At 38.8% G+C, this 60,948-nt stretch overlaps 2 protein-coding genes across 3 annotated transcripts; both read right to left on the reverse strand.

The window, feature by feature from the left end:
• Positions 1 to 22,438: 22,438 nt before the first annotated feature.
• Positions 22,439 to 31,473, reverse strand: LOC137407281 (rho GTPase-activating protein gacN-like). The gene is made up of 7 exons (XM_068093886.1): positions 31,440 to 31,473; positions 30,395 to 30,432; positions 26,808 to 26,941; positions 25,897 to 25,993; positions 25,260 to 25,505; positions 24,987 to 25,054; positions 22,439 to 22,733 (listed from the first exon to the last, which is right to left on the reverse strand). The coding sequence occupies exons 1-7, from the start codon at positions 31,471 to 31,473 to the stop codon at positions 22,439 to 22,441; spliced, it is 912 nt and encodes a 303-aa protein (XP_067949987.1).
• Positions 31,474 to 33,594: 2,121 nt separating this feature from the next.
• LOC137405656 (beclin-1-like) lies at positions 33,595 to 53,241 on the reverse strand. Of its 2 annotated transcripts, none has more exons than XM_068091989.1 (11): positions 53,024 to 53,241; positions 45,702 to 45,813; positions 45,402 to 45,543; positions 45,101 to 45,250; positions 39,221 to 39,345; positions 38,201 to 38,263; positions 37,578 to 37,722; positions 37,321 to 37,409; positions 35,211 to 35,324; positions 34,748 to 34,894; positions 33,595 to 33,979 (listed from the first exon to the last, which is right to left on the reverse strand). In XM_068091989.1, the coding sequence occupies exons 1-11, from the start codon at positions 53,157 to 53,159 to the stop codon at positions 33,868 to 33,870; spliced, it is 1,335 nt and encodes a 444-aa protein (XP_067948090.1). In that variant the 5' UTR covers positions 53,160 to 53,241; the 3' UTR covers positions 33,595 to 33,867. The 2 variants fall into 2 exon arrangements, with proteins under 2 accessions (XP_067948090.1, XP_067948091.1); XM_068091990.1 differs by having other exon boundaries at positions 33,596 to 33,979; positions 45,402 to 45,540.
• Between the last annotated feature and the right edge of the window lie 7,707 nt (positions 53,242 to 60,948).

Consider the following 60,948-nt stretch of genomic DNA (forward strand, 5'->3'; position numbering starts at 1 on the left):
CAGGTCAGTGCCAGGTCAACTGGAGATGGCTTGTCATCTTTCCAACCCCAGAGTGGGCCAGGGCGTGCATTTGCCACACCGTAGGTTTCCACATAGCCGGCGGGCACATGACGCACCATCTAGCGCTGCCCTGCAGGGCCACACGTGCCTCCAGCATGTCTTGTCGGATGTGCAGAGAGCTCCGCATGGAGCTCAGTCAGCTCAGCCCTTTGCTCTCTACTTCCAGGTATTCTGCTGACCAACTGGAAGTAGGGAGCCTCTTTTCCCGTGGCGATTGCATGATGCATGATGGCCACTGGTTCCTGTCCTGTGGCCTGTAGTCTTGCCAGCTCGCCTTTCTGTCCTGACTTTTCTGGCAGGGCTGGTATCCCCTCGGGGGTACCACTGGCACTCAGGTTCAATCCCGCCACTATTTGGGCGGGAAACCCATACGAGTGGCCAGCCGGCCCTCCGGGGTATGCGATGTTGCCCAGGGTTGATTCAGCTCTGTCGAGAGTGGGAGCCGCTAACAACCTTTGCTCTCTTGCCAACTCCTTCCGTGAGGGGCCTCCATTCTTCTGTTCAATGTTTGCGCATTGTCGGCAATTCTCGCAGGTTTGCCTACTCAACCCATCTGCGTTCCTGTGGCGAGTTCCTGACCGGTGTTCCAGAATGTATCGGAGCTCTTCCAGGATCTCGAGCCACCTGGCCACCTGGTTCGAAGGTTCCTTCTTCCTACACAACCACCGGAGAGAGGCATGATCTGTCTGTAGAAGGAACTTTTGTCCATACAGATAGGGCCGAAAGTGCTTCACCGCCTTAACCACCGTGAGCAATTCTTGTTGATTGATGCAGTAATGTGCTCCGAGGGGGTGAGGGTTTTGCTGTAATAGGCAATGACCTTCTCACAGCCCTTTTTGTATTTGGGACAGCATGGCCTTTACTCCACACCCACTGGCATCTGTGTCCTAGATGTATTGCCTCCGGGGGTCCGGGGGAGCCTAAGATCAGGGCGGTGCTGATACTGTCCTTCAGTTTGTTGAAGGCGACTTGCTCCTCCTCTGTCCATCTCCAGGACTCTTCCTTTGCAGTCAGCCGGTGCAAGGGATGTGCTATGATGGTGAACTCTGGAATATATTGTCGGTAGCAGCCGACTGTCCCGAGGAACTCTTGGAGTTCATTAACTCTGTGTGGGCTCAGCCACTCCGTGACTGTCTTGAACACGTCGGGGTTCAAAGAAACTTTGTCCTGGCTCACTATGTGACCCAGATAGCAAACCTGGGGTTGCAATAGTTTGCATTTGGACGGTTTTAACTTCAATCCAGCCATGTGGAGTCTCTAGAAGACATCTTCCAGTTGGTGCAGGTGCGTGTTGAAATCCGGTGCGATGACTATGATGCCATCGAGGTATAACAACAGCGTTCTCTCGTGGAGGCCATGTAAGACACGTTCCATGAGCTTCTGGAAAGTGGCTGTGGTGGTAGTCAGTCCGAAGAGTAGCACCTTCCAGTTCAACAACCCGGATCAGGTCGAGAAGGCAGATTTCTCCTGTGCTTCTACATCCAGGGGCACTTGCCAATACCCGTTTACCAGGTCTAATGTGCTAAAGTAGTGACTGCCAGACAGCGCGTTCAATCTGTCGTCGATCCTGGATAAGGGGTAGGAGTCCTGCATGGTGATGGCGTTCAACCGCCGGTAATCTATGCAGAAACGTCACTTCCCATCTTTTTTTGGACCAGCACCAAGGGAGAGCTCTAAGCTCCTCCAGCTGGCTCGATGAGTTCCCTCTTGAGTAGGTCTTGAACCTGCCTTTTGGCCTCCGCCTCCTTTTCCGGCCCGAGCCTGTGTGGGGTGGGCAGAAGGGGGGGGGAGGCTGTCGGATCGGTCGAGTGCCCTCCTTGAGCAGAATAGAATATTCTACCTCAGAGGTCCTTTCTATGTCGTCATCGCCCGTGCTGAACACATTAGCATACTGACTCAACAGGGGGGCCAACCTCGCCGTCTGATTTGCCCTCTCACATTTTGGTTAGGCTGACTGAAACAACTCATTAAGGTGAATTGGCACTTTATTGGTTGAAGTCGAACCGACTTCATACGGTAAGGGGTCGTCCTCCGCGACCTGTGGGGTATCCACCCCCGTGTAAGTGCCAATAGTGGCTCCAGATCAGAAGGTCAATAGCGGTTCCGTAGTATTTATACAGCCAGTGATGACCTGTCCCTTTGGTCTCGGCTGAATTAAGCTACTCGCTACTAGGGATCCGTCGGAGAACCCTTCGATCAGCCCCATGAGACAGTAATTCATTGTAGTGATTCGACAATGTTTCGCCATGTTTATCCGGGCTGGTACCACCACCCTCCTGATCACCTGCACTTTACTTTGTAACAGTCGTCCATGCCTGTTGTGCAGAGTAGCTGCCTGCTATTTACTCAGACTACTGGTTATTCAAACTCGAGTGAACACTGATGGGCCACGAACAATGGCATTCCCAGTATGGCATCTTTGCTTAGACGACTGACTATAAAAACTTCTTGCGTCCTTACGTCTTTCAAACAAATTGACAACCAGATTATCCCGAAGAAGGGGAGCCGGGTTCCCTCAGCCAACAAGCCGTGGTTGTTGCTCACCTCGAACCGGTCTTGTACGGCTCCCGGTAGTCGGTCAAAGGCTTGTTTATTTAGCAGGTTTGTAGTGCACCCCGTGTCTAAGAGAAACTGGATGGGCCGCCCCTCCACTCCTCCTGGAAGGAAATAGCTGGTGGAATGAAGTCAGCTGAGGGTTTGCGCCATAGTGGTGTTTTTCAAGGCATCTTCCGTAGGGCCCGGAGAACTCTCTTTCTGTGATGGCCTAAGTCAGGCCTTTGGGCCGTTCCATGTCCGTAGTAGACCCATGGTTCCTGAGCTTGCCACTCCCAAGGTGCTGGTGAAGGTGCCGGTCCTGTAGCTTTTAAGGCAGGCTTCCTACTGTCTCATCTTCTGGAGGTGGTCCTCGGTGTCTTGGGTGGAGGGAATTTGATAGTCACCCTCCTTTGTTTTGGGTTAGCTCCTTGCCGCTCATACAGAAAGGCGTAGGCGATATCCGGGATCGGAAAGGCGTCGAGGCTGGCCTCACTCAAAGACTGATAGTAATTTCGTGTCTCCACAGGCCCTTCCTGTGCATGAAATTCCTTCAGTCTAGTCCTTGCTAGTTATGACCATCCATCAGCATACACCGGATTCTGTGTGGCTTTGGTACCTCTCCGGGGTTGTTTGACCTTGGCACAGTCAGTAGCCGGAGCTACTGCTGTGGCAGTCCTCGTTTCCTGAAGCCGGTTTTGAGTAGCGGGGGCAGTTCTTTTGTACATGCCCTGGTCGGCCACAACCCCAGCTAAGGGTAGCTGGCTGACTTCTTCTTTTGGTCGGATTGTGGACTCGCTCCTGGAGCGGTTCCATTTTCTCCGCAAGAGATTGGACTAGCCATGCTAATCGTCCAATGACATCAGTTTTGGACGAGTTTACCTGGTCATAAGCTCCTCCCTCTAGGGCTCACACCAAAGATCCGGCAGGTTTGCGTTCGCTCCCTTGAATCTGGAGATAGTCATTTCCGGCTCGTACAGCCTCAGCTAGTGTGGGCATGTGTACGGCCAACAGATGTCGCCGGAGGGCAAGGTTCCTTAGAGAGCTGCAGAACGTTTCTATGGCCATGTTATTCTGGTGACGGTTTGGTAGGTCTCCATATGCAATGCGTACCAGCCTTTCGACCTCCTGGAGTGACGTTCCCTCTTCTCGTCTAAGGGCATTAAGCCGGTTTAGCGCCTGTCTAGCAGATAGCCCGAATCTTTCCCGGAGGGCATTGAAGGTTGCCTCCGGATCTTCAGCCCATCCACAGTCCTCGGCCTGTTCACCCAGTGCCTCTCGGAGGTGCAACAGTGTTGCTCCTTCTGTCTATTGGTTGGCGTCGGCCACCTCCAAGAAATGGGCAATAAAATATTCCACGTCTCCCTTTCCTGTGTACTGGGGAGTCCTGAAGAGTGGTGCCGGTTCCTGGGCCCTTGGCATCAGTAGTACCTGTTCTAGTGTTTTGACTAGTCGGTCGGATCGGCGATTTGTGCCCTTCTATTGGCCATGTTTGGGGCTTTCAGTAGGTTTCTCCTCCTTTCCTAGAACAGTACATCTACTGATACTGAGTCCGGGGCTGTCGGCTTTTTTCTGGGTTTATTCCTGTTGCCAGGAAGATTTTCCAGTAGGAGCAGTGCTGCCTTCTCAGACAAGTCCTGTCAGAGCTTTCAGTAGGTTTTTGCTCTTAGAGCAGTGCATCTACTGGGTTCGTTGCTGCAGGGTTTTACACAGCTCTCTTTGGGTTTCTTCTTGTTGCCAGGAAGTTCCTCCAGTAAAAGCAGTGCTGCCGTTTTTGAGGCAGACTTTTTCCCGTGTTGTTTAGGTTTTTCCCTACTGCCTTAAAGGTACCTACCTTAAAGCTACTACCTTTAAGGCAGTAGAAAGTTCATCCAGAAACCCAGTGATCCAGTACGGGACTCGTGGTGCAGTTCTTTGGGATCGTCAGAAATCCCACTGCTGCCACCAGTGTAAAGGTTTTGTGCCACCTTTACTGACTCCACCAGTATAAGAATTGATGCATAAGTTTATACATGTATTTCTGCTTTGTTCATAAGAGTGCAAGAATAGTCAAGCACATGCAATGAACTGGCCCAGAACAGCTCTGCTCTCTAACACAAATGTTCAGGCTTATATAGCGAGTAGCCCCGCCTCTTGTTCTCGACTTGTTCCCGCCTACTCGACTCGGCTTGGCTCTACTCGGCTCTACTCAGCTCAGCTTGACTTGGCTCTGACTAGCTTAACTTTCACCTTGTTATTCTGCCTGACTGAGCACAGCCCGGCTTGGTTTAGCTCAGCCCTAGGCATTAGCTCTCAGTAGATTACATTCCAAAATAATATAACTATATAGCAGATACAACAGTTGTAGTACAACTACTGGTAGACCACAAGGAACCATAAAACTTGTTTAGGTAGACTTTGGTGAAATCAGACCTGTAGCTACACAACTCAACGCTTCGGATCACTGATGTCTAAAAGTGACATGTGCTGATTTGTGAGTGGCTAGAAATTCTGTCACGTGAACGTTATAAGTACTTCTTGTGGTTTAATAATAGTTATACTAGCCATTTGCTGGTCAAGAAAGTTATGAATTTGTTGCTGTCAACATTATTGCTATATTTATCTTCAGCATGAAACCAATTATTATGACAGCCAGTTGCTCATTTCCAATAGCTTTAAAAGAAGTGCTCTTGTAGGTAGTGTAAAGGATTCTGTCAGCCTTTACTCAGGCACAATCTAGAGCGCAAGAATTGCTGCTTAAAATGGGAAAAAAATGAAAATGGTTTCGTTTGTTTTATTTTGAGGAATTCCCGTCAGTAGCGAAGCCACGACTTCTTCGCTCTTCTAGCGAGAGCTCTATATATAATTATGTATTTTCTCCTGTACCATATAATGAAACCGGTTGGAAACCGAATAAGAAAAATAATTAATATGATCGCTAACACATTGACTTCACCAATGTGTTTGAAGCACATCACCATACCGTGTTCCTCTGTACCTTCTGTCCTCTGATAAATCCAGTCACTGTATCATTCAGGCTTTTGTCTAGTGTGGGATGGACGAATGGCTCTGTTGTATTGGGAATGGTAATATTTTCCTCGGCCTGAGGGACATCACTAGGTGCCCAAAGTTCAAGTCCGTATTCAACTCATTGTGGCCCTCTAGGAGAGATAAATTTGTCTCCTCTTCAGTTCCACTTTGGGGGTGCGCTACAGGATGTTCAAAATTTAAACTATCGTGCAGATTTTCACTTTCTGTGTTGGCTTACGAAGTTGTTTTTTTGCGTTTCATTAGGCTCAACAGCTAGATTCGTTTGGAAAGAAAACTCCATTTATTCTTCGTCATCTTGTATGTGGGTTTTTCATGACGACCGGCACATTCTGGCCCCGTTCATATTTAGTCGGAGCATGTCAAGATGTTTTGGGCAAGCATGATAAGGCTTTAATCTGAACCTGTACTGAGTCGAGGTTTGGCCCTGTCTTACCACCACATAGGTGCAGGTGGTAAGTTTGTAGTAAGGTAGTTCTGATTTGGTAGGGGCCCACTAACTTAGCTTGTAGCTTAGCCCTGGTCCCTTTTAGTCATCACCTGTTCACCAACCACACCCAATCCCCAGATGTAAACAGTGGTGGCTCCTCTTGCTCTGTCTGTCAAGTCTCCATTTGTGCCTCCCTAAGAGCCTCATACACCTTTTCCTGCCTCTGATGCCTCTGCAGCATGTATTTGCTAGTGGGTTGCATCTCCCTAGGAGGGGGATAGCATTTCAACAGATCAGACAGTCGCAACTCCCTGCCAAACATCAAGAAATTTGCCCCGCCTTGCCCGTCACAGTGGTTGGGGGTACCCCGGAATGCTCGCATGAGCGGGGACAAAGGTTCATCCCACTCTTCTTGTTCTCGTGCCAACAGCATGGCTCTCAATGAATCACCCAGGCCTCGATTATTTCTCTCCACGATTTAATTAGCCTAGGGGTGGTAGGAGTATTGTGTGTCTTGCTCACCTTCCAGAACTGACAGAACTCCTCCATCAGTTGGCTCTCAAACTGAGCACCTTGGTTGGTATGGAGCTGTTCTGGAAGCCTCGGGTAGCAGAACACCCTTTCATCAAGGGCACTGGCCACCACTGGAGCGGTAGCCTCCGGGATGGCAATGGCATCCTGCCATCAGTTAAAATGATCCGAGAGCACTAATATCCACTTATTACCTCTCAGAGTGGTGGAGAGGGGCCCACCAAGTTCACAGCAGCCTTCTGCCAAAGTCGACCAGCATACAACCGCTGCCAGCTTCCTGCAAGCTTAGTCCCACCATTCTTGCATGACAAGGCAGGCTGTGCTTGCACAGCAGGCTGCTAAGCACAGCAGACAGCAGCGAACTGCAGCTGACAGCACTAACCTACGAACATCAACTGTCAGTCTGGGTCAGTACAATGTAAGCTGGATGCAGCCTGCCATCCTTCCCACACTGGAGTAGGTCATGACGTGTGTTTGCCAGGTAACTGGCTCCCTCATGGCTGGTGGGCACATGGCACACCTCCAAGGTTGACCCTGAGGGGCCACTCTGGCTTCTATCATGCCATCCTGCCAGATTCTCAGAGATTCCCTTCTACTATGCAGAATCTTGAGCTCCTGGCTTCCCAACTCCAATTTCTCCGAAGGAACTTCAGTGTGGCTCCGAATCGCTCGACACATTATTGCTACAGCGCTCTTGCCCTCGCTCTGTAGCCAAGCCAACTGGTTTATTAGCTGAGCAAATGCCTCAATTTTCAGGGTGGCCTCGACCAACTTCTGGCCAACATGTGCTTTCATAGGGACAGAGTGCCGGCCCATCTAACCGATCGCCTTGCGCGCGGTCCTGGCAACTTCATCTCGGCTGTTACGTGGTTTTTGGTAGTGACTAGTAGTGCCTCGAGTCATCACCCGCTCGATGTCAAAAGATTCCAGGATGGTGTTGACCGGATCTTGGTTGACCTTGGCTGTCCCAGTCAAGACAGGGGTCACATCTGTTGACCTGCTGCCTCGAGCGCAGACTTGGCAATCCCCAAAAAAGCATGCTTTCTCCATGCGGCTCTAATACTTTCCTGGCCCTCTTATTGCAACTCTAGCCGAGTTGGCCTTCCATCGTGGTGCTCTATTGAGCGCGCTGCCAACGGTTCTCACAGGCTTGTCAGCTTAAACCATCCGCATTGCTGTGCTTCAGTACAGCTCAGTGCGCCAACACGTATCTAAATTCGGCTAATACCTCTAGCTAACGTGCCACCTGGTGGGAGGGTTCCTTTCTGTGGCAGAGCAATCGCAGGCAGGCGTGATCTATGCAAAGCCAAAACTCTTGTCCATCTAAGTATGGATGAAAATGCTTTACCGCTTTGACCGCCGCCTCTGTGTGTCACGCAGTAATTGCATTCCAAGGGGGTGAGTGCTTTGCTGTAATAAGCAACTAATCTTTCTCGGTAGTCCTGCTGTTGTGACAGCACCGCTCCTCTGCCTCACCCACTGGCATCCGTGTCCAGGATATACGTGCTTCCCGGATTTGGATACCCCAGCACAGGGGCTGTAGTGAGGCTGTGGTGGAGTGTGTCAAATGCTGACTGCTTTTCGCTTGTCCATTCCCACAGTTCTGTTGTCCTGTGTTCTGGTACGAGGGTCTTGCAGCATCATTTAGCTCCTGGAGATGCTGGGGATTTATGGCTCAGCCTCTACTTAGGTGATTAGACAGCAAGGCCGCCATTGAATGGAGGGGGCCGGCGATAGGAGGAAGCACTTTCATGCTGGTTTATGTGCTCACGGTGGTTTCAGAACGGAGAGCAAGAGGCTCTTGGGTTGGGTTGAGGCACCTAACCAACACCTGTTGTGGCTGGAGGTGGGCCTTTGGGGTACCCTTCTATTATTCCTAGTGAACATAAATTTCAAGTAATTAATCTACACCAGATCACGACTTCTGTCCTAGCTGGCACCACCAGGTCCGTAATCATTTATACTTTATTTTGGAGAAGTTTCCCTGTTCACTCGGCACAATCTAACGGCTTCTCATCTACATGTACCTTCGCCATAGGTGGTTGGAACTCTATTGAGCAGTGGTGTGCCGTAAAGAACGACATGCCCAGAATAGCGTCTTTGCTAATCTGGCTAACTATGATAATTTCTTCGGTCTTCACCTTGTAGAGTTTTACGGGGAAACGGATTATGCCATAACAAGGCAACCTGGTCTCATCAGCAAGCATGCCAAGGGTGTTGCTCTTCTCCAATTGTTGTATAACCATCCGAGGAAGTCGGTCAAACACCTGTTTTCCTAGCAGGTTGATTGTGCATTAGGTCTCCAACAGGAATTGTACTGCTTGACCCTCGGTTTTTCCTGGGAGAAAGTAACTGGTGGAGTGTGGGCATCCCAGCAGGCGTGCTTTGACAAATTCTTTGTGTTTAAAGGTGGGCGCCTGAGGCCGCTCCATTCAAGCAGGTAAGAAATGTGCTTGAGTGGGTCTCTTTGAGTAGTGGCGAGAGGCTGTCCTCTGTGAGACAGAGCGCCGAGGTACCAGAAGGGAAAGGCATAGCACTTCTTTTGGAGTGATGCACGTTTAGTTTTTTTATGTGTAGTGGCTGGAATGCAGTTTGGGTAGTTGGGAAGGGGGGTTGTTTGAGGTGGGGTTTTTGGTCGGCCTGATTCTCTTAGATAGGTCCTCTCGGATGAGGCCTTGGCTAAACCGGAATCGGTAGTCTGTTTCTTTCTGATTACCTCAAGGGCCTTATTGCAGCTAGCTAGTACCTCTGTTTTCTGATTCTTTTTGCTTCTAACAAGGGCACTCTTTTTGGATTTGTCCAGTGCCCCCACATCCCCAACAGATTGTACGCTTATCTTCTTGAGGCTCTGTTGACTTGTTCTGCAACAGTTTGACCTGATCCACCAGCTATTTTATAGTAGATAGGCATACCTTCAAGGTATCTTGTTTGATGCCGCGTACTGCACTGTGTTCTGTGCTGGTTTCTGAGTCTTCTGCCTGTTTTACCACTGCTCGCATCAGACAGCCCAGGGTCTGTTTCTCTCCAGATTTTATCTGGAGAAATTTTCCTTGGGCCTGTACTGGGTCTGCGATGGTTTCTGTTAAGAGGTCCGACTGTAGTGCGGAGCGGTTCAGAAAGTTTGAGAAAGACTCCTTGGCCATGTTGCTTCTAAAAGGTTTGAACAGCTTGGCGTATGCTATCCGAACTAGTCGTTCGATCTCAGTCCCACGTTCCTGCAGAGAGGTCTAGTTTCTTTTCTTCATAATGCTTAATTCTGCTCAGGCCTGTTAGGGAAATAATCCAAATTGGGTTCAGATGGCTTCAAAGATGGCCACCACCCTGACTGCCTTTCTGCAGGACTCTGCCTCTCCTTTCAATGTCTCTCTGAGATGTAATGTGCTGGCCTACTCAGCCCACCTATTTGCAGCTGCAACTTCTTTAAATTGGCTAATATATTATTCCAGTTCCCTAACGCCATTATACTTGGGCATTTTGAACTGGAAGGCCGGTTCCGGGTTCTGATGTAGCCTGATAAGTTGCTCTATGGCATCAGCCTAGTTGGTACGTGTCTCATTCCGCATTCTTTGCTTTTCTTTAAGACAAGATTCTCAATAAGCGACGAGTTTTTTTTACGAGTGAGGGGGATCATCATAGACAATCTTGGCTTGACTCGGAACCATCGGCCCTTTGGGTGGTAACGAGCGTCTCAACAGAGTGAGGGATGGCTGACGCAACACGAGTCATCAACTTTTTTCTGGAAGTGCTAAGTCACCTTCTGTTTATCCTCAAACACTAGGTTTCTCTACAAATGTGGGGGATAGCCATAAAGCTATCTTGGCCCAATTCAGTACCTCATTGCTTGCCGTACTATTCCGGTTTTACTTTACTGAGGCTGCTTTTGCAAGCAGGGCAGGAGGTCTGCCAAAGTGTGTCTTCTAGATGGTGCCTGTGGGATTCAGCACAATTCTACTGCTGCCACCAGTGTAAAAGGATCTTGCCGGCCATTACTCAGGCACGATCTAGAGTGCGAGAATTGCAGCATAAAATAGAAGAGAAGTGAAAAGGGTTTCGTTCGTTTTATTCGAAGAAATTCCCATCAGTAACGGCACTACGACTACTCCACTCTCCTAGTGAGTGCGCTTCCTATATACCGGTATATGTATTTTCCCCTGTACAGTATAATGGAACCGGTAAGAAACCGTATAAGAAAAATAATTAATATGATTAATATAACCCTTGCTTAGTTACGGCCAAACTAGAAGCGTTAAAAAGTATTAGCGATATAAATGTATAATGACGACAAAATAAATATACAAAAAGTAATGCAAAATGTATAAAAGTGATTATATGCGGATTATAAGAATATAGTGTCAAAAATAAATTCGTGACCCCGGCCTCCACCACAGTAGAATAATAAGACAATGATATCTGAGAAATGCAAAATACTAGTACTAGTAACAGATGTTATTAGTAACTCAGTCTCATGCAATACTTTAGTACTACTACTAGTAATAGAAGTTATTAATAACTCAATCTCATACAGTACTTTAGTACTACTATTAGTAACAAATGTAATTAATAACTCAATCTCATACAGTACTTTAGTACTACTATTAGTAACAGATGTTATTAATAACTCAGTCTCATACAATACTTTAGTACAGCTACTATTAGTAACAGATGTTATTAATAACTCTGTTAGTAATAATTTTATTAAAGTACTTTTATTATATTCGAGTGTAAGGTTACTTTTTGTAAGGTCTTTTACCTTGGTCTTTACATTCTTCCTCTGCTAGAGCATCCTTCAATTTAGTATTTTCCGGCTTTAATTGTTTTATTTGATTTTTACAACTTTGAATTTGTTCCTTTAGGTCTTCAATTTCATTGTTCTGATTTTTGATCTTTTCTTTGTATTCCATAGCTAAACTTCTTAGCTTATTATTTTCTGCTCTCAGGCTTCCGATTTCCTCTTCAAGTTTTTTTAACCCTTGTTTTGACCTGCAAAATTTCATCAGAAGCCTATAGCTAAAATCAAAATTTTTTAAATTATAGGCAGATTAATTAGGAATAGGAATAGGCTAAATTATATTTAGCTATAGGCAGAAACCTATAGATAAAAACAAAAGAGAACCCAATGTTTGCTTTTTGATAGCAACATATCCAGAGATTAGAACGTCATAATGTTTGGCTAATGAATAGTTGATGTTAGCTCTATCACGCTTATTTCATCAATCTTATCACGCTTATTTCATGTATTAAAGCCCTCAAAGACCTAGGCATTACTGCAAATACTGAGAAGTGATTCACGCTTTGAGCTCCCCAATTCATTGTGTCATTGTTACAGTGTCATCGTATAGGTTAAGAGTTTAGAACAAAGATGAAGTTATCACCTGGTTGTAGCAGATCTATATCTGTTACAACAAATGTATAGAGATTGACTCACAACTAAGTGCTCTGTATATTTTATTTTAAAATACGAGAGCTCTAAACTTTACTGGTTTCGTATATTAAAACACGATGAATTCTATTGCTAAAATTTTATGGCAGCTACTATACTCTTATAGGCTTGGCATTCTTCAGGCTAAAATTGATGTTTTGGCAAAGTGGCGCGATTAAGACTTCCCAAGAAATTAGATCCGCAGGTGCCCGCATGAGGTCGTTAATTAATTTCTTTTATTTAGTTTTGCTTGTTTTCGTTTGAACATGATGTAGCATTTTTCTAAATGCCATAAGTTGCAGCATTTTGTTCTGTTGTTATAGGGTTGAGGTATGCTTTTACTTTTAAACTTTTATCAATTTTATTGTTATAGCCTTTCAAATTTCATGTGTTCACTAAAATCTGTTTGGTTTTGTTTACTTTTCTAGTGCTTTTCTGTTACGCTATTAAGCAATGTGAGTTCTTCAAATGTACTTAACATGCTACATGTAAGTTATCAAATAGGATCATTGTCTTGTTATCGTGATTGCAGGAGCATAGGTTTGCAAATATATAAAGGCTGAAAATCCTTTAAACAGTCGTTGATAACTCTATAGACTGATAACAACGTTTAGCCTTTGGCCCAACCTTCATTTATTGACTTCGCAAGTGGTAACTGTTTACAAGCAGCAACTAACAGTATATCTGACTGTGAAGAATTTTTCACCATTATCATTTGTCCTTCACTTAGTAATAAGACCTATCTGTAGGGTGTGCTCGACTAACATGTAAAACATTTTGATCAGAAAAGTTACCTTGCTTTAGTTTTGTTAGGTTGGATTTCAGATGTTGGTTTAGTTGGACGTCTAGGAACTTGCTGGCAGGGATACTCCTGCAATACATTGTCAATATATTGCTGCACCTTAAAATGTACTGAAAAAAAATTGCTTCTGTTAGTAATTCATTAACTGCTTTTCTTACCATCGATATTGCAATAAATATTTAAAATACCCACCACTGAGCCCCGATATGCGTTCTTATATTGATTCATGAATATTGTTGAAGATTTTTAAAACTAAGCAAGAAACATTCGAATCTGTTGAGATAAGACTTGAAAGAGTAAATCTATTTGCTCACCTGCTGCTGTCCGTTCTTATCATGAGTGTCTTTTTTACCTAAAATATTCAATTACTTGAAGTTAAGTAAAATAATTCACGATTATGGCACAAGCACAAAGGAGGTGAATAGATGCATGACTGTTGATTGGTTAATATCAAGCAATGAGAAGTAAATAACAGAGGTAAGTTTTGTATCAAATAGCCTGTAAAGAGGAACAATAGTCTCTGTAAGGGCCCACGACTCCTGTCTTAACTCTCTTACCACTTCCTCATCAACAGTTCTAAAGCTCTTCATCAGCTACACACAATTATGTATTTGTTTAAAACAGGTAAATAAACATTTACATATACCTACTTTATTGTATAACATGCTGTTAATCAGATTGGCTAATCAGGGAAACCAATGAATACTTCAAAGAGGTGATGTAAACAAATATCAGATATGTCACAATTTACACATCTCCATTGACTTGTTTGTAGATAGTATAGTAATGTAGTTATATAGCAATGAACTATTTTCTGTTTCTTCTTTTTATCATAAAAATCTCCTCAAGCATGATTTACCAATTTTGTATCATTAATAAGAAGTTACTAAACTGATGCATGTCTATACCCTTTTGTACATGTTCGAACAACCAGCAACATAAAGCATATGTTTAGCTTTTTCTTTTACTATTACTCATTTGTATACACAAATAGGACAAAAATAATAGCTGATAGCCTAAGCAATGCATATAAACGGTGAAGCTATGTGTGTGTATCCTGTTTGTAACCCTGTTCCAGTTACCCCTTAGTACAGTATATGAACAGATACCAGAATGTTAGGCCTACTAGCAAATCTGTTAACTTATAACATATACCAGAGTAAATAACATATGACTATATAGCAGAATCAATAGTTGTAATACAACTGCTGGTAGACCACAAAGATCCACCAAATTTGTTTAGGTAGACTTTGGTGAACTCTGACCTGTAGCTACACAGCTCAAAACTTTAGGTCACAGATGTCTAAGAGTGACAGCGTGCTCATGCGTGAGTGGCTACAAATTCTGGTCATGCAAGCCTTATAAGTACTTCCTGAGATTTACTAATATTCATACTAGCCATGTACTGGTCAGAGAAGTTGGGAATCTGACACTATCAACATTCTTACTATATTTATCTTCAAAAAAAACAATTATTATGACAGCTGGCTTTTTATTTCCAGTAGCTTTAAAAGAAGTGTGCTTGTAGGTAAAACAATAAGCCAATGAGATCCGAGAGCTGCAAAAGTACAATAGTGTAAACATGGGAGATGCAGCCATGATATTTGATTAGCTTCTTATGGACCAACCTGTATCTTCCCCATCATCTAGCTGTAAAACCTCGTACCTATTTTTCTTATCTGCCATAGTGTTTACTAAAGCTGTTGCTTGAATGGAGTCTATAAACAGTATATAGAAGGCTTGTGAGAGAATACAACTGGTTTACGGTTTGACACGTAAACTAGTACACCCTGATGATGAATACGTGATAGGGTCTGCCAATAAAGAGAGACAACTTCTCCCTTCACATGTATTGCTAGTCATTCTTTTTATGCTTTTCAACAGACAGAAGATCGACAAGTTTCTACACACGATACAAATGAAACATGGCCGACGATAGAATAAATCAGTGAGTGTAGATTAGGCACAGCGGTTGTACATTACTATTGATAGAGTCGTGTAGACAGTCTAGAAGCTTCTACAAAAGTGACACAGATCATATGAGATGTAACTAGAATATTACTGCCTACAAAGTTTTGTTTCAACTTTACTTTCGAGGTACTTACTCTCCAATGACCTACTTTCAATGAGTGATGAGTATTTTTTTCAAGAATGCTATCAACTCAAGATATCAACTCTCTCCGGAATAAGAGAAGACAGTATTGTAAAAAGTCACAGTGTTGAAATCTATTGTAGGCTAAAAATATTCCCAAAAGAAAATGTCTATTGACGTGCAGCCTACCTAGTATACCTTTCAAAAACCTCCTTGCATGATGTGATACACAATAATTGATCGCCTTAGGTAACCGCACAAATGTCCTCCGCAAAAATGACTTACAAAAATATATTATTGATTCTTTATTATACAAATTAGCATATCTTTGTCTAACTCTATACAGATGTTTTAGTTTTTTTTCTAAAGGCTATTGTCATTTTCTATTTACACACTGCTTTCAACAACTTTGCGGCAAGGACTCAGCAAATAAGAGATCCGGTTCAGCAATTTGCCGAAAGAACAAAACTCCTAAATAGGTCATACAGGAAGGTCAATAAGAGTGAGTCACTAAATGTGCTCAAGTGAGTCAGCATTAATGAGTCTACCTACAGAAGGGGATAGTAGTACAAGTCCACACTGTGTAACCAGTTTGATTAATTTGACAATTATGTTATATCACTTATACCTGAAGCGTATACAATAACAAAAAGTACAAGCATGAAACAAAATGGACTGTCCGATAGTTAACACTAGTAGCAAGACAGCCCAGCTGACAGTTTGCAGAAGAACAGACACAGTTATGATATCACACAGATGAGTGAGCACCGGTAGCACTAGTGTCACCGGCGGCCACCCACATGTAGTGCTGTGTGATATGACACCATATGCCAAAACAATACATTTGCCCTGTTAGCTATCTATATTGAAACTTTAGAGTTATGCTCTCTCGATATAGATGATTGTGGTGTTTTACCAAAAGCAGAACTACAAGGGCGATAATCGTGTCCAACCACAAAACGATTAGGAGTCGTCTTTCCTCTCTAACAAGGAAATCCGCAGGATCGCAAATAAGTTTTTAGGAACTAGTGCTGTGCCAGTATTGAGTCACGAAAGCCGACGATAACCGACGTTGGTTCTACTAATTAAACACAGATATTTATCGTCTTGATATGATATCGAAAACGTGGATATACCCGATTACAGAAGGAACCTACTAAACGCCCCAAAATGAAATTGTCCCACACAAAATCGACACCTATTGTGCAATATTGTTTTATCGAGCAGCACTACCCACAAGCCCTCTGCCATCTTCACTTTTATAACACTTGACACCATATCATGAAAGTCATATTAATATTTACATCGTGATTTACTAGTTAACTTTATACTATGGCTATGAAATTGTGGTTTTATCAGGCATTGTTGCTAAAAACTGTGCATTACATTTTACAGTAATTGGTATTTTGTTAATAAAAACTAAACCAGGTGAACCAGACAAATGTTTTTGAGAGCTTTAAAAATTTACAAATAAAGTATTTTAGATATTTAGAATTAGATTATTTACCAAACACCATTTATAAATTTCTTTTTACTCAGTTTGTAAAAAGTGAAAGACAGTAACAATACGGTAGTTATACAGTCAGCACATTAGTCTCTGTACAAATCTGTGCATTTATCAAGTGATCTTGTACAGTTCGTCAGCGATATGGATAGGATACAGACTACCATGAACATAAACAGCAATATAATTTCAACGATTAAAGTATGTATTATTTAAATAGAATAATAACTTGAACAAGAACAGAGTAGTATGGTGAGAGCTGATATAAAGATTTAAATAACTCCAAAGCAACCATGTTCTTTCTCTATGAGTTTTTAGTAGAAATATGAGGTGACTTGTAGAGCACAGATTGAATACAACAATATTATTCTCTTGGGCTATGCAGCATTCCGAAGCGGGCACTGTCAATAATCCTCACTAGAAATTTGAGCAGAGACCCAGGTTATACACCATTTGAGAGTAGTGAGAAGAAGCTTTAAAGGTTGACTTGCAACAAAATTCACATTACAGTTATTTGGTATTAAGAGATTCACCATGTCTTACTCTGCTGTGTTGTAGGTGCCAAATATGTAGAAATGTGACTACAAGCTCTTAAAAGCTCAAAAACGAAAAGCCGCCGTAGATTGGAATCTCTTTATTTCGATGACGTAACCACGAAATTTGGTTATCGTCTTGTCACGTATGTTCTCACGTGAATTGAAAGGCCAATAAAAAGCTCAATATAAAACTTATCGTAGTACTAGTTTATGACAAACACTTTGGGTTTTACCGCAGACCCCGTATCAAATATAGATGCTTGCTACTTTACAGTTTTGTTTCGGCATTATTCAATCGTCAAGTCGTAATCTGATCACGTGACCCAATTATTCGCAAATAATTTTTGCAGCACTTTTCGATTATCACAGGTGATCAACAGGCTCGTCATGATTATCAGACAATGGTATGTATTCCTTCGAGCTAAGGTTAAAAAATTTAACGATTTTTCACGGTAAGTTATAAGACATCAGTGCTAAAATTGACAGCCTTAAAATGATGATAAAATAGACGCGTGAGAACAATAGACATAGTTTTATTGAATGCGTGAAGTATATTTGTGAAAATATTCCAACGAATAAGGTTGCAAGAAGGTGTAAACAGAAACCATCTCTCACAACTACATCACATTTGAGCCATTTTGGAAAGGGAATCCAAACTACGGCGGTCTCGTGTGGCTGCGATTAACTGTTCGTTTTTGAGCTTTTAAGAGCTTTTAATCACCTTTCCACGTATTTTGCACCTACAACACAACAGAGTAAGACATGGTGAATCTTTTCATATCAAATAACGGTAATGTGAATTTTGTTGCAAGTCAACCTTCAAAGCCTTTGTCCATTGTTCCTCAGAGTTCAGCTGAGCTCTACAACCGACTGATAACTAGAGACACGACTACTGATGCATGAGCAAAAAACTCCTATGGCACTATAAGATACAATAAAACAAGAACATGTGGAGCTACTACACCATCTTGTCTCACACAGTTAGGGAGCTATAACAGGAAGTTGCAGTGAAAAACGACGGATAAAAAATGGCTTGTTATTCAGCGATACTAAAATATTGTTTGTCTATGATTAAATGGGTTACAACATGAGAGACCATGTAAATAACAGCAAATACACTTCAGTTTTATAAACATAATAGGAGAATGCCCGGCATTGCCTTGAGTAGTGAAAATTCTTTGCACAAAAAATGTTATTTTTATATAAAATATACCACATTTACCATTCTAAATTTTAAACTTCATATCATGAGAAATGTCTTTATGTGCTTTCAAATTAATTAGAAAAAAACCGATGAGTTCATGGAAGTGTGTATATAAAAAAGGTTACTGTTGCAGCAGAAGCTCGTTGTATTCAAAGTTTTGATGGACAATACTGGTACCTCTTAATACTGGTACAAACGTAAAAATGAGATATCAGACTTTCTTTGTCTGATATTTTGTCTAACAAAACGGAAAGAGAATTTAGAGAGAATTTCTGGTTCAAATAATGCAATTGCCCAAGTGAAGAGCATTGTTATATCTGATATCAGCCCTGTACAGTTAGACATAAAGAGAATAACAAGTTACAGCATCATTGTAAACTTCATAACAGATTTTCATGGTTATAACATCTACAAATTTTGGAGATGAAATGATCACCATTACAAGCCAACTTCTAAATTCAACCTACCCATTGTTCTATTAGAACATTGAGAACTCGGCATAAATACATCTCAAATAATCACCAAAGTATTGTAGTCATAAAACAGACTATGACAATTTGTGTCATGTGATATCGAAATCTGTATCTGGTACCAGTCTACATTAGACCTGATATTATGATTAGAGACTACACATAATGAAATCTCCGTTGACGGAAAACAGCAAGAAGTAGCCAGAAACCCTAAAAACTAAAAAATCAATAATCAAAGACCTGAGACATAGTTTCACTCCTGGACACTGAATCAATATAAAAGGATGAATATTCACTCATATTCTTCACTCTTTCAATATAGCCTCATCCTGCCAGACACAGAGAGCAAGATGGTGGCTATATTTTAAATCCTAGATATTTACTTTCTATTCTTATAATTTAATCTAAAGGTATAACTATTATATCTGTTTCTTGTTCTTAAAATAAACATAGGATTATGGAAAAACCCATCAACATTCTTTACCTTAGGGATCGCATTTCCTTTGAAACTAGTTCTAAATTGCAGCAACTAGGAAGGCCAACTGTAAAATCTTAGCTATATTAATTAACAAGATAAATTGATTAAAACAGTCAATAAACAAGATCAGACCTTATTTATGAGCTATTAGCAATAACTGCTTAATCAGCCCATCTGAATTCAGTTATAAACTCAATTATTTCCAATACATTGTAGAGTAATTGGCAGGATATTCCAGTTCATTTAATTACCAGCACAACAACCCTCTTGTCGATTCAGCAGGGTTAGTCCGAGACCCTCTTGGCTCAGTAGGGCCGGGACATCCTCCTAAACTCGGCACAACCGGCTGGCCATAAGGTTTCTTCTTAGCCCTAGGCTCAACTATTTTCTTCTTTCACAATACTAATTTTAGGTGCTTGTCTCTTACAATTTTTAGTTGTATTTGTGAAAATATGCTAGAGATTATATCTGAAGACCTTCCATCCTAGAAACAACTAGGCAACAACTTAAGTGAAACAATATTTCTTACATTTTTTTTTCACCAGTTTAAAAGGTTTCTTCTTTAGCAATTTTACTCCATAGTTTGTGGACAGAACTTAGAGACAATGAGACACTCGAATTCTGTTATGCAACATGTGAGCATCACACCAAATTGTTGCTGGCCAAACAACAAAGCAATATTTTCACATTTTTATTAAGATTTTTCTAATTACAATTCTGATACTATAATTCAGAGATATAGACGAGTGCAGCAACCTTTATGACAACATGAAATTCTATTAAGTTTTAGACACGAGGAAAAGTATACTGGTACACAGACATCAGGACCCACCTTTCACTTATACTATTGCTTCACATTTAAGCTGATTTTTGAACAGGAGCATTTAAGGAATAGAGGAGTTATTCTTTCTTGCTTTTCCTACTTATCTTGATTCTTTTCACCAGGCCATAGCGGAATACCGAGGATAACTCTATCAGCATTTCCCTTGCAGAAAAAAGCATTTATTTTGCTCAAAGAAATTTAGCAATAATCTAGGGATGAAGAAATCATACGCCACTTAACATTCAGTACATGGTCACTGTATTTGGTGACTTATCCATTGGATATGAGATAATCTCATGCATGTGAACTGAGTAGCTTGCTCACAGTTATGCACGACATAACCTTATAAGTTTTAGGCTTAGGTTTTATAAATCAAAAACATCTTACTGAGACTGCTGCCTTTTATTTAAAAAAATATAATAAATAATAAATGAAGGGTTCAAAATAACATCTTTACTAATAAAGTAATGAAACTACTTTTTGCAAGTAGTAATAGTGATGGCTGCACAGAAAATTGAAAGCAAACAAAGCTAAAGTCCCAATAAGAGTCTTATAAAATAATAAATATGCTACAATTGGTATAAAATGAATATGTGAGGAAGAAAACAACTCCTAGTTGGGTAAAACCAGAGCTGAAAAGTCATGTATGGTCAAAGCTGTCGGAACGCTGAACGCTGTCGGAACGCAGGTTACATCGAGGTCATAGCCTATCAAAGTTATGAGATATTTAGTAAATCATAAAGGTATGGAAAAAGGCAAAGTTGGTATTTGAGCAAAATAGAGGAAGGTAGATGCTCTCTTAGCAGACACAACCCAGTGGACAGCTAGTTAGCGAATGTGCATACTTGTGTTATGGTCTCCGCAGTTCACCTGTTGAAAATAACAAGAAGGCACTGAATTAATATTTCAGATAGGCTTTAGTTTGATAAGTAAACAGCATGGATTATAATGATAGAAGTGAATTCATGCATTGCTTGTAGCATAGCTAAAGAATGGTTCACACTATATCGTCGTATGTCAGCGTTTTCCTTTCGGCCATCATCGTCTGCTATGTAAACCACAAACCGATGACGTTGAGGAAGCAACACGGATACGTTGGTAAAGGTTGCAGCTGTCAAACTTTACCAATAATTCGCCGAGCATTGACGACCGCCTGTACAATGTGAACCATTTCGGCGATAGGAAATCGCAGTTGCAAATAGCGTGGTTTAATTATTTCCGTTTATGATTGTTGCTGCAAGACTAGTATTTGATTCAAGCATGCAAAAAAATAGTTTCTTCGCGAAAAATTAAAAGGAAAAATGAAAACACTGTCATGGAGTATTTGCTGATGCAAACGTGAATGGGTTGTGATAGTGTGAACATTGTTATCATCGACGAGCACCAAAGTATTGTGGCATCAATACCGAGATACAGCGATATAGTGTGAACCAGTCATAAGCAGACAGTTAGAGATCCAGAACAAACAAGAAGCAGTCTCACAAACAAGCAATAAACATAAGCAAGCTATCGCAAAATATCGTACCTAACGACCAACAAATATGAAACTATTATGAGTCAGTCCCATACAGTACTTTAGTAGTACTATTAGTAACAGGTGTTATTAATAACTCAGTCTCATACAGTACTTTAGTACTGCTATTAGTAACAGATGTTATTAATAACTCAGTCTCATACAGTACATTAGTACTACTATTAGTAACAGATGTTATTAATAACTCAGTCTCATACAGTATTTTAGTACTACTATTAGTAACAGATGTTATCAATAACTCAGTCTCATACAATACTTTAGTAGTACTATTAGTAACAGATGTTATTAATAACTCAGTCTCATACAGTACTTTAGTACTACTATTAGTAACAGATGTTATTAATAACCCAGTCTCATACAGTACTTTAGTACTACTATTAGTAATAGATGTTATTAATAACTCAGTCTCATACAGTACTTTAGTACCACTATTAGTAACAGATGTTATTAATAACTCAGTCTCATCCAGTACTTTAGTACTAATATTAGTAACAGATGTAATTAATAACTCAGTCTCATACAGTACTTTAGTACTACTATTAGTAACAGATGTTATTAATAACCCAGTCTCATACAGTACTTCAGTACTACTATTAGTAACAGGTGTTATTAATAACTCAATCTCATACAGTACTTTAGTATTACTATTAATAACAGATGTTATTAATAACTCAGTCTCATACAGTACTTTAGTATTGCTATTAGTAACAGATGTCATTAATAACTCAGTCTCATACAGTACTTTAGTATTGCAATTAGTAACAGATGTCATTAATAACTCAGTCTAATACAGTACTTCAGTACTACTATTAGTAACAGATGTTATTAATAACTCAGTCTCATAGTCTTGTACTATCATTAAGTACTACTGTTTTTCATTACTCTCGACTCTTCTATCTTCAGTTTTAATTCGTTGTCTGTTTGTCAGCGTCAAACTAACTGACTGTTGTTATTTGTACTTACAAGTTATAGGTTACTTTTTGCGATATCCCTTTCCTAGCTCTTCAGCTGTTTCTTTGCTCTACCTTTGGGTTTTTCTGCTTTCTGTAACAGAGTGCTCATAAGCTTGAGCTCCAATCCTTTTTTGGTTTCATTCAAAACAACATTTTCCTCTTGTAGTTCTTTGATTTTCTTTTTATAAACTTCAGCTTGTTCTTTTATAAAGTCAATTTCCTCTTCTTGTTTCCTGATTCTCTCCTCATATTCTTGAGCTCGCTCTCCCATGATCTTCTTCAATCTATCGTTTTCCCCTTTTATTTTTTTTATTTCCTTTTTAAGATCTTGTTTTTCCCTACAATATATCAACAAAAACTTCTTGTTATGGGCGACCGAGAACATAAGGTTAGATTTTTGATAACCAGATATCCTGAGACAAGAGCATCCTACTTTTTGGCTTAATTATAATTACTGTTAGGTCTATCACCACACTTGATCAGAACTAAGTTGATTTCGTCCATTGCAGACTGATGGGAAGAATTCCTTCTCTACTTTGGCAAAGAAGAGCCTTCAATTTAGCTCGTCATTTTGAATATCGTAGAAGATATTGTCTGCAATGAATTGCTACTCCTATATCAGATCAATGAGTCAAAACTCACTCAGACCTAGACATTTATAAAATTATAGAAAAGTAACTCACTCTCCGCGCTGTCCCTAAATCATTGATAGTCACATCGGGAGACCTAGGAATTCAGAGCGCAAAGACATATACTAAAGCCCCGCCACACCGCATGAAAAAGCGTTTGCCTTAAAATTATTTTCTCTGGTTTCTTTCTATTTGCCTTTCTGTGAGCCTATCTCATATTATGCATGTACCTATGGCAGATGTATTCAGCTTAATCTCAGCTTATAGAAAATAAAGCTCAGCTAATACACATATCAATATATTTTATATACATAGATAATAGCAATCATTTATGCAGTGAACAATTACATGTAGTAGTCCATGTCTAACTACAGAGTATTAATACTTCTCATAGAATTGTAGCTCTTCGTATTGAGCAGTATAAACACGGGCCAGTTCTGGATACACTACATGTATGTACTAAAACAATTACTTGTTGTTATGTACTGGATACACTATGTACTAATACAATTACTTGTTGTTATGTACTGGATACACTATGTACTAATACAATTACTTGTTGTTATGTACTAGATACACTATGTACTAATACAATTACTTGTTGTTATGTACCGGATACACTATGTACTAAAACAATTACTTGTTGTTATGTACTGGATACACTATGTACTAGTACAATTACTTGTTGTTATGTACTGGATACACTATGTACTAATACAATTACTTGTTGTTATGTACTGGAAACACTATGTACTAATACAATTACTTGTTATGTACTGGATACACTATGTTTTAATACAATTACTTGTTGTTATGTACTGGATACACTATGTACTAATACAATTACTTGTTATGTACTGGATACACTATGTTTTAATACAATTACTTGTTGTTATGTACTGGATACACTATGTACTAATACAATTACTTGTTATTATGTACTGGATACACTATGTACTAATACAATTACTTGTTGTTATGCACTGGATACTCTATGTACTAATACAATTACTTGTTGTTATGTACTGAAACCTTTCTACAGTCAAACTTTCACATTTAAGTTTAATTCTTTCTGGTGCTTACTTTATATGTTAAAATAATTGTATGTTGAAAATTAATATTTCCATAGGATTACACTGCAATTCAGTTAATTCATTCCACAGCCTAAAAATTCCCTATAATTATGATATCTTACTTAATATTTCAGGTAATTATAAATAGCACAAAAATACATGATACTAAACTAAATATAATATCTAATGCAAATCCTATTAAACTACAATATTATATGTAAACAGCTGATCAATAAATCAATGATTGATCAAAAGTGGTTCGATTGTTATTTTGATTTAGAAGTGCATAGATTTGGAGGTAGAGATGGAGACAAACATAAATAGAGGAAACCGCTCTAATGAAGACTACACCGATATTAAACTAACTGGGCTAATCTTTACAATAATGGGAGACGCATATAATTTTACGTTAAGTGTTGAAACTCTGCATGCCGAGGTAGCAGTGAGCATATGCTTTATTGTACTGAGTATTAGAAAGGCTGACAGAAGGTTAGATTTTTTCAAATGCAATACAGTACTCTAGATATGGACACAATTATTGCACAGCATAGAGTGTAATGAGGTTACACCGGCCAAAGATTTTTAAACACTTTCATAACTAGTGCATCATATAGGTAATGCATTGAATGCACTTAATAGGAGCACAAGCAGAAATAGGATGGACGCCTCAGTTTTTAACAGAGCACTGATTCCTTATAGCTACCAAGCTTTTACTCTAAACCACAAAATACCTCTTTAACCATAACCATTTCTAACAAGGTTACAAAAGTGTTTACAAAAGGTTGTCTCTTTAACAAGGTTACAAAGAGATGATCCCATAGGTAACAATAATCCACACACTTCCTAGTCCAAGGGATAGATGTAGAATGATTAGCATGTCCCAACCTACTTTTCGCTGTTGACAATCGAAGCTTTTGTGTCAGCATATTTCGCTATGAGCTCCTCGGCCTCCTCTTCCTGGCAATATACAAGCATGACATGCATATTAAAGGTGATAAAAATAAAAGCTCTGAAAACATACATACAAACAAGAAATAGACTCTCTTTATGAAGGAAAGCAGTAGCAAGCAGCCAATCAGACTTGGTTAGATCATTATATTTAACTACTAGAGTTTGCAGTTAACAAAACTAAATAACTCTTACATGGAAGTCTCTCACTTACCGGATTCCTGTAGTTGGCTGAGCCGCTATGTAGATGGCGGGGTAGTTCCCTAGAAAAGTATATAGCTACTTTGTTAAAGTCTTTCAAGTAGCCATCAATATCACCACAAGGGTCAGCACCTTCCTGGTACTTGGTCACCGATATACGAATTCGTTCAATAGCTTCAAATGTGCTGTTCCATTCATGATCCTCAGCCTGGTTTCTTTTACATCTTCTTATACCTATTATGGCGCTATATAATGTCATCTGATGAGCAAGAAGGATCTCGTGGAGGAATCCATATCTTAGTTTTGATAAAATTAGGCAGAATAATTCTAAGTTTTTCTTTTCTAAGTTCTCCTACAGCGCTTCTGAAAAAACGGGTCCTGCTGTTTTTTATACACATATAATCTTTGTGCAGCATTAGTATGTCATCATGCAAGATGCACAGTTGCTCAGGACTGAATGAATTCCCTCCGCGGTGATAGCTCAATCGATCAAAGATAACTCTCAGGGTCAAATATTTTTCAAGTAGGGCTCCATTTAGTTGTATTGGATAGTCGTTTTCTAATGCGCCCTTCAAGTATTTTGGTATTGCGCTCACCAATTCGTCCATATCACTCAAGCTCATCAACTGATCACATACCATCAGACCTACCCTTTGGTCAACCAAAATGTGTGATTTTGATTTGACAGTTTGTGTGAGAGCCTCAAGGAGTCCGTTGTACACTTTGTCATCATACTCAGCGTTTTGTCTACAACAGTTTGTTCAGCTCAGCTGTAGCTGAATTGTAAACACCATCATGCACATAATGAAAATATACATGTGTGAACGCATTAAATACAATATAGATATTTTGTGTGCAAGGCTAAAACTGTTTACTAGTATGCTTTTAAGCAATGTGAATTTTTCAGATGTCTCAGTGCAAACAGATGTTAAGTTATTAAGCAGGTTTTGTCTTGTTATTATGAATGTGTAAAGGATTTGCTCTGACTCTTTAATTTTCCACACTTGCAAAAACCAACCACTTTGAGTTCATAATAAAACGTATTTGCACAATTAATATAAAGTGTCACAATTAGAGTGTGATATAATTTAGCACAGTAGCATCTGAAAGCTCCTCGTCAAGTACTGCGAGTGAAGCTCTGGCTTGTCCTCTATACATGAAGGAACAAGCCAGAGCCAGGCCATACAGCTGGCTATAAGAGAAAGGGCCTTCTCTCTCTTGCAGCTCGGAGAGCATCTAGGCTCTTCCTCTTATAGTCAGCTTACAGCCAATTTGTCTTGCTTGATAGCTGAGCACAGCAAATCTTCCAAAGAGTTGTTAAGCTCACTTTGCTTCAAATCTATTCTAGATAGCTGTATGTAGTTAAGTGTTTCACATAGCTGTAGCATGGTGGCACTCCGTAATAAAAATAGATCTCCACAGAATGACGGTTTATTTTGGCGCTCTTTTGACATCACAGCTCCGTTCAGCTCGTGTAAGATTGACTGGCGCAATGTTAAGACATATTCCATATTTGTACTGGTCTGGCTTGTGGATCGTTGTGGTCGGTTGGTGGTTATACCTTACAAACTCCCAAACTGGTTCTTCAAGAGTCATGGGCCAGACTGTGGCTTTCAGAGATTTAGTGCGTTTTTCCTTTGGCTCTGTTGAGGTCGGAATGGCTCGGCCTATGTCTCCAGTCTCTGGCCTGCATATCTGTTCAAGTGGATACTAGATGGCAGGCTGTGGCAGCTAATTACTGTGTCTCTCCAACTGGCTTGTCAGTCTCTATTTGAGGTAGCCTGGTTCTCTTTATGTTTGGCCTCTCTTTGGCTTCAGGATAGCTCTGTGCACACATGGTAGAATTTAGTTTTGAATTGATGACTGTCACTGCTACTCTATCAAGTACGTGTAGTTTGGCCAAGCTTTAACTATTTAGTATAGCCTCAAAAACTTGGCTCGCAGCTTAGGGTTGTCTCCTTGTTGCCTCTGTTTATTGATCATCCACAACAAATCGCCAAGTGCATACAGGAGTGACTATTTCTGATCATCTTGTCAAGTTTCTATCTGAACCTGCCAGAAAGCGCCACACATTTCTTCTAGTCTCTTTTGTGTTTCTACTTTGTATTCATGCCAGGCAGGGATGAACTCTATAGCAGAACTCAGGTAGAAGGAGGTGATTACCTCTACAGGAGGTGATTAAAATTTTACCTGGTCTGGGAGTCATAGCTCTCACTTCAGTATGAGCATATTTGCCATTTATTTTATAGCTAAGTGTAGCATGCTTCGGCACACCCTCAATAGCCAGGGAAGCCGCAGGTCTCATTTTTCTTGGCCTCGGCTAAACGGTAGCACCTGGAGCAAGTCATTTAGCTTCCAGTTGTTGTGCTCTGCAGTTCTTTTCACATGGGGTGGTATGAATTGAATCAATTAGGAAATACACAGACCACCCCTCTAGCTTTCTAGGGAGGAAGTAGCTTGTAAAATAGACCCAGTCTAGTGCCTGCGCCTTGATCGACTCGGCACCACTTTTGCCTCTAAAGGCAAGAGTCTGTCAAGAGACTTGAGTCTGCCAGGACAGACTTCTAATGTGCCAGCTGACCCGATAAAAGAGCGCTGTCTAAGTTGGCCCTACTGCCTTAAAAGCAGGTTTCCGACCATTTGTCGGCCAGGTTTTTTCAGATCTGGTTCCGAGCGCGCTTTTGGCAACAGCCTAGTGTGGCTTGTTCAGGCCCCAGTTGTGTTTTCACAGCCGAGCCTGTTTCCAGATACTCAGGCTCCAGCTTTTTTAAGACCTCATAGTAATTCCAAATAGCTATGGCAGGAGACTTTTACATCGTCTCTTTATCTAATGTAAATATGGCAAGAATTCCTTGCCTCCCTTCTTCATTATGAGTAGATATGGCAAAAGGTCACAGTGTTATCTCCCCATTTCAAGTTATGTGACACAAAATCTTTGCGCCACCTTCTTGTTATTTCTCAAAACTTTGCTAGCTGAAGTCCAACTTGGCTCTGTGCATCCAATCGGCTGACTGGAGAGACTTGTTAGTACTCGAACTGTTGGGGACCTTATTGCAACCAGCAATAGGCACTATCATTGCGGCCCTTAGTTGTTTTTCCGGTTCGGTTGCTTCTTTCTAAAGCAGTCCCTACGGACATTTCCCTGTTTTCCACAATCTCAGCACAGAAGAAGTCGCCAGACCTGCTTCGTCAGCTGTGCATCAATAGTGCAAGCTGACTGATAATGTGGTTTCATGCAATCGTGGTCTGTTTTGCTAGCTTCCCTTCCACAGACCAGATGGCTGTTGAGTGACGTTTCCCAGACTTAATCTACAGAAACCAAAGGCCGACTCTGACCACATCAGTTAATGTGGATGTCAAAACTGCCAGCAGATGTTGCTGTAGGCCAGGGTTGTTTAGCGTACTACAGAACATTTCTTTTGGCCATTTTAGCTCGATGAGAGGTCCAGTAGGTCGCCGAAGACCACTTCACACGAACAGCATGCTTCTGGAGAGTGGCTGTTGTGGCACTCCTCAGGGTACTCAGCTAAAACTGACCCTTCCATCCGATTAACTTGCCCACAATTTTCCACCTTTTTCTTCAGGGCCTCTCAGAGATACAGCAGGCTGGCAGCCTAGATCTATTCATTAACTTCGGCTACCTCTTAGAAGCTGATGAAGTATTCTATTTCTCCCAAGCCAAATTAATGTAAGTTAAACTGGTCAGCCAAAGCCCGGGCCCAGGGCACCATTACCATTTTTTTCAATGCAATGGCTAGACACTCTGTACCCCTGTCCATGCTCCAAGGACATCTGGTTGCCACCTCTGTGTCTACCCTAATAAGAAGGGTCCATCAGATCTTTGGAGAGGGGCTGCACGTTTGAGTCAGCTAGGCTCTTCTCACTCTGGACCGTATCTCGTCTTGAGATACTTGTTCTCTCTGAATTTCTCTCCTTACTGCCACTAGGGTAGCCTCGGTTAGTACATCCAGAAGTTTGCTAGTTCTTAAGGAGTCAGGGATCTGAGGTCCCATCACTGCCACCAGTGCAAAATATCCACTGTGACCCTGTGCTTTACTCCAAAAGCAACCAAACCATTTAAGTACAACAGGCAAGGAATACATATTTTCTCAAAATGTATATGTATAATAATACAGTTCAGAGTATGCAACAATCAGTTGCATACTTCCACGTGAGACTTCTAGGTGCTCTGTTTGACTGGGCTCCTTCACACTCCTTAGATATGTATCATTTTAGTAAGCTCCGCCCATTGACTGTAGAGACCGAATCGGTGGTGGACCAGTCCTCTGCGGCCGATTTGGTGGCCGACCCCATTGTACTACTAGTTGTTGCATTTTTGGCCGAGTCATGGGCCAGCCCGTCTTTCCTTCGATCTCAAGCACTGTCGCTTTCATCTTGGAGGGGCCAAGCTGGAATTTTTGGCTCGGCTCGGTGGCTCAGCCATGTGGGTTTCTCGTGACTTCAAGCCCTATTATCATTTGTCGTCACACCTATGTAAATGAGAGACTTGCTCTTCCAGCTCAGAAACTGGCTGGTCTTTTCTCTTTCAGTCAGTTTGGTCATTGTCAGTTTTTTGGTCTGGCTAGGCCCAGTAGGCAGTCAATTGGTCTGACTGGACTGAGTCGTTGGTCGGCCAACATATTTTTTGATGTCAGGCCAGAGTCGAAAAGAGAACCCACCCGCATCCACCAAAAATGTGGGAACACAAGCTTTGCAAATACATAAAGGCTGACAAATAATTTATATAGTCACTTAGTAATGAAACTCATAAGTAGGGTGTGTTTGGCTAACATATAAAAACATCCTGAACAGAAAAATTACCTAGTTACATGAGATCGAATTGTGATTGTTCCCATAGATTGGGGTCTAGTAGTACGTCGAGGAACTTGCTGGCAAGTTGACACCTGCAATACAATGTAAATATATTGCTACACCTCAATATATACCGAAAAGCAAATTGCTCTGTTAGTAATTCAGTAACTGCTTTCTTACCATCGATACTGCAATAAATATTGAAAACACCCGTCACTGAGCTACAATATGTGCTCTTATATTGAGTCATAAATACTGTTGAAGGTTTCTAAAACTAAGCAAGATACATTTCAATCTTCTGAGATAGTACTTGACACAATAAATCTATTTGCTCACCTGTTGCTGTTCGTTCTGATCATCAGTGTCTTCTTCACCTAAAATATTCAAGTACTAAAGGTTAAGTGCAATAATTCACAAATATGGCACAAGCGCAAAAGAGGTGGATAGAAGCATGACTGTTGATTAGATAGTATCAAGCAATAAAAAGTGAACAGCGGAGGTAAGTTGTATTTCAAATAGCCTTTACAGAGAGACAATAGTTTCTGTAAGGGCTCACGACTCTTGCCTTAACTATCTTTCCACTTCCTCATCAGCAGCTCTATAGAACAACCAGCAACCCTAAGGCATACGTTTAACTTTTCTACTATTATTTGTTAGTATACAGAAAGAGGACACAAATAATAGCTAATATCCTAAATAAAGCATATAACTAGTGAAGCTGTGTGTGTGTGGGCGTGCGTGCGTGCGTGTGGGTGTGTAACCTGTTTGTAATCCTGTTCCGTGTGTAACCTGTTTGTAATCCTGTTCCAGTTACTTGGTAGTACAGTATATGAATAGAATACGCTATTACGTTACTAGCAAAAGAGGTAACTCATAACATATACAAAAGTAGATAACATATGACTATGTAGCAGATTCAACAGTTGTAGTACAGCTACTGGTAGACTACAAGGCACAAGGAACTATGAAACACTTTTTAGGCAGACTTTGGTGAAATCAGACGTAGCTACACAACTTTACGTTTCAGATCACTAATTTTAAAAGGTGACAGCGTGTTGATGCATGAGTGGCTATACATTCTGGTCATGCAAGCCATACAAGTACTTTTTGTGGCTTCTAAATACTCCTACTAGCCATACAGGCATGCTAATACTTAAGCTAACCATGTACTGGTCAAGGAAGTTATATATTTGTCACTGTCAACACTATTGCTATATTTATCTTCAGCATGAAAACAATGATTATGACAGCTGGTTGCTCAGTTCCAGCAGCTTTAAAAGAAGTGTGCTTGTAGGTAAAACAATAAGTCAATGAAATAGGAGAAATGCAAAAGTATAATGGTGTGAACAATGATATTTGATTTAGCTTCTTATGGACCAACCTGAATCTCCCCCATCATCTGGCAGTTGTGACATCTTGAACCTATCGGAACATAGTTGCCATAGTGTGTACTGAAGCTGTGTTGATGGTTTGAATGGAGTCTATAAACAGTATATGAAGGGCTTGTGAAAGAATACAATCGGTTTAGGGTTTGACATACAAACTAGTACACCCTGATGATGAGTAGCCAATCAAGATCTACTAATCAAGAGAGACAACTTCTTCTTTCACGTGTATCGTTAGTTTACTCTTTCTATTGATGCTTTACAAGAGACAATAATAAATATGGAAAGTTTTCACACAATACAAATGGAACATGACAGACAATAGAATAAACCAGTGAGTGTAGAATAAGTACAGTGATTATACATTACTATTGATAGAGTTGTGTAGATAATCTAGAAGCTTCTACGGAGGTGACACGTATACATGTAATATGAGAGAGATATATAACTAGAATATTACTGCTCGGAGAGCTTTGTTGTTTCGAATTTACTTTCAATATACTTACTTTCTAATGACCTCCTTTAAATATACTTACTCTCCAATGACCTACTTTCGATGTACTTACTCTCCAATGACCTACTTTCAATGAGTGATGAGTATTTTATTTCAAGAATGCTATCAACTCAAGATATCAACTCTCTCCTGAATAAGAAAAGGTCTTTGAAAGGTATACTTAGTACACCTTTCTAAAACCTCCTTGCATGATGTGATACACTTTAATTGGTCGCCTTAGGTAACCGCACAAATGTCCTCCGCAAAAACAACTGCTGACAACAAAACCTTATTGATTGTTTATTATACAAATTGGTATATCTTTGTGTATAACTCTATACAGATGTTTTACTCTTTTTCTAAAGGCTATTGTCATTTTCTATTTACACACTCCTTTCAGCCTCTTTGCGGAAAGAACTCAGCAAATAAGAGATCCGGTTCAGCAATTTGCCGAAAGAGCTAAACTCCTTAAATATGTCATACTGGGAGGTCAATAAGAGTGAGTCACTGAATGTGCTCAAGTGAGTCAGCACTAATGAGTCTACCTACAGTAGGGAACAGTAGTCTAAGTTCACACTGCGTAGGTAGTACTATTAATTTGACAATCATGTTGTGATGATGAGCTATATGAACTGATCTTCTAATTCAACTAGGGATCTGTCACCATGGCAACACATTATACACAGAGGATGGAAAGGAGGGGGTCACTCCCACCCTACTTCGGGTATAATAAGAAGGAAGAACTTAGCAGAGCAATAAACAGTAAGATGCTAATGGGAGATGTCTTGCCTGACTTCTTCACAAACTGTATAATTTCTGATGCTATAGCAATCAAAACGTTTCAGATAAATAAAATGGCCCAACTTAAACAGATGGAAAATGGCGGCGTGTTGCAAAACAATGCATTAAACATCGTACCCACATTTGCTAAAAATGGCCAAAGCCGTTGGATACATGGAAGAAGACTAGCTCTTGGGTCAGTGTAACTTGATCTTAGTGTTATGTTTTATTGCGTATAGGTATACATATATATATATAGGTATACATATATATAGGTATTGCGTATAGGTATAGTATACAGGTAAATACTTATAGGTGAAGCATATATAACAAAAAGTACAAACATAAAACAAAATAAACTGTCTGATAGACTGAGACTAGCAGCATGACAGTCCCATATGTCAAACAGCCCCGCTGACAGTTTGCGGAAGAACAGACAGTTATGACATCACACAGATGAGTGAGCACCGAAAGCACCAGTGTCGCCAGCCACCAACAAGCGCTCTGCCAGCCTCACTTTTATAACACTTGACACCATATCATGAAAGTCCTATAAATATTTACATTGTAATTTACTAGTTAATTTTATACTATGGCTATGAAATGATGTTTCCATCAGGCATTATTGCTAAGAACTGTGTATGACCTTGTACAGTAATTACCGCTTTGTTAATAAGAACTAAACTAAGTGAGTAGTCAAATGTTTCTGAGGATTTTCAAAATTTACAGGTAGAGCATTATGAATATTCAGGAAAAGAATATTTACCAAACACCATTTTTTACTTTCCTCTTTCCTCTCAAAAATTGAAAGACAGCAACAACAGTTATACAGTCAGAACATTAATTTCTGTGCAACTAGTCTTTGTCAGGTGATCTTGTACAGTTAATCAGCTATATGGATAGGATACAGACAACAATGAACATAAACAGCAATATAATTTCATCAAAGTATATATTATTTACAAAGAATAATAACTTGAACAAGAACTGTGTACCATGATGAAAGCTTATATAAAGATTTAAATAACTCTAAAGCAACGATGTTCTTTTTCCATGAGCTTTTGGTAGAAATATGAGATGAATCGTAGAGCACAGATTGAATACAAAAATATTGTTCTCTTCAGCTATGCAGCATTCTGAAGCGGGCACTGTCAATAATCCTCACTAGAAATTTGAGCAGAGACCCAGGTTATGCACCATTTGAGAGTCGTGAGAAGAAACTTCAAAGCCTTTGTCCATTGTTCCTCGGAGTTCAGCTGAGCTCTACAACCAACTGATAACTAGAGACACGCCTATTGCTGCATGAGCAGACAACTCCTATGACACTAGAAGATACAATAAAACAAAAAACATGCAGAGCAGCTACACCGTCTTGCCTCACACAGTTAGACAGCTATAACATAGAGTTGCAGTGAAAAACGACAAATCAAAAATGATTTGTTTTTTCAGCGACACTAACAGATTGTTTGCCTATGATTAAATGTGTTCCAACATGAGTGACCATGTAAATAACAGCAAATACATTTCAGTTCTATAAATATACAAGCTGAATGCCCAGCATTGGCTGGGTAGTAAAAAGTCTTTATGCAGATAAGTTATTTTTATACATAGTATACCAGATTTACCGTTCTAAATTTTAAACTTCATATCATGACAAAAGTATTTTTGAGTAGTTCAAATCAATTGAAAAAAATATAAAAAATAAGTTTATGGAAGTGTGAATAAAAAAAGTTACCGTTGCAGCAGAAGCTCGATGTATTCAAAGTTTTGATGGACAATACTGGTACCTCTCGATACTGGTACAAATGTATGAAACATCGGATTTTTTTGTCTGATACCTTGTCTGATCAAACAGAAAAAAAAAGTAGAGGCAACTTCTAATCCAAAGAATACAATTGCCCAAGTGAAAAGCATTTCGCTTTTACAGATTTGCTAGCGCAAGAAATATGTTGTTATCAAACACTGTTCCACTGTTATGAACTCACTGTATAGAATATCTAGAGTTGATACTGTTATCAACCATGAGCTCACCGTATAGAATAGCTAGAGTTTGTCCTATTATCAACTAACTTATCATCAGAGATCTTGTATGGCAACAGGAATTCTTTATCACACAACTCTATGCTCTGTTGCAGTTGCTTGAGGCAATCGAGGAAGGCCACCATTGCATGGTCAAACCTAACAAGGATATCAAGAACTTAACCTGATAAAGCCAAGACTGAGCTTCTAGCTTTGTAGAGGATTGGATGAAGTTACAATTGTATCTATGATACTATAATACTGGAAGATCTGTTGTCACAGTGAGCCTATTCTATCATACGTAGGGATCTATTGTAGCAGTAAGCATACAGTGGGAATACAATTACTGATTTTGAAGGAATTACAGGTTCTGCTTAAGCTCGTTTAGACAAATTAGTAACCAAAAGACGAATTGTATCTGACAAAATAGAAAATGAAAACTTTTGTTTCTTGGACATGGCCGATATCAACCTACTTTTTATCTGCAAAGACAAATTTATATCCTCCGCTACAGTAGAGAGGCAACTCCTTAGATTTGTCCGTCAGAGACTCCATATACGAATGATTTCCATACGGCACCAGTCTATACCTGCGGGTAACATCACTGGATTCAACACACCGAGATAGTTTGGTACATGTATAGTCCACTTTTTTATTACAGGCTGTAGCATGTAGGAGGGTAAAACTTCAAAACTCGAGCAGCCATTGTACAATTGAACACTAGGGCATGTAAGAGAGCACAACGACAACAGGAGAACAGTAAGTGCGCCCCATGATTATTATGGCTGTCATGACACTTACAATAGAGGTACTATTGTAAATGTACCTCTATTGTAAATGGGCTAATGACAAAAGACCTTAAGATTAACTTTGTGGACATGAAGAGATATAAAAGTTTACACCACCTGAAACTGTCAAAGCCAAGAGCTTTTACCATGAGCAGCCCATCATAATAAGACTGGATAAATCCACACATGTTCTGGAAGCTATGGTTATTTAGCATCCCAAAGTTATTCTACACCCTAGACTGTCCTATGAGCTATCAACTGGTACGTGGTATTTACACTGTACAACATTATGAGTGACAGTAACTGGGTACAGGTGTCAAGGACTAACCTTATCAACTGGCATGTGGTATTTACACTGTACAACATTATGAGTGACAGTAACTGGGTACAGGTGTCAAGGACTAACCATTACAAGAAAACTAGCGATGAGATTACTGAGTTACTGATTTAAATCTCTGACAAGACACTAGCTACTTTCTTTCATAACTTCTAATATCTGACAAGACACTAGCTACTTTCTTTCATAACTTCTAATATCTGACAAGACACTAGCTACTTTCGTTCATAACTTCTAATCTCTGACAAGACACCAGCCACTTCCTTTCATAACTTCTAATCTCTGACAAGACACTAGCTACTTTCTTTCATAACTTCTAATCTCTGACAAGACACTAGCTACTTTCGTTCATAACTTCTAATCTCTGACAAGACACTAGCCACTTCCTTTCATGACTTCTAATCTCTGACAAGACACTAGCTACTTTCTTTCATAACTTCTAATCTCTGACAAGACACTAGCCACTTCCTTTCATAACTTCTAATCTCTGACAAGACACTAGCCACTTCCTTTCATAACTTCTAATCTCTGACAAGACACTAGCCACTTCCTTTCATAACTTCTAATCTCTGACAAGACACTAGCCACTTCCTTTCATGACTTCTAATCTCTGACAAGACACTAGCCACTTCCTTTCATAACTTCTAATCTCTGACAAGACACTAGCCACTTCCTTTCATAACTTCTAATCTCTGACAAGACACTAACCACTTCCTTTCATAACTTCTAATCTCTGACAAGACACTAGCCACTTCCTTTCATAACTTCTAAAATTGCCCAGATGCTTCAACAAATGACTCACTCTGAGTTCAGTAAGCAGTAAACAGTTGTTACATGTCCATATTTCAAATTCAGCCCTTAGCAATCCTTCAGAATGCTTGATGAGGGTAATGCTTCAGAATGCTAAATGAGGGTTGCTAACGGACAGCTTTAAAGCCTGGTTTCCATATGACAGCGCAATGATCGTGGCAGCCCAGTGATCGGGCGCAATGCATTTCTTGGACTGCGATGCAGTGTTTCCGTATCGCGCGTAGGCGCCATGCTTGCATTGGACAGGGTGGGTAATTTCCTTACTTTTTCGTAGGAGAGACCGATTTCTTTGAAAAACAGCCCTCCGTTTAAATTGTGGGATAGGTTGAAAAGGTCGAGTGGTGTATTGTGGGATACATCATTGCGTACATCCGTCACAAGGATCTATTCTGTTGGATCCTTGCGATCAGCACACGCACGTCGCGAGATCGTCGTGCGTTGCCGTTTCCATATCAAAGCCGGCCTACGCACAACGTCGTGCGCCTTGTTACGCGCCTTGCGCTGTCGTATGGAAACCAGGCTTTAGGACAATAACTACAATTAGTAAGAACTAATGTGTGACAGAGAGGAGCAGGTGCTGTCTCAGCCCTAAGAGAGACCTAGGGGCTAGATACTGCCCTGAGAATTGCATTCTTTCACAACGAACACACCTTTGAAATGTCAGTTTCATCTTCCTAGCCAGAGCATGGAGGAGAAGGGCTGTCTGACCCCAAGCTGTGTTTATTTCATTCCACTCTACCTATAAAGTTGGAAAGAAACAGTATGGTAAGACAGCAGGTAATGAACATAATGTAAATAACATACTAATCTAGTTCCCAGTAATGGTCAAATGCATGAGATGTTAATACAGACATGTAGCTGTATCAACAGCTATCAGCTAGAACTAATCAACCTGGTGACATCTTACAGGAATGTTAGGGAGTCGTCCCATCCTGAAGCCATTTATGGTCCCAAACTGGTCATTGTGCCAGATGTGGAAGGTTACATTGAATGCGTTGAGCTGAACGAGTCTCTTCAACTGTACTTCAGAATGTTTATATTTGTTTTCTGTACTGCAATATGAACAAGGATACAAATACATGTGTCAGTAGAGATACGGTGTCGGGAATGTATGCGCGTTGTACATACTGACTACGGAGGTGCGAACAAAGATACCAAGCACAACCAAACAAGGAAGGAGTGCACAAGAAAGCCCTTCATATATTACATCCTAACCTCAGATGAAGTCCCACAGTTGAGCATATGTTTAAAACAGACTGAATATTTAGTAAAAAGTTCATAACAAGACCTGGTAGAGTGTCGTTACATCCAAATAATAGCGACAGAAAAATAGTAACATTGCTCTGATATAAAAGGTAATATTTAACTGCTTTGCATGATATGATGCACATCCAAATAGCAAGGATAAGGCAATTATGACTGGCCGTCGTCTTCAAGCTGCAAGTTCTGGAACACAAGCTGCAGAAAATCAGTTATAAAAGCTCCTCGTTATCCATCAATAATGTACAGTAGTATGTTACTAAGGGTTACCTTTTTTCCTCTGTTTCCAGCTCAAACATCTGTCTCTTTAGCTCATGGTACTCCTTCAAGAACCTACATAGTCTCACAGTTACAGTCACAGATCATACAGTTAGAATTCACACTATGGTCATATCTCAAGATCATACAGTTAGAATTCACACTATGGTCATATCACAAGATCACACAGTTAGAATTCACGCTATGGTCATATGTTTCTACACAGTGTCTAATGCGCATAACCTTTGATAAATGATCACTGACTTCATCTCAGTCCCTTTTTGTTTTTTTTTGTGTTGCCTGTTAATAAAATTTACCAATATAAAAATCTCTTGATAGCGCAATAAAAATTCTATTCAAATAAATATAGATTAAAATGAGATTCTCACTATAATGCTAGATTTTTGAAAATCAATTTACCATTACCAATATTTTATACTGCTTCCAGTAAAAAACAATTGAATAGAGAGTTCCATCACAATGGGGCAGTCTTCTAACAGACTTATGAAAAATGTCAGCATTTAATAGCTTTAAAAGAAATTTTAGGAGTCAGTTGTTAAGCATAGATTAATCAAGACCGGTCTGCTATTCGACCTCCAATGAAATATGCCAAATATTTCCACTTATAAGCCAAAATATGCCAACTTCTGTGGATCAAGCGCCTCGACTAGCTGCAGTGCTACGGCGCATGTGAGCTTCATTATACTTAAATATGCAGGAATTAAATTTTCATCTAATTTTTTTTCATTTCAAAGAGTCTGTAATTATATATTAATGTTATATTTCTACTAAGTGATGAAATAAAACAAGCAAAAGGCAACCAGTGAAAAGGAGATAAGAGCAATGAGAATGAAAGACGACAGCATTAAACAGAGGTCTATGAATAAGAACAGTTGAATAGGGGAATTGTCTTCCCTTATTGCACCTGCATTAATGGGTAGCGGGTGAGAGAAAAGGTTTTCTTATTAATTCAGTCAGATCACATGAAAAGTTGCAGCGAGTCAAGTGAACATCGGAGACGATTCTACTCACTCGCTCTCCTCTTCCTTTAAATCGTTTTGTTTGCCAGTCTCTGCGAGGAGCTCCGAGTCTAATTTTCTGCACTCCTCATCAACCTGATCAATCTGAGCTAACAGAGCTTGCTCTTCTTCCTCTAACTGCCACAATTGGAGTAATGTCATAAGATTTACAGTCAACAGGCCAATAGAGATAAGGGCTAAAGCCAAGGGACCAATAGAATAAGGGTTGAAGTCAAGAGACCAATAGAGATATGATTGAGAGTTAACAGACCAATAGAAATAATGGCTACATATACATATAATAAAGGATACAATATAACATGTATTCTAATGAATGCCCGGTGTTGAATAGGCAATAAAATAAATTTTGCCAAGAAAATTTATTTTTATTTAACATATACAACATTTCCCCGTTTAACTTAAACTTCATATCATGAGAAAAGTGGTTTGTAGAGTTCAAATAAATTCAGAAGAAATATAAAACAGCAGTAAAGGTGTTTAAATGTGAAATAGCGATTAGATAAAATCTGTTCTATAAAAATTATTACAATGAAAAAGGATTTAATACTGATACAATTAATATGAACTGGAAAAACAAAATAAAAATCATGAGCATGTTGAATTAATAATAACAATTCGTGCATAGCAGTGTGTATAAACATAGCAGTGTGTATAAACATAGCAGTGTGTATAAACATAGCAGTGTGTATAAACATAGCAGTGTGTATAAACATAGCAGTGTGTATAAACACAGCAGTGTGTATAAACATAGCAGTGTGTATAAACATAGCAGTGTGTATAAACATAGCAGTGTGTATAAACATAGCAGTGTGTATAAACATAGCAGTGTGTATAAACATAGCAGTGTGTATAAACATAGCAGTGTGTATAAACATAGCAGTGTGTATAAACATAGCAGTGTGTATAAACATAGCAGTGTGTATAAACATAGCAGTGTGTATAAACATAGCAGTGTGTATAAACATAGCAGTGTGTATAAACATAGCAGTGTGTATAAACATAGCAGTGTGTATAAACATAGCAGTGTGTATAAACATAGCAGTGTGTATAAACATAGCAGTGTGTATAAACATAGCAGTGTGTATAAACATAGCAGTGTGTATAAACATAGCAGTGTGTATAAACGTAGCAGTGTGTATAAACATAGCAGTGTGTATAAACGTAGCAGTGTGTATAAACATAGCAGTGTGTATAAAAAAGGTTACTGTTGCAGCTCTTCCTCAAAATTTTTGAATACAATGATACTGGAAATACAACGATAGTTGAATACAATGTAAAGATGAGATATTAGATATAAACACACTACTGAAGCGTATGAGGTATGACAACTCCTTTGTCTGACTGAGCGAAGAGAGAATGTAGATGCCATTCCTACTCAAAATAATGCAACATACAACTGTACATGGGGAAAGATTTTAGTTTTACAGTTTTTAGTGATTGACCTTAGGGATTGTTGAATTCGACATTCGAACAAACGAAAACCAAACGAGAAATTGGAGGCGTTTAACCCTTTCGCGGGCAGTGCGACGTTTTTGTCGCTTTGCGATACGGCTGCTAATGGGCAGTGCGACGTTTTTGTCGTTTCGGTAACGTATTTTATTATTGCCATTTCTGGTTAGCTAAATGCCGTTTTTTGTTTACTTTTTTTACCAATAGCAAGCTACTATATAGTAGTTTCGGTTAGCCTCAAAAATTGACTTCAAGGTTGAAAAAAACGATCGTTTTTAGCAGTGATGAATAAATAAACTTTCGAAAAAAATTAGAAAATTGTTCTAAATAATCTATCAACTTTTATTTTTCTTGCTTCGGTTTTAGCTTTTATTTACCGAATTTTTTGAGAGTTTGACTTTAGTTTACCGTCATGGCGACTTCTAAAAGAACCTCCCGAAATTATTCTAATAAAGCAAGTACTAGTACCGAAATTACTAAGAGATTCAGAGCTGACAGTGACTTTTTAGATTTAGTAGCAAGAGATGACAGTGAATCAGGTTTGAATTGTGATTGTAATGACTTTACATCTGGAAGTGACAGTGATGAAAAGGCTAATAGCAGTAATGATGAGGATGTGAGTAGGAGTGATGCCAGTGCCTGGAAGAATATAACCAACATAAACTGAGATAAATCTCCTACAATTCAGCAGTTTATAGCAGTGACAGGCCCAGTATTTACTCCAGTAGATGCTCAACCAGTAGAGTATTTTGAAAAATTTTTTGAGCCTGTCAATCCAGGAAGTACATTTTTGTGGGAGCTCTTTGTTACACGAATAAGTACATGGTGCAAAGACTGTGATGTGGGCCTTTGTAAAGGAGAATGCTTTCGAAAATATCATTCGTAAATAGACAATTATTATGAAAAGCATATATTTTATGTTATACATTTTTATTTGTTTATAATATATATATATGCCTATGGACATATACATGTATACATATGCACCTTTAAACATAGATATATGCACATAATAACACACAGAAAAGTGTATGAACCTTTTAAAAAAAATTGATTTTTTGTAAAATTAATTCGCCCATGGGAGTCTGATTTAGTTTTGAAAATTCGCCCGCGAAAGGGTTATATTGAAACTTTAAAAAGAAAAATCGACGTTTAGTTAGTAATAAAGAAAACTAGTTTTAATAAAAATAAATAAAGAAATAACGTAAAAACTGTCAATAAAAAAAGAGGCCAAGTATTGTCCATTGCACACAATCAATGATTGTGGCACGCAAGCTTTCCAAAGCCAGCTAATAGCATTGGGAAAAAGGTGCACCTTACAGGAAGCGAACCCTTACATTCAGATGCGCGGATGTGAGGTCAAGCGCACTTTGATTGGCAGGAGTAATAAGTACGTGCATTATTCCAATGTATTACAAGTAAACCAGTTGGTGTAGTGGATAGGATAGTCCTAAGTTCAAATCCAGTGAAAAGCGGATTTTTGTTTTTACAACTATCACTATAACTGGACATATGAACGACAGACATCGAGGTTCATATAATATATAATGGGTACAAGGTATAGTAAGTGTTTGTTGGTCTGCCATATTCCGTATGTCCAGGTATAGCAATTATAATCTAAGAATGAAACAACGGCTTCATACTGGAATTAAACTTGGAAACACCAGTTTTGCAGACAGGCATGCTAACCACTACACCATGTACCCACCTTGCCATACCATGAAATGGTTTTAGACATTCAGCATTCCGAGCATTCAGCTAGTCTATCTACATAAATCTCAAAGATTGTCGTTCGTCTGTCCAGCAATAGCGATTAAAGTCTAGCAATGAAAAATCTGTATGGCAGAGGATTTGATCTCGGAACCTCCCACTCACAAAGCAACAAGCTAACCCATTAAGCTACACAAAATGCAATGGATTCATTGGGCGATATGAGTCATTATCCGGGTTAAAATATGCATAGCGACTCTGCGTTATGCGCAACATCACTAAAGCTTGCTCTCATGGCTCTTACTTGAAGTTTAGCAATACGGATCCTAGCTTACTCAAATTTGCTGTTGGTAACTACATTACCTGCCACTGTTAATAAACTGTTTTTAGCACCCGTGCAACACCGAGCATTCAACTAGTATATATATATACATATATTTATTACATCATCTCTATATATATAAATTACAACTAACACACCGATACATAGAAAGATTAGAGCAAATGAACTGATACTTGAAGGGCTTACAGTCAATAAACTGATCAATACCTTAAAGGTCTATTGCCAATTGATGTGTAGTTATATCACTGGCAACCAATAGACTAATAGATACAAAAAATAAAGCTAATATAGCAATAGTTACAGCAGTGACAGCTAATGGAGCAATACAGTCAAACATGGATGACTCGAACTTCACGGGACCGAGCAAAAGTGTTCGAGTTATCAGAGCGTTCAAGTTATCAGAGCACTGTCATAAGTCCATGTATTTATTTATTAGTAGATACATGTACATATACAAACTATAATATAAATCAAAAGCACCAAAGGCTTGTTTCAAATTGAATGCTTCTAATGTAAAGTTTAAAACTTTTTTATCAAAAAGTATAGAGATTTTTCTATCACTTGAGATTGGTTTGTTGTTGGAGGTGATGTTATTGCCAGGACGTTTTTAGATTAAAATTGGCAAAACTTGATCGTTGTTGAAATGCTTAGAAGAAAAGACATCTTTTACTTTTGACTTTTGAATGTTTTAACCAAGATCAATTTTGCCGATTTTTCTTGTAGTTTATGCGAAGCTTACCTCGCTTTTCCTTGCTTCCTTCGGAAGCAAAGAATGACAAAATATACCTCACTTTTCCTTGCTTCCTTCGGAAGCAAGGAAAAGTGAGGTAGAAATCAACTTTTTGATAAGGTTTGGTAAAAATCAAATATCACCAAACCTTTAGAAAAGTCGTTGACAAAAATATTTTGCTGATGGTGGTAATAACGACGCCTGTGAATTACGAAAAGATGAGGTTTACCTCTATGGCTTGGAATAAAGTGATTTTCTAAAGCGATAACAACCGTCTCGGTAGCCGTTGGACAAAGAAATGTTCGAATTAACAGAGTTGAGGTCGAGCTATCTAAAGCAATTTATCATTACGTGGGAACGGACCAAAGAAACCGTTCGAGTTAACCATGTGTTCGAGCTATCCGAGGGCGAGTTATCCATGTTTGACTGTATATATCGGAGTTAATGCGATTGGACAGGAATTGGACCAATAGGATTTGATTTTATGGCACATGTGAATAAGTCCAGACAAGGATACAGCACCAAGGTTGCAAATAGCATCATATACTTTTCTAGTGAAACATTATCAGACCCATAAGGGAAAAGTGTTAGCTTTACACACAAAGTTAACTGTAGTACATGTATATTTCAACCATATTTATACACAAAGTTAACTGTAGTATATTTCAACCATATTTATAAACAAAGTTAACTGTAGTATATTTCAGCCATATTTATAAACAAAGTTAACTGTAGTATATTTTAACCATATTTATAGACAAAGTTAACTGTAGTATATTTCAGCCATATTTATACACAAAGTTAACTGTAGTATACTTTAACCATATTTATAAACAAAGTTAACTGTAGTATATTTCAGCCATATTTATAAACAAAGTTAACTGTAGTATGTTTCAGCCATATTTATACACAAAGTTAACTGTAGTATATTTCAACCATATTTATACACAAAGTTAACTGTAGTATATTTCAACCATATTTATACACAAAGTTAACTGTAGTACCGGTATATTTTAACCATATTGATACACAAAGTTAACTGTAGTATATTTCAAACATATTTACACACAAAGTTAACTGTAGTATATTTCAACCATATTTATACACAAAGTTAACTGTAGTATATTTCAACCATATTTATATACAAAGTTAACTGTAATATATTTCAACCATATTTGTAAACAAAGTTAACTGTAGTATATTTCAACCATATTTATACACAAAGTTAACTGTAGTATATTTCAACCATATTTATACACAAAGTTAACTGTAGTATATTTCAACCATATTTATATACAAAGTTAACTGTAATATATTTCAACCATATTTGTAAACAAAGTTAACTGTAGTATATTTCAACCATATTTATAAACAAAGTTAACTGCAGTATATTTCAACCATATTTATACACAAAGTTAACTGTAGTATATTTCAACCATATTTATATACAAAGTTAACTGTAATATATTTCAACCATATTTGTAAACAAAGTCAACTGTAGTATATTTCAACCATATTTATAAACAAAGTTAACTGTAGTATATTTCAACCATATTTATAAACAAAGTTAACTGCAGTATATTTCATCCAAAAAGGTAAGAGATGCAGCTAACGATAAGAGGTTGAAGAAGGTAGCTAACCTGAGCAATAGTCAGCTCATAATTCTCATGTCGTTCACCATCCAATTTTCCTGACTCTAATGTATCTAGAAACTCTTTATAGCCTCGACACTCCTCCTCGGCTACCTTCAGCTGGTCATCAAGTGTATCGAGTAACTCATCTGTACATTGCTGTAGCACAAAACGTAGTACTCTGGGTAAAATGTGATATGAGTTCGCTCTGGTACCCAACAACAGCCATTGAGAAATGTGACAAAATGAAAAGATGCAACAATGACTTTGAAGTTAACTACATAGAGAAGTTAGAAATACTCGAGTGCACCTCACAAATAGGATGATCCAAATCAGCTTGTGAAGAGAGAATGTCAAAAAGTTTAGTTTTGACTCTGATAGTCTGTGCGATGCCCCCTTCCTTTTCTCCAACAGCTCCCACTAGGGTAAAACCGACCTCTGCCTCTGAACTGCTGTAATAGAGCGGTGAAGCGCAAATACTGATGGAAACTGCCATGAAAATATCACATTGTAATAAAGGGTATTAATCAAAATATTTTACTTGCAAGCAAGAAAAGAAATACTCTTAAATTGATCCGGTGGAAATAGTTAAAATAAAATCAGACTTCACCTCTCAGGTGCAGAAGCTCTGATGGTCTGTTTAACATAATTATTTGTGTAGTCTGTAACATCCAGAGATGCTTGTGGGGCCGCACCTCCCTCCACTCCATACCGGATAGGAACTGCACAAGACAGTACTTATTTAGCATACATAGCTAAATTAGCCTCATTACCAAAAACAAACTGAAGACTGATGTATGTTTCATGTCCTTTGAAAAAGTCACTATGCAGACATGCTTGAGAGTTTTACAATGCTCATTTTAAACACATGTATAAATATGAAACTAAAATAACACATAAACAAAAAACTGCAAAATACCTATTTGTATAGACGTTTTAGGAGAATGTACAGTTGAAACTTGTCTAAACCAAACTCTGATCCAGTTGAATTTAACCAAACTTAATACTTGTACTACTCTAAAACTTTACCAATATTTACTATCAGTCCACGGAATAAAACTCTTCCAAAGAAACTCAAAAGTAGAAATTTATGAGCAGGTATGATTAGACCCCAACGTGTATGCTGCTAAAATTTTATAAAATTAGTTCTTTTTGATCTTTTTTATAGTAAATTTTAATTTTAGCATTGTGTTATGTCCAAATTTATTTTCAGCCAAACAATTCAAATTTCGACAAATATCTGAGTAAGAAAAACTTGAAAAGAGTTGGTTATGAACTTCAGAACACCGTGTACAACAATCACGACAAACAACATTACCCAGTAAAACAAAACATATATACATGTTGATCTGAAGATCAAACTTTTCTTTTTATATGTTAGCATTTGCAGTCATTATATCGATATTGTCCAGAAATATAGAGGTTCATCTTGAGGATTCACTTGTATCTATGTCATCAGGGGTTGTATCAAACCGCAGCTTCAACCCTACTCGCGCTGTTCCCCTCCGTAAGAATAGAGGGGCGAGTTTGAGACATGATGCAACTTGCCACTCTATTTTTATCATTAAAACATGTTGCAAATTGCCCCATACCCTTGTGTTTTAACGTGCCCCAAATGACTCTGAGTAACCAAAATGTTCATCCTAACTCAGGATGATGTAACATTATGAAGTTGGTGGGTGCATTGTGAAGAGAACATAGCTGCCTCCACTGACTTTTGTTAACATGGGATAACGTACAAAGAAAATCGGCACTTCTCTTAATTTGAATATAATAATAAAGCAAAAATTACCAATAAATTTTACAAAATCATGGCTCACCTAAATTGCTGCTCTTTTCATTTCATGCAATCAAGATATCTCATAAGATACCCTAGAAAGCTCTTTAGTTAGTGAGGTAAGAATTCAAAATGATGTAAACAAGCAAGAATTTGAGGCGTGTTTCAACGTGCCCCACTCTCACCTTTTATGGCGAGATGCCCCTCAATTATTGTTCTGAAAACTGTATCTATGGTTCGGTGTCATATACTACAGTTTACTAAAATAAACCTGATTAGATTCATTTCATGAAATGTCGTATAGTCAGCTATATATTGGTTAATAGTATTGATGAGATAAATTTAAAAGCTAAAATTTCAATGCATCGGAACTAGCAAAAGCAAGAATAACCAAAATTCTGAACACACAGCTATGATATAAGTATAAGTGGAGTTGGATAACACATTTAATAAAGAGATAAAATAAGAACATACTATATGTCTACGTTTCAATGATTATTTACTATCCATTACGCCAAATACATTGGTCCCATTGACCCAACACCTGATCATCTATGACTACTGCAAAACTTCCAAACACTCTTCAGTTGCAACCATGGATTGGATGACACAGAGCAGCAGTTTTTTGTCGATGACTGGCTATGTGTATTTCAGGCAAAGCATAGACCCTTTCCAAAAAACAAAGACTTACACTGAAAAATTTGGCTTCATGCACATGTATTTCGAATGACTCAGTCTAAAGGCCACCTTTCTGGATCTGAATATTCTTCACTGTCTATTGATGATAACTTCAACATTATAATAGATAGTAGGTTTTCTTACGTATGATATGCACCAAAAGAATCCACAGAATGGCCTACACTAACTCATTCACTTGGTTTGATGGCCATGACGGAACGAGATAAATCTGTTGGATACTCTACATATTGGTGTAGCCTATCAATTAGAGCAATAGACAAATCTGATCGATATTCACAGAATTGACCTGTCATAAGAATTGCGCGTCCTTCCAATAGTTTTGATGAGGATAGGAAAAAGTTACAGCAGTCAGTATTATTTAATAAAAACTTTCTTGTCCGAGTTCTTGACTAACTGTACTGCCTTGAATGATGCCAGGAAAAACCGAAGTCTTGCGTGTTAATCGTTGCTTAGCTACATGTATATATGCTCTATAAGGCTGATGAGCAGGCTGTAAACCAATTTGTCTCAGGAAGATGAGAGTTGTAAATGCATATAATGTCTAGAGTAACCTGGCATGATTGGTATTTGTGTCTGCTGGTTACATCACAAGCAATGTTGTTACATGTTTGGTTATAAAGGTAACCAGTGCGTAATTGAAAAAAAGGGTTGTAACTGTGAACAGTGAAATTCATTTATGCACCTGAAGACTGCTGTTGGTCTTCATAAGATAATAATTGCTTTGGTAATATGACGTTGAGCAAAACATGTAATCTATGATTACATCTAGACCGTTGCACTATTGCTAGCAATTTTTTGTCTTTTGATGTAGTGTCGCAAATATTTGGTCCTTTTCCTTTAATCTGAATTCTCAGCTCACTCAAAGCAGACATTTTATTTCAATCCAAACTTACTATACCAGTCAATAATTCATGGTTCTATTTATAGTTGAGCAGCAGTGAGTGTTGTTTTGCATGTGAACTCATCTATTGGTGCTACTAATAGCTGAACAGGCCATCAGCATAGACAAATTCTATCAGTTTCACCGCTCAAGGCCAAAATATATTGTTTTCAATAGTTTAGCAAGCACTAAATCAAAGATTGTACTACCTGTCAGGGTTTGTTGAGATGAACACAACTGACTAGACTTAATAGCTGCCATTCTGAATTGTCCTTGGGTTCAACTTGCGTATTATCACTTTTTTCCAACTTGAAAACTAAAAAATTAGTTTAGGTGTACAAATTTTAAGATAAAAAATATACCATGGGTTTAGCAGCTGCCAAATTTCAGCCTGCAAGCATTCAGTAGTTATCTTGTACTTTTTTAAAATAAATATAAATTGTCCTTATGTCAAGTGAATAGTAGTTTCAATACTTATGTTCAATGCAATCTGCATTAAGGCTGCTGGCTTATTTCTCGACATACTGACAGGAACCAGGTTCCGTAATAGTAGGTCACGTGTGTCATAGTTATACGTCAGCATAGCTTTCACCTACGAATCTTCTCTCCAGCAGAAAATAAAGGATTAATTAGCTACTTCTGACTTGACCTTCAGACAGTTTCAGTACTGTAGTGGGAACCAGCTGATCCTGCTCCTGAGTCTGGCTTAAACAGCCAGACTTGCGAGAAGACCAAACGGTTCGAAATAGGGCAGAGCCAGGAAACAGGCCAGTATATAAAGAGACCATCAAAAGAAGAAAGAAAGTGCACCTATGGGGCTGGCTTTATGTGTGCAATGCTATATTTTATTATAGATGCAAATATACACCTAGCAAACTTGAATACAAGCTTGTTGTTGATAGAGATTTAGTTTGGTGCATCATAAAGGAGTCTTTCTAGCTTCCTTTACAGTACCACAATCCTTGCATGAGTTGTTCATTTTTGGCACTACCTATACTTGGAGCTAAGAATGAGCTAAAAGCAAGTATAAAGTGCAACATAACAAGTGCTTATTGTGTTTTGTGTTTAGTGCTTATGTGATTTCCTATATAAAAAAGACACTGTAAGAAGAGCACCAAAACACCCACTTTCACTCATGCTAGCTAGCCTTGTTTCAATTGTCTTGACTAAGTAAATCAATGATGAAGAATATATAGAGGTTATGATGACACCTTGCCACAATATAGGCTATGTAAACAAATTGGGTATTTCAAACATGTGCAGGTCGCTTTTAAAACCATCGGTGTAGACAACCAACATGAGTGAATATCGAGCGTGGTTCCTATTTCCAATTATTAATGTTCTTGACGGTGGTGTAGTTCTTCACTTTGTAGTTCTTAGTTTTAGCTCTTTGCTGTTCTTTGCTTTGTTTCACGAGACTTTGCTTTGTGCTCTTTCTTATTGCTCCTTCCTCTGGAGTACGGTTGCTTATGTAGCAAGTTGTGTGTTTTTATATCTAATATCAGCCTTGTACAGATAAACAAAGAGAATAACAAGTTATAGAACCATTGCAAACTTCATAACAGATTGCCACAGCTATAACATCTACAAATTCCGGAGATGAGATTATCCCCATTACAAGCCAACTTCCAGATTCAACCTACCCATTGTACTATTACAACATTAAAAACTTTGCATAATGAAATCTCCGATAATCACCAAAAGATTGTAGTTCTAACCCAGACTATAACAACTTGCATTAAATGATACCAAGATATGCATCTGGTACCAATCTACACCAGACCTGATATTATGATTAGAGATTACACATGTTGAAATCTCCGCTGACAGAAAATGATAAGAAGTCGTCAGAAACCCGCAAAAATACAAGATTCACAATTAAAGACTTGAAACATAGTTTCACTTCTGGCTAACCTGGAATGAATATAAAAGGATGAATATTCACTCATACTCTTCCCTTTTTCAGTACAGCTTCATTTATGACAGACAGCCATGCCAGCAAAGCAAGCCGAAGAGTCAGAGCCGTCAACTCTCTCTCGAGATTTTGCGGGACCCTCCAGGAATTGAGATTACCCTTCCGCAAAAATAAAATCTCCCGATAAACTCATGGATTTATGTTTTGTGCTCTAGGATAAAATACCGAGCCATTGATTTATCAGTCACTATAGCATTAACACAATGCGCGTAATCTAATGATAACGAAAGACTCGCTGTATTGCCAAAGACACTTTCTTATGGCTTCGTGCATAGGGTTATCGCTCGGTAATTTTATGGCCTTTGAACTAGGCAATCGAACATTTCAGAACATTTGTTTTTCGTAGGCTTACGCGTCACCTAGGTCCAAGCAAAGATTTATATGTATAGCCCTTTGGGTGGGCGTTTCCTACAGCCTTGAAATGTTCTTGTATTTAAGTCACGAAATACGATCCACCATTCAGTCATGTCCAAAAAAGTCAACTACGCATCAAAATTTAAACTGGAATGGACCAAAGAACGGCCGTTCATTGCATTAAGCACTAAGGGTACTTGGGATGTATCATCCTGTCATTGTACCTGGTGCAAAGCTAACTTCAGCGTTGAGTATTGAGTATGGCAGACGGAATGATGTCTTACGACACATAAAATCTGTCAAGCACAGCAAGTGCAAGGAAGCTCTCAAGAAGACCAACAAACTAACAGAATTTTTTCAAATAAACAATGAGGTAATTGATCAGGTAGGTCTTGAGAGTCTTGAGAGTAAGCTAACAGGACAACTAAACAAATTAGTAATGAATGCAAGGTAATGCAGCGCTGGCCTATATTATTTTCCAGCTTTAGGCCTCCTAAAATGTAGCATTATATTTGCTGATCCTAGACTAGTATATTTTAAAGTACAAAAGATAGAAGGTGATATACTTTCGCATTTACGCAGCTATAATTCTAAAAAATAAAAGTCCAAATAAAGAAACATCTTGCTATACTTTTCACAGTCAAATTGCCATAAATAACTGATTACTGTATATTTTACTGTTTACTTTCAGCTCAGTCAGAAATGTCCAAATGGCTGCCATATCTGAAATGTTGAAGTTATTTCCTTTGGCCAGCAAAGTCCTAAAGATGGTTCCAGCTAGTGAGGTTAACCAGAAGATGTCCTTCAAAAAGATGACCTCAGATGGCTAGCAAAAGAACTTGGCATATTTACGAAGCCCACTGTTCTAGACTGTATTAACCAGGAATGGTTCAAACTGCAGCTAGATGATACATCGCTATCTATCAACACCAGCAAAGTTTTGGGATGCTATGGCATTAGAGCATTACCCCTTACTGACGACTGTGTTGAGGGCCATCTTCTGTATACCTCACAGTAATGCAGCAACAGAGCGCATTTTTTCTATGCTTAAAAAAATACATGCCGAGGCTAGGGCTGACCTATGTTCTGAAACAGTGAATGCTCGGATAGCCACCAAAATAAACTTTTCTACCTGCTGCTTTAAAACAGAGTTGAAAGCTGACCTACTCAAAAGTCTCTTGAAACATCAAGGAGCAGCAGCTACCTCATCTCAAATCAGTGCAGACTCAAATGTAGAGATGATATAGCATCCGTGTCTAATCACCAAATTCATTTACAATAAACTTTTGAGAGTTTTGTGTTTACGTTATGTTCGTCACCATGGATACGATACAATGTTTTTTGCAGAACTGAGATGTAGAACATTAAGTTTGTAAAAGTTGCTCGTGATTTGTTTTCATATTTTTGTAATTCACTCAAGCATAATTTTAGAGCTGAAATACAATGTTAACCTGCCTATGTCTTCATTTAAAAACATTTCCGGTAGCGCGAGGCTTGAGAGGCTAATTTCTCCCTCAGTTGTATAGCACCAAGTTGACAGGTCTGTGAAGAGTCGATTACTAAGAGAACAAGGGGGTGACTATATTCTAAGTTTCATACATTTACTTTTCCATTCTTATAATTTATTCTAAGGATATAACTATTATATCTGTTTTCTGTTCTTAAAATAAACATAGAGTTATAGAAAAACCCCTTGAAATTCTTTACTTTAGGAATTTCATTTCCTTTGAAACTGTAGTTCTAATGTGCAGCACTTGGGAACGTCAACTGTAAGATCTTAGGTACATTAATAAACAAGATAAATTGATTACAACGATCAATTTCAGACCTTATCGAGGAGCTATTAGCAATAACTACTTGAAGCAGCCCATTTGCGTTTGATAATAAACTCCGGCCATTCGCAACACGTTGTAGAGTAATTGGTAGGATAATCCAGTTCTATTAATTACCAACACAGCAGTGGACTAGTCAATTAATTTTTCATGCAAACTGGCTTGTGTAGCACTTATCTATTTACAAGAAAGCTGGACTTTGCAAATCCATCACAATATGTATAATTTATACGGATGTTGAAGGTAGTTTACAGGTGAATCGAACCAATGTTTAGAACAATATGTTTATTTAAATATAATTTAAATTTATAATACTTATTTAAATAAAACTTGACTAATAAAATAAAACGACGACATTCAAAAAGCATAAAAATGAACAAAACTTTAAAAGACTAAAATCAAATCGAGCACATACCTGCTGCTTCCTGAAGAAAGGTTTTGTCGTGTGACGCTAGCAAGCTGTCGTCCAACCGTAAAGCAGCTCCACATTTTTGACATGAAAATGAAACTATGGTTGAAGTTCGGTTATCAGTTCCATTGATTTCAAACATACTTACGGAAAGTCGTTAAACTTTTATCTAAACTGTATTTGAATACAAACTGTCCAATGAGACTAACCAGCTAACAATTAATAATCTCAGTCAAGACTAGGAAATCAGTGTGTCGGTAAATACATCCGTAAAGATAGTAGAAATGTGCGAAGAACTAAAGAAAAAGAGAGGACAACTTCGTGTTCAGCTATAGGCGTTACCTTTAGGCTGGAGCTCGTCTTACTATGATATTATACACTGCAGTTCTTAGCTATCCGCTCTTTGATAATATAACTCCAGCGTAGATTCTAGTCTTGATTCTACCATAACTTGTGTCTACTCTATCGACTATAACATGTGTTTACTCTATCTACCACAACATATGTCTACTCTATATACCATAACATATGTCTACTCTGTCTACCATAACATATGTATACTCTATATACCATAACATATGTCTACTCTATCTGCTATAACATATGTCTACTCTATATACCACAACATATGTATACTCTATCTACCATAACATATGTCTACTCTATATACCATAACATATGTCTACTCTATATACCACAACATATGTCTACTCTATCTACCACAACATATGTATACTCCATCTACCATAACGTATGTCTACTCTATCTACCACAACTTATGTATACTCTATATAACATAACATATGTCTACTCTATCTACTATAACATATGTCTACTCTATATACCACAACATATGTATACTCTATCTACCATAACGTATGTATACTCCATCTACCATAACATATGTCTACTCTATCAACCACAACAAATGTCAACTCTGTTTTCAACAGTATCTAAATACGTACAGATCAGTCTGCTACTCATGGAGCATCTACTAAAAAACGATTTTTTTCATTATCTCGTGTTGAATTTCATCACATTTTGCCAAATCTCATATAAAAACTGCTACTAAATCATTCTATTTTATTTAAATTTTGTAACCTTTTGGAGTTGCTTCACCAATAGATCCAGCTTGGAAACAATGTTATGCAATAAAAATTAAATTTGTGTTCCGTTGTAAGGTGTGTAATTATCTTTCTTTTGGTATACTTTATAATAAAAGGCTCTCTCGGGAATAGAATATAGAAACTGGACCCTAGAAAGTTCAGTCATTCCCACAGGAACATGTAAACTCTCTACTAGTTCCCTTTATTTACTAGTACAGCATGTGTACTATAAATCTATGGCCTCACCCATCTCATGTCTGTATATCTGTGCGCAGAGTAAGTGTTATATCTGAGGCTGCATTAAAAGCAGAGCTACTAACTTTTGTGGAACCAAAGTTTTCAGCCGGATAAAAACAAGTATTTAATTAACTTGTTGACCTGCAATCTAAAGCCATGATAAAGCAATCAAAAAAGGAAATGTACTGTTGAAGTAGTAACAGTGGACTAACTTGTATAGAAACTTCACATGTTAGGCCTATATGTTTTTATTAAACACTGACTTAAGAACATAAATATGCACTAATTAGTCAACACGTTTTACATGCTTGCTTTATTTCCTCTATACATAGATGAGTGTGACAGATTGCTACAGGTATAAACATGGATGAGTGTGACAGATTGCTACAAGTATAAACATGGATGAGTGTGACAGATTGCTACAGGTATAAACATGGATAAGTGTGACAGATTGCTACAGGTATATACATGGATGAGTGTGACAGATTGCTACAGGTATAAACATGGATGAGTGTGACAGATTGCTACAGGTATATACATGGATGAGTGTGACAGATTGCTACAGGTATCATGGATGAGTGTGACAGATTGCTACATAGATAAAATTATAAGAATACACTTTGTTTTGTTTTTTATCTTGACCAGTTTTTGTGCAGCTAATTAGTAGAAGGAAGTAGTGACAATGGTAGACAAGAAACTAAGTCCCACCACAGTGTGTTAAATATGACAGCAGATATGTGTCACAAGGAGGAGTGTCATGCGCATATATAGCCATGTTTGACACGTTTTTTAAAGTATGACATGCATGACAACTTGTGACATGTTTGCTAAAGTCTAGTATGTACATAGATAGCGCTTTGACAAATTCATAAAATTTGTGTACCTTTAATTCGTTTTACAAAAATCTCTTTTTGATTGTCATGACTTGGTAACAAATATAATTGCTTTAATCGTCTATTTTGTTTGCTGGTGTAAAACCTTGCTAGTAGGCCTTATCTATTGTTAAGGAGTTAATGCTACTGTATAATAAATATACTCACACACTCAAAGTGGTGATATACAAATGTACTAGCGACTCTCCTATGACAACTAGTGCATGCATCCTTGTCTCGGAATGAGTACATGCTAACAGTTTAATTCTCTCTGACCTTTAGATGTCATCTGGTTTAATGCTATATGTAAAATAGCAAACCATAAAGTGAACTTTAAAAAGCGCTCTACTCATAGACTACATGGATTGCATAGACACCGTGTTGTGCTCAATGTAACTATACTATATGGAACCTCTAGTTATGCAGTACCAGTTTTTGCAAGTCAGAGCTTGTTCAATAGACACATAACTTGGAAGGTGTTAGGCAGACAAAGAATGACATGAGAAAGGTGCCAGTCATCAAGTCACCAATAAACTGTGACAGGCAGATCTGGAACAGAGAACAGGTCGGTGGTATTCTACTGGTTTGTAGAACGTTGTAGCAATGGGCAGGTCTATGGTATTCTACTGTTTTGTAGAGGGTTGTAGGAGCGGACAGGTCTGGTATATTTTACTGGTTTGCAGAAGGTTGTAGGAATGGGCAGGTCTGTCATGCTATAATGGTATTCTAATGGTTTGTAGAGAGCCTTAGAAATGGACAGGTCTGTGGTAGTATAATGGTCTGTAGAAGGTTGTAGAAATGGACAGGTGGGCGGTATTATACTGGTTTGTAGGTTTTAGGAATATTCAGGTCTGTGACAGTGTACTAATTTGTAGAAAGTTGTAAGAATGGATAGGTTTGTAGTATTGCACTGGTTTGTGCAGAGTTGAAGGAATTAGCAGGTGTGATATTGCACTAGCTTGTAGGTTTCTGGAAAGGATCGGTCTGTGATATTCTACTAGTTTATAGAGGGTTGTAGGAATGGACAGCTCTGTAGTATTTTACTGGTTTGTAGAGGTTTGCAGGAATAAGCAGCTTTGTGGTATTCTATTGGTTTGAGAAGGGTAGTAGGAATAGGCAGTTCTGTGGTATTCTATTGGTTTGAGAAGGGTAGTAGGAATAGGCAGGTCTGTGGTATTCTATTGGTTTGAGAAGGGTAGTAGGAATAGGCAGGTCTGTGGTATTCTAACAGTTTGTAGAAGTTTTTAGTAATAGGCATGTCTATATTATCCTACTAGCTCACAGGTTTTGAGAAAAGACAGGTCTGTGGTATTCGACCAGTTTGTAGTCTGATGTAGGAATGGGCAGATCTGTGATTGTGTTTTGGTGGTTAATAGAAGGTTGTAGGAGTTGACAGGTCTGTGGTATTGCACTTGGTTGTAGAAGGTTCTAGGAATGGACAGGCCTGTGATATCACACCGGTTTGTATTTGGTTCTGAAACTGAACCTCTGTGTAATTAGCTGCACTAGTAAACTGGACTGACCGCAGTCACAACTGTGGACTAGCTCATACTCAATTGGTGTCCAACTGCACTATCTGAATGAGGTTATTAAGAATAATGGAGACATAATTAGATACAACCTGTAAATCACACTCGTATTTGTGTCTAATTGATTGCCTCTAATGTGACATAGACTTGCACCGTGTCCTTTCACCTATGCGCTAGCCCACAATTACTCATTGTTTTTCTTTTGAAAGCGCTAGAGAGTTAGTGTGTCTTTTCATAACAATCGACTGTAGGTTTTTGTGATTGCCACCTGATCTAGTTGCATGCTGGCTGCACTATGCACAGGCGGTTCAAGGTACGAGTATGTTAACCTATTCATTATCTAACATTATTTTTAGTGTACTTGCCTATCTGTATGTTGTTCAGATTGATACATTAAAGATACAAGTAGGAGACTGACATAAGCATAAGCAGTCCATCACAACTAGCTTGTCTGTGTAGTTCGCTACAGAAATATTTGTATGACTTTGGCTATCACTGGTACCGATGTTTGACAGCTTCATAATTTCATTACATTCTTTTTCCAGTGTTCCTAATATTTTTGCTAAACTAGTAAATGATAATTGGTGACACACTTGGTATAGAAATATTCTCTCTACTCTTTCAATGCAGAAAACCAAATTTGGTTTCCTAGTCACCTACCGTTGCATTTCCTGTGTAGCTCCCACAAATTTGCATTACTGCATATATCTTCATTTTTCATGTAATTAAGGACTGTATATTTGCATAGCTTGCGCTCCAAAGGTGCAGTATTCTCACCTTCCTTAACAAGACACTCATGCTCGCCTATATACAGGCTGAGCAAACAGCCTCATTTGAATGGACTCTACCGACTGTTGATATAGCTCCATCCATAGTTGACCATAGCTAATCTATAAGTGATACTACTGAGACGGGCTAGTAACTACTAGTGACTACTAGTAACTACTACTAGTCTGGAGGAACTCACTAGAGCTCCTCTTTGCCACCAGACTACACTTCCACATGAGTCTAACTAGTGCCTCTCAGCACTGACTGAGCATTGGCTAACGTGAGAGTTGACCATGGCAATATCATTGCCAGAATGGATGATAGAACCAGGTGAGAGAGTGACTTCTCACTGCGAGGAAGTACCATTGTCTTTGAATGCCAATCAATGTTAGTTTCTTGCTGAGTTGCTAAACCGCTAATGATGCAGGTCTAAGGTAAGATATTACTCTCTTTTAGTTAGGCCTGTTTTGTGATTCTTGCTGTTCGGCAGCTTGAATACACTTTTCCTATATTCACTACTAGCTCGGGGAGAGGGGGTTACCAGCGTGTTGTGAAGTCTAGCGCTACAGTTCTAAGGCTCATAAATGGTTAATGGCATCGAGTTATTCAGTTGCTTGTTTCAATGTCTGAGCATGTCAAACTGTGAGGAATAATCGATGTCATGCATTTGTCCGTGGCTATACCTGACTCACTCGGGCATAGGGTAGTCTCTGAGTACTATTGTTCCTGACAAATCAGTCATGTCTACTTAGCTATTAATATGCCACTTTCACCTTCATCCCTAGTTAACTTTTCCACTTTCAATATATAGTCAGATTATGTGAAGCCAAACTGAACATGACACCTTATTATGAACATATCATTCTTAAACGAGACTGAAGAAAGAAATGGTTTATTTATAAGCATTGCATATGAACAAAGCTGTAAACCCGATCTCGCGTGGGCACTTGCCACAGGGTGGTTGTGTGCACCCAGCGCTCCAAGGAGGCACTGCCTACATTCTACCAATCGTATCCCGCTTAGCCAGTGAAGATAGGATTGATTGAGAGTAATTAATTGACAATAAGCTTTATAGATAGCCCAATATTTGTAATCAATATCTTATGTAAGCGGATGTATGTGTGAATTTCTATGGTATGACACCTTTGTCCTACGCTATCTATAGGTCTTAGGAATTCCACTCAAGCATCTAGGCATAGCTCTCAGACTGCACTCAGTTTCCATCGTTGTGAAATAATCTAGACCATTCAAGTTAAAGCACCTGTGTCTGCATGTCATGCCAACAACATGTATCTTTGAGGAAATATTACTAGACCCTTGAACAACTTTGGCAAGAAGCTGTAGTGTTGAAGTCTGTTGGGATATTCATTCCCTCAGCCATCAATAAGTCTCTGATGTGTTCAGACTCTCTTCGATAATCTGTCGAGCAAAAGCAGCCATTGCTGGCACTTGCTATGGCCTGTTAGCAGTAGACTGCAAGAGGTTTGACACTGACAGATGAAGCTGCTTTTATCTATTTCAACTCAAACCAGACAACTTGACAATGTTGAGCAGATTGGAGAATAGCTATCTCTCTGCCACCTGCTGTAGTTGTCATTCGACCGGCATTTGGACCACTCAGTTTCACTATATAGCATGCCATGCATTGTTTTCCAATTTGCTCGATCAGATTACTGGTAAAGATAGGTTCATGTTTCGCCATAAGCGTAGGCAAGCTTTGTGTACCTCTGCCCGAGTCACACAACCTTCAGATAATCAACAGAGCTTATTTGAAACATCACAGCTGATCCGCATGCTGAACTAAAAAACCATATGAAAGTTTTAAAACGGAATTAAAAGAATAAAGAGTCTCTTTTTTACAAAGACAGTATAATTATGGTAGAAAAAAGGCCAATCTAAGGTTTTCACATTCTGGGATAGCATGACAAACCATGCCAATACTTTGAATAGCATGACAAGCCATGCCAGTGTTTTGGATAGCTTGACAAGCCATGCCAGTGTTTTGGATAGCTTGACAAGCCATGCCAGAGCCTTTAGATAGCATGACAAACCATACCAGTGCTTTAGATAGCATAAAAAGCTATACCAGTACCTTGGATAGCATAACAAGTCATACCAGTGCCTTGAATAGCATGACAAGTCATGTCAGTGCTTTGAATAGCATAACAAGCCATACCAGTACCTTGAATAGCATGACAAGTCATGCCAGCTCTGCTAGATAGCATGACAAGCCATACCGGTCATACGCGATATCCATTATCTTATCAGATACGCCGCTATATTAGTCCGGATGTCGCTGTTTACGAGAAACAAGAAAACAGTAGAGTAAATTGAACTCTTTTTTTGGGAAGGGTGCATGTGTTGGATAAGAAGAAGAGATAATAGTTGTGAGCTGGAAGAAGCAAAGAGAAGAGGGTTTTGCACTCTAAAGATTGTTCACATTACAGGACATGAGCTTATTCTTAGACCTGTTCCGAGTTGGCAAAATTTACCTTCCACTTTTTTCTCAGCTGTTTGTTTAATTGTATGAGTTATCCCAGATTAGTACTTTAAAGGTTTACTCTTGCCAAGGAATTTAGCTGAGCCATGATCAAACTTCTTCCGGAATTTGTTGATAATGGCAGACCCGTCTCTGAATCACCCAGCAATTATAGGTTTGCCGAATGCTCACTGGTATGACAAGCGGACAAGTGCCCTGTCAATGGACAAGACTGAGCGCTACCTTCACATATTATTTATATAATCATTTAGTATGAATGCCAGATAGTTTCAGTGTCTTTTCTTAATTAATTGTAATAAATGAAAGCATGAAAGTGGGATGGAAGGAATGCGAGTAATTGTCAACAGGGACACGGTAGGGTACTGCAGCTTAGTGCACCGAGAATATCTTAGCAGTCACAATGGTTAGAGTCAGCCGCTGCCTGCCTATTTGCTATTGTAGCGCTCACATCTGTCCCTTTTCTCTCTCCTCAATTGTACACGACTTCTATGAGACCACTACTATGTTATACTGCGCTACAAGGGTCTATGGGTCCTAGCCTTGGGCGTTTCAAATAGACTCTCAAGTTTCGTATTTCATAAAATAAGTTTAGCATTTTAAAGGGGCTGAAGCTAGACAAGTCAGATGTTATGCATTTCAATGGCTACTATTGCATCCTTGCAAGTGTTTCAATTGCTCCTCTTTGCTATCACTTCTAAGGCAGCCTCTTATTATAACAGAAGCTATCTCGAGGTAGTCAAGAGGCTGATGCTCTTAACATATTTATACGTGCCATTTGTATCTGCACCCATGCACGCTGTGTTAAGTATGCTCTAGACACCCTGACTGCATTTGACTTTTAACAGATTATAAGTAATTACTCCATTGTCTACTAGCTTCCTTCAAAGCTTGATGGTTGCACATGCTACATGACAAGGGA

This window comes from Watersipora subatra, chromosome 10 (assembly GCF_963576615.1).
Source record: "Watersipora subatra chromosome 10, tzWatSuba1.1, whole genome shotgun sequence".
Taxonomy (NCBI): domain Eukaryota; kingdom Metazoa; phylum Bryozoa; class Gymnolaemata; order Cheilostomatida; family Watersiporidae; genus Watersipora; species Watersipora subatra.

Excerpts from the sequence above, each read along its gene's own strand:
- LOC137407281 (XM_068093886.1), bottom strand. The coding sequence starts at position 31,473 with ATGTCACAACTGCCAGATGATGGGGGAGATTCAG. Across the intron at positions 25,506-25,896 it reads ACATTTTGGTTGACCAAAGG|ATGACATTATATAGCGCCAT; the intron begins GTAGGTCTGATG and ends CTTGCTCATCAG. Across the intron at positions 25,055-25,259 it reads CAGCCAACTACAGGAATCCG|GAAGAGGAGGCCGAGGAGCT; the intron begins GTAAGTGAGAGA and ends GTATATTGCCAG.
- LOC137405656 (XM_068091989.1), bottom strand. The coding sequence starts at position 53,159 with ATGTTTGAAATCAATGGAACTGATAACCGAACTTCAACCATAGTTTCA. Across the intron at positions 38,264-39,220 it reads TTAAAGGAAGAGGAGAGCGA|GTTCTTGAAGGAGTACCATG; the intron begins GTGAGTAGAATC and ends GAGACTATGTAG. Across the intron at positions 37,723-38,200 it reads CTGGAAACAGAGGAAAAAAG|TACAGAAAACAAATATAAAC; the intron begins GTAACCCTTAGT and ends TTCATATTGCAG.